This window comes from Ruditapes philippinarum, unplaced genomic scaffold (assembly GCF_026571515.1).
Source record: "Ruditapes philippinarum isolate M1 unplaced genomic scaffold, ASM2657151v2 ctg5094_1_1_1_1, whole genome shotgun sequence".
Taxonomy (NCBI): domain Eukaryota; kingdom Metazoa; phylum Mollusca; class Bivalvia; order Venerida; family Veneridae; genus Ruditapes; species Ruditapes philippinarum.
Window position 1 is genome coordinate 1 of NW_026864711.1, and position 61,271 is coordinate 61,271.

General features: G+C 31.4%; 2 protein-coding genes and 1 long non-coding RNA gene across 4 annotated transcripts; all 3 read left to right on the forward strand.

The window, feature by feature from the left end:
• The first annotated feature begins 6,801 nt into the window (after nt 1-6,801).
• Nucleotides 6,802-10,105, forward strand: LOC132726585 (uncharacterized). The gene is made up of 5 exons (XM_060711919.1): nt 6,802-6,912; nt 7,339-7,599; nt 8,156-8,192; nt 8,849-8,947; nt 9,188-10,105. The coding sequence occupies exons 2-5, from the start codon at nt 7,339-7,341 to the stop codon at nt 9,592-9,594; spliced, it is 804 nt and encodes a 267-aa protein (XP_060567902.1). The 5' UTR covers nt 6,802-6,912; the 3' UTR covers nt 9,595-10,105.
• A 4,711-nt stretch (nt 10,106-14,816) lies between these two features.
• LOC132726586 (uncharacterized) lies at nt 14,817-36,342 on the forward strand. Of its 2 annotated transcripts, XM_060711922.1 has the most exons (6): nt 14,817-15,258; nt 27,429-27,537; nt 27,974-28,234; nt 28,862-28,898; nt 30,032-30,130; nt 30,418-36,342. In XM_060711922.1, the coding sequence occupies exons 2-6, from the start codon at nt 27,520-27,522 to the stop codon at nt 30,828-30,830; spliced, it is 828 nt and encodes a 275-aa protein (XP_060567905.1). In that variant the 5' UTR covers nt 14,817-15,258; nt 27,429-27,519; the 3' UTR covers nt 30,831-36,342. The 2 variants fall into 2 exon arrangements, with proteins under 2 accessions (XP_060567905.1, XP_060567904.1); XM_060711921.1 differs by lacking the exon at nt 14,817-15,258 and having other exon boundaries at nt 25,948-27,537.
• A 12,030-nt stretch (nt 36,343-48,372) lies between these two features.
• Nucleotides 48,373-50,088, forward strand: LOC132726584 (uncharacterized). The gene is made up of 3 exons (XR_009625218.1): nt 48,373-48,806; nt 49,373-49,409; nt 50,015-50,088. It is a non-coding gene; the product is annotated as an uncharacterized LOC132726584 (long non-coding RNA).
• Nucleotides 50,089-61,271: the final 11,183 nt, after the last annotated feature.

The following is a 61,271-nucleotide window of genomic DNA, read 5'->3' on the forward strand; positions in this document are numbered from 1 at the left end:
AAATGGTCTCATATATTCATCATAAAAACACCTCCAGGCAAGGCTGCATGAAATGGGGGGGGTATTATTGAAGTCATTAAATGTTTCAGTTTTGAAGGTCAGTAGGCCAAAGGTAAAGTTCACTTTGATCTTTTCCACTAAAACATGTAGAATACATAACTTAGCAATGCACTGGCTTACTTCCCTCAGATTTGGCTGGGAGGTTGTCTGAGCTGTAAATGACTACTGTTGATTCTGACAAATTGGTATGTGGGGGTATTCACGCCATGACAATGACAGTTCTAGTTTGTACAGAAAATATCAAAGTGCAATTTTCTTTTATTAAGAATAGACTTATTGAAGGTTCCATGATAACCGCCATATGAACACATCTGCGGATGTTTCAAAATTTCTAAATTTTACCAGTTCATGTTAAATGTTGAATTCTGCTTAAGCCGGTGCTAGGGGGCGTGGACGGTAACTTGCACTTTCCAGTACCGTCCATGAACAGGCTCAATCAAACCGAGCCTGCAACATTTTCAATTTTGCCGTGTTGGGCTTTCTTTAGGGATTCTGTATTTATCTATTTTATGATCACATCCGTGTTATTTGTGCCGTGTGGCGGCTGTAAAAAGTCTCCCCGTACATTTAATCAATGATGTTCTATTTTCGATCCTTGAAGATCGTTCAGCACGACATTATTGTTGTGCTTGTGGTATTTTTAGTTTCAACTTTTTGGCACTTTCTAGTTGGGTGGTTCCAATAATCCTACTTGAATAATGTTGAATCACCCTTAGGATATGTTGCCTGCTTTTAAATTTGTCTTTTGACGTCCTATCTGTGATACGCAGGCTTCATAACCTCAGATCCCCTTTCAAAATTCCATTTTATTTAGTTCTGCCCATTGTTTTCTCTTTAGGGCACACGCATTTTAATTACTTGGGGACCATATGCCGCTTTTCATGGAATGACTCTAACGTGTCACAGTGAAGATACCATGATAACTGCCAGATGAACACATCTAAGGATGTTTCAAAATACCAAATTTTACCAGTTCATGTTAAATGTTGAATTCTGCTTAAGCCGGTGCTAGGGGGCGTGGACGGTAACTTGCACTTTCCAGTACCGTCCATGAACAGGCTCAATCAAACCGAGCCTGCAACATTTTCAATTTTGCCGTGTTGGGCTTTCTTTAGGGATTCTGTATTTATCTATTTTATTGATAAGATAACTTACAATATTTACAAACATTTATAATACCATATCCATTTAAAGTATTTCAGCTGAGAGTGTATTATCCAAAATACATGTATTTGTAATAATGTACTTTATAGTATATTTATTGATATATTTATTGTAAAGTTTTGATTCTACTAGATTTTAAAAACATTTAGATTTTACTAGATCTTGAAAATATTTTGTTCCATGCTCTTTCATTTAATTTTGAATAATGAATTCAATAAATACCTATAATAAGTATAGGATTAAAATTGATAATGTTTTCTATCTTTAACTTATATAAAAGTACAAAAGTAATGTTTAAACTGTTGGTTAGATTTCAAACAGGACTAAACAGGAGTGTACAGTGCCATCCTTAGTTGTGCACATTGTTGGCATGTTCTCATCGTGGGATACCCACGGCCGAACCATTAACATTCATCATTGATTGCATGTTATGTGACATGTTTATCAATCGTGGGTATCCGACAATGGCATGTTCTGTTTCTCTGCACAAAATGGCCCAGAGTTAAAAAAAAGAAAAATCTATCACATGTAAAACTGCCAAAATTCAAAAGAGTGATCAGAACCATACACAGTTTTGGGAGACATGTTTTTGTGACAAAAGCCCTTCAAGTTCATATATGACCTTGACCTTTATTTGATATAAAATATCTTTGGAGTTAGCTGGAATTGTTATTACTTTGTTATTATTTACAGATTTGAATCATGCTTGAACATACAAACACAAAACCAACATGTTGAATTTTTCTGATATAACTTTGACATTAAAATGACCATTACTTCCAAGGTTAAACAATTGAAATTCGATCACATTGTCATAACTTTGTTTTTGTCTATGATTTGATTCATTCTTGGACAAAAGAACAATTATCATTCAACTATGACCTTTACTATTCAAATTTGAAATTTACTTTATACATTTATATTATGTTTTCTAGGAGTACTCTAATAGATATTACAATATTCTCCTACTGATGTGTTTGACTTCCAATATAAGAAAAGGCTGAGCATGGCCCAAGCTAGATAGTGGCTCTTGTTTTCAATGCCAACTTGATTATATGTATCCATTCCAATTTACATTCTCACATGTATTATCTATTGTGCTTGAAAGGTTTCTACAAAAAATAAGTTCAGTCCTGGTTTTATTTTAGAAATATTTTATAGACAGTTAAATTTTCTGTTTATTTTCTGTCTGCATAATCATTTCTTGGAATAAATATAGTATGTACACTGATTTATGTATTATACACTCACATAAGGAAGTACTTTACATGAAAATTGGTTAAACTACTATAGTTTCCCAACAAAATCCAATGTCATATTTTAAAATGTTTATTCATGATATATATATGATATCAATTATGCATTTTGCCTCGGTTTGTTAGTATGTTCTTGGTACATGATTTTCAATTTTGACAAGAGTTTGGAGGCGATACTATTATATTGTGTACAAAATGGGCACTTATTCAACTTTGAAAGAAGAATGATATCAGATTGGAATACCTGGAAAGTAGATTGCTATACAAATCTCGAATTTTTGTATGCAACATATTGCGCCCCCATCAGTGCTTTCAGCACTTTGATTGTAGTATAGTACACTAACTGATATGTATGTGTAATACATTTTGGTTTTGTTGTTTCATCTCTTTGACTTTTGCAGTTAAACACGGAAAAGAATTATAGTAATGGCATACATTGGCAATATAAATATACACAAAGGCTGATAGAAGTGGAATATATTTTTTTCGATTTTTTTTGTCTGTCCTTTAAATTGTTCTTTAAATTCTTTTTCAGAAAACGCATGAAAGTTACGACAGTGATATGAATCCAGGTATAACTTGTTACAATACAATGATGTTGGTTTTGAACGTTAACCGTAAATTGTTTTAAATATTGAAGTGAATTATACTGTTAGTTCGTACGTACATTATAATACATCACTTGAAAGCGTTCTGATGTAAATTTCATCACCTCCCCCCCCCCCCCCCCCCCTGCATCCACAGTCCCCCAGATCAAAAACAGACACGAGAGTGTAATCTATTATGTCATGTAGGTATATTTGTTTGCCAACGCAGGGTGAAAAAATTGAGATAAATAATGATTGTTTATCAGTTACTTCAAGCAATCACAAGAGTTTTAATAAAATTTAGTAAATCAATATAAACTATGGAGTTACTTTTCAATATGGATTGAAGGAGTTGAATAAAGTCGTTCAACAAGTTCAATAATTTATTGTAGAATCTACAAGAATATAAAATTCTATTTATCACATATTGAAAAAGAGAACGATTTATAGTTAAACCGACGCGCTACCATTAGCGCGCTTTAACGCTATGTTTATATACATCGCACATGACGCCACGTCATGTCTGATTACACTCTTTCCTGCGCCGCGGTTAATGTGATAAAGGTCTTTATTTGTATAGATTTTCATTGAGAAGATACACTTAACGCCGTTCGCTTTGTAATTTGGTTGTTTGTTTTTTTCTCTCTCTCCAGAGCATCTATCATTAGATATGATGCAATTTGGTTGCAACATTACACAAAGTAAAGCATCTTTATTACATTTTTATAATATTAGCTCAGAGGTGTGAAAAGGTATGTTCATAATCTTTTTGTGTTAAAAATACTATAAAAGATTTAAACAGGTTATATGAATGAAAAATGTATGATTTCTTTTTACATTTTAACATAAAGATAATGAGCATACATGTAATTTTGAATGTTGACATTAGATATTTTATTTTTATTTTTATATTTTATTCATTTACTTAATTAAGTTCCTGGAAAACAGAACAAAATCAATATAAGGAAAAGAAAACGAGGTTTTATCTGTGGACGATGGGAGAGACATCTACATCAATCAATCTGGCTTTTACTATGTGTCGTCTTTGCTTACCTTTAGAGTTCAATACATAAATCGACCTGCAATGTTAAACACTTTGTTTATGTAATTCATCTGAAAGACTGGGCCGAACGAGTTCCTCTAGACAATATTAGATCAACCTGTGAATTGGCATACCGCCATGCAGATGAATGGTCTAGTAACATAGAAGCAGCTTTTTATTTGAAGGAGCATGATATACTATATGTTGCAACGTCACACCCGTACAATATCGTTTCTGCTCACAGCAATAATCATCTTAGCATTCATACTATAATGTGAAATACTACATTCAATGAATTCATTTGTTTCTGTTCAGAACATTATTGAGTAGCTAACCTCTACCAATATTTATTGAACCTAGTACTCATTTGCTAAATAATCTCTAACATCCTTATATCTTGTTTATATTTGCCTAATTTACTACTCGATTGCGTTCCTTGTATAGATATCATAATGTTTTAATAAAAACGTTTTTACAGTCATCAAAGGAAAGAAACACACATTCACTGACAAATATACGTTTTAATACATACATATGCATGTATGTTCCTAGTTAAACCTTTTGAGTTCAATAATGAGGCAATTGAAGCTTTCAGCTTGTATAAAATATAAGACCTGACTCAGAATTCTTCTTTTACAGAGAGTTCAATAATCTTCTTGTTACATAATTTTACAAAGAATGTTTTATCTTTTTCGCACCAACCAAGTGTTTCCGATAAGGTAATTTCAGAGCATTAGATTAGATAATTCCAAACATTCAACTGAATTAGCCATATAAAATATCAATGATCTATCCAATGTTAAGTGTGAATTCTGGAATGTATGTTTACTTTTCCTCTTTGTACATATTTAATGCACAAAATATCACAGTGTTTGTCCATTTACGCAGATATTTGAAAATAACCAATAATTGTGCAAAGGTTACGCCAAATCTGTGCAAATGTTTGTCCAAAACGAGTTACATGATAAGTAAACGGACTATGTATTTATAAGTGAATCAAATGGAAAAAAATAAATGCATACAGCTGCAATGACAACATACTTTAACTAGCGTTACAATATGATAACTATTTTTAACTTTAAGATTATTCGTGTGAATGCCTACATGGCTACATTTCGATAGAGCGACCGTTGTGTTTCGTCAATATTTAGAAGTACAATAACTCATTTAAAATTCAACTGTCTTGACATTTGTTATGCCGGAGTCATTCCCCGGTCTACTAGTGTCATATGATACTAAAAGGAAAAAGACGCAGATAAAATATGTGACACACAGGTACTTTTTACATTGAATCGATCGTTGCTTAGGTACTTCATTCCCAATATTGGCGTAACATTGTCTCAGTCACATTTTATCTGCCCATTTCAGTGAAATAAGACACGAATTGTTTGTCAAATGCAACAGTGTACCGAATAAAAAAATACAGATGTTATGCAATACGTTACTGAAACAAAAAATATCGACAAAACACAAAAGTCGCATTAAATACGCTAGCCAGGTCGTCATTCTGACGAATGATCTTTTAAAATAAACAATTTCATAGAGATATTTTAATGCGTTTAAAATATTATATTTCATCACTCAATTTGTTTTTCAACACATGTTGGTTCATTTACTCATCGATGTACTCTTTCAGTTCATATATCTACGTGATATAAAAGGTGACTATGATTCAACAGACGATATCTTTCGTATAATTTATACCATGATTTCAATTAAATTGATCACAAAATAAAGTAAATTACTCGTTTGTTGACTATATATGAGATGCTTACTTTTGCTATACATATACGTTATTTTATAGAATAATCTGTAATATCCTTCTGGCACTGAATTGCCAACTCTTTAGATAGCTTTTCTTTTCTATTTGATACTGTTTTTCTTGTATATATCTTTACCGTTTTCTCAAACCGAATACGCTAGATATAAATGTCTTCACAGACTGGGAAAAATAACAAGATTGTTTTTTCTCAATGAATTTGTAGGTACGTATAATATAAAACACTAATGAAATGATAATATAAAAAACAAAGTCGAATAATCGTATACAAATAAAATTTTAAGGGCGAAGACAACTCTTCACATCGTTCAATTGTATAATTATTTGAGTTGTCTACCATATAAGTGTAGTTGTTATTTAACATTCAGTGGCTTATAAAAAGTTAAAGTTACAACAAACATGTTGTATCAATCATTACTTTATACGCACTTGTTGATCATTATCTTTTTAGAAAAATACTTACAAAGATTTAAAGTTCAATATTTGAAAATTCAAATGAAAGATTATTATAGAGTTAATTAAATTGAATAGGAAGCGAAATAAGCAACTTGTCTTTTTTGTCAAATCGACATTGAATATAATTTAAATGCACTTTTTGTATCATTAAAGATAGCAAAATTATAAGTGTCTTTTTATTTGTAAGTTTACATCATCTTTAAAATATATAAAATTAATGTATTTAGTGCAGGATTTCAGTTTATGGTTTAATGCAAGATGGGTTTTATATGATGGGTTTTATATGCAACAAAAACTTTGCTTTGAAGACAAAGATACCCAAACCAGCGATATTCAAATTGTAAACAGTTTAAAATGCTGGTATTTTTTGCGTGTACGGAAATACGTATGCGTAGGTATCCATTATTAAAGCGAAACAGAAATTTGAAACTTCAATATAATTATTTTAAAATTCCCAAAATACTACAATGACTTTAAATTATTCTTCCTTGACGGTTAAATTGAAAAGGGTTAGAGAACCAATCTAAATTATCTGGCTAATCTGGCTAACATTTATGCAGACCAAAGGTAAGTGTTTTTTATCTTAAATCAAGATGACAAAAATTATAGAAATATTTGAATTTTTAACTACATGTATTGTTTTTACAAAATGTCTTACAAGGTAAGTTAACTATAAATTCGAAATAAATGCTAATACTTTAGATACTTTCTTTCCTTGTCCATTAGTTTCACATTACGTGTAAAACAATTAAAAACAAATTTGAATAGATTAGACAATTATAGCAAAAAGAATACTCTACATTTAGTACGTAATATTATGAAAAATGACATGTCTCTAATTTAGAAGTATATTCATGTTTAATTTTGGTAACACAACAAATCAGGTATTTATTTCATTTTCTAAAAGTCTTCCATGTCTATTATAACCTATTCTATATACAAATGTACATGTATTATCTTTCTAGTCTAATAGTTTCATTTATATTTCAACAGATGACAAAACCCAGAATTCTCCAAGTTTTGATTAATCTAGTTGTATTAGATTTACTAGCTCTCATATCACTTGTGGTGTACTGGCGCCTGTTAAGAGGAAAATTAATTGAACCGAGGATTTGCTTCTCGGAAAAGGATCTGAACTCGATACATAAAAACTACGATTCGCTTAAACGCCTGTTTGACGAGGAAGTTAAGAGTAAAGACACTGATCAATATTGTGTGAAGATTTCCGATATACTTTCAAACTATATAAACAAGGTACAATTTCATGATTTATAAAGGTTTTATAAAGGATCACTTTGTTTCCAGATTTCTTTACCTATATCCTTAAATATATACATCAAACTCTATAAAATATTAAGGTTTAAATAGTTTTATAATGATCAATCAATAAATCTTCATATCTTATGAACTACGGTAATAGAGTCATATAATAAAACTGATATTACACTATTGTAATAACATTTTAACGTGTCGTCATTTGCGTTATATATAAACATAAGGTAAAAGCGCTTAACACTATAACCACGTCAATGAAAAATGACTCTTTTTAACTGTACACCGTTCTTATTTTGAATATGTGATATAAGAATATTATATTCTTGTAGATATTGATCTTGTTGAATAAAACAGAATTATGCTTGCCGAGGTTCGCATATGATTTTATTCAACTCATTCAATAAATAGTATAAAACCTACACTCATTCAATATCCTATATTCTATTTAATGAGAAGTCAATATAAGTATAATTAATTGAATGCTATTTGTATGTATTCAATCGTTCTTTTATGTTCATTGTTTGTTTCCTTTCAGACAATTACAGACAGATATGACAGCAATATAAATCCAGGTATAAAATCGCTTTAAATATATATGTCAATTGTATTGAGTTTCTTGTGACTTAAACTAAATTTGTTCTTTGTTTCAATGTTTAATCATCTAAGCTGATAAAAGAAGTTTACAGTTTAAATGTGACCCAATTTACCTTTACAGTTTAAGGTAAATTATTAACGCTTTTGTAATTGCTTACAGGTCCATAACATTAAGCATTTGTATTTAATTTATTAATTCTTAACGTTTTTATCGTACATACAGGATTTCAATCAGTTAAATAATATATTTGCAAGAGAGAACATTGTATGATTAAAACTACTGATTTAAACGTAGATGCTTATATAACAATTAATATACTTTTCTCTCAAATAAATGTCGTCGAAGGTAATTGTTTGAAGTAATTATATAAGTATTAAACTATTTTTTTATAAAAAAATAAATATCTAGGCATAACATTTACCAAATGACTATCTGTACATGAATGTTTTGTAATGCTAATATTGTGGTATCAATATTGAAATATTATAATACAATTATTACTTTAAAATCTTAATGTTATTTGTGGTTTTTTTTTGTGTTTTTTTTTCTGCAAGTAATATCTGATTTTAAATACACGTTATAAGTGTGGTGTATTCTTCTTACAGAATATAGTGCTCTTGATCTTTCTTACAGAATATAGTGCTCTTGATCTTGGAGTGGTTAACTGTTTTGTAAACAATGAAGAAGCTGATCAGTTACACCTCAGACAGATTTCATCACATTCAAAGCCTGGTATTTTGTTTTAATCTCTTTATTTTAAATCATCAATTTAAAATTTCTTGTTATTATACATGAAACATTGAGTTTAATTTAAGCTTTCATGTTAATTAAGTAAATATTCATTTTATCTGTCTTTATTAGTGTTGAAACTAGGTGTTCAATATTTGTCTTTAAATTGGAATAAATTTATTATTTGAGCTCACGACAGTGTTCAATTAGATAATGCTATTGCAAAAATATTTTTCTGATCAGTTCCTGGAAGGAAAACAAAGGTGTATTGGGGATCTGAAGTATACTCAGGAAATAAAGTTTCACATGCAGCAAACGATGGCGAAATTCACATCAAGAGGACCGGAAAATATTTTATTTCATTGATGATGACAACAAGGTTTGAAAACAGTACGGAACTAAATGAAAACATTGATCAAACAGTAAGTCATGTTGTCAACTGTGTGTCTAATAAAAACGGATCATTGATAACTTTACTTGAGCATGTGGAGTCTGTGTGTGAAATGTCAGTTGAACATGCTGATAGAACAAGTAATATAGGAGCAGTGTTCCATCTGGAAGAGCATGATAGAATCTTTGCCGCCACGTCAGACCCGTACAATATTGTTGTTGGCCGACAAAGCAATCACATAAGTATTCACAGAGTATAGCTCTTGCAATGAATTATGAAATATTGTTAGACCTTTTTGCATGATCTTATTACTTTCAACATAGAATGGTAATGTTATATTTCGTCATATCAAACGTGTATAAATGAACATTCTTTTTACTAATTGCATATTCATTTATGTGCCTAAACGGAAAAGTGACTAAAAACGATGCTATGTCAGATTTATGCGATTTTGTCAAGAGTGTAATCTCCTTATAAAAGGCTAAAATCAATGCCGAATCGCAATTGCTGTTTAAAAGTAGATAATTCGTTAACATTGATCGTAAATAAGTACATTGGAGTGTTGTCACAGAAGAGGACATTTTGTGGATTTCATATGAGTCCATCACCTTGAATTAAAAATTTTATATGTAGGTATGTTTCGTAATTGAATGAGTACAATTCAAACAATAAACTACAATAAACTACAATATTAAAGATCAGCTGTCATACATAAATGTCTAGAGTTTGATTGTTTTGTAGCGCTGTCAATGTTAACTTTACCATTTTTTCTTTAAAAAGGCAAAATGTCTTATATATCTTCAAAGATTATTAAACAGGGCTACATCAAATTACCATGATTTTTGTGTACCAACAGATGATATAAATCTTAATTGCGTATTGATTTTAAGATTTAAAAAATGTTGTTTGTCATGATAATGACAAAAATGTAAGGAAGCACTAGCTAGCTCATTGCAATTTTATTTTCTACATGAGACAACTTTATTCCTAAAATAATGCATGAAAGGATTAATGAGATCTTACTCCAGTGTGACATTTACAATAATAATTTGAGTGGTTTTAATCTGGACAAACCAAATGACGAAATTTGATTCCAATAAATAACATTATTGAAAGAAAGAAGGCATTGACTTGGTAGTGTGTATCAGGAAACATTAAATTGCGTCTTCTTATTTCTTTTTGGACACTTTAGATATCTCCATGAAGCCATATAGAATTTGAGGCTTCCCTTGCGTGAAGATAACGTTCGCCTTATGTAAATCACTAGTTTCTTTTGGATAGGCTTTGGTCCCACCTTATGGTAAACGGCATTTAACAATAACTGCAGGAGTTTTTAGAGAAAAGTAGTACTGTTATTTATAACAAGAGCCATGTCAACATGGCCATCCCCCGCCGAATGTGTTTGCTCATTGGAAGAATGTATATGTAGTAGAGCAGAATAATTCAATTTTAAGAGGTCCTTTGGTAATGAAAACTGATGGCTGAAGTGATAACAGATTTGAAACCTATGTGAATACTGATGGCTGAAAATAACAAAAGGCAATAACTGAAAAATAATGCAGGGTAGGTTATCATTCTTGTGTGCTGCACCCTCCTCAGTAAGATCTATCCACCTATGAGGTTTCAAGTTGATACCTCAATAAGCTCCCAACAAAATAGTATGAAAAAGAACAAAGGGCAATAACTCAAAAATTATATAAGGAAGAGTTATCATTCTTGCGCACAGCATTCCTTCTCAATAAGATCTATCCACCTATGACATTTCATGTTGACATCTCACACTTTTGAGTTATGCTCCACTCAGGTGAAAAATTAAGTATGAAAAATAACAAAGGGCAATAACTCAAAAATTATGAAAGGTAGAGTTATCATTCTTGTGCACTGCACACCTCCTGAGTGAGATCTATGCACGTATGAAGTTTCATGTTGATATCTCAAAGGCTTTTTGAGTTACGCTCTGGACAAAAATAATTTTGAAAAATAACAAAGGGCAATAACTCAAAAATTATGCAGTGTAGAGTTATCATTCTTGTGCACTGCACTCCTCCTCAATGAGGTCTATCCACCTATGAGGTTTCAAGTTGATACCTCAAATACTTTTGACGGAAGGACGGACGGACGGACGGATGGACGGACGGAAGGAGGGACGGAGACTATTTCTATATCCCCCGCCGCCTTTCGGGGGGGGGGGGATAAAAAAAGTTTCATCACTAGTTGTCGGCATTCAGATATTAAAAACAGTTCTTTTTTTCTAAGATCATCCATAGTTGCTTCACACACGCTTAGTGCGGCAATAAATTGGACATTATAATTCAAGGGGGTATTTAAACTCAAAAATTATTACGAAAAATGAATAGAAAAGACTACGATGTGCTAAGAAATCTTTGCTGTTATCAAGCGGTATTTTTGTTTAAACAAAATTAAATACCCGGATAACTAAGCACATATCAAAGAGACTAAGCTTATATCAGTACCCCATAAATCATTCACTTTTTTGACATTTTATGCTTTCAAAACAATTAACAACGAAAAATTTAAGGTTGAATTATATTCTATTGCATATTTGTGCATGATAAATTTACACAAATTCACATTATTAACCAGAAGTTAACAGTTATTCAATATTTAAAAGAAGTCTTCCAATCTTCAGAAAATTTCAAGGAACATGAAGTGTTATCCAAATTTACACGAACGGCGTAAAGTAGGTGTAGCCGTTCTTTTTGCAATTCATTTTTTGTCAAGTCTAAGACTACTTGTTAATACATTTATACTTACTGCAGTAGCAAAAGTCACTGATTATTGTCATTCATTTGTAGTTCTTTCAGACTCTGTGCGTGTATTTCATCGATTTCATCGAATTAATTATCGAAAGTCCAATACAATTAAGATAAGATAACACCTTTTGCGATTTCTTAATATTGTAGAGACAAAGTCAAATTATGTAAGATCCCAAGACACGTTGAAATAGGAGAAAATGAAAAACTAGGTGTTTTCGTTAAAGATTCCTTTAATTCTCAACCAGCTGATTTACTCTTACCTAAAAGCTATTTTGAACCTTTGTAAAATCTTATTTGTTCTGAATCAAAATTAAATTTGGGCAAAGCTGTACGTAACTTCATGATATTAATCCTTGTATTGATAAATCATCATCTCTATCTCTCCCTAACCGTCATGATAAAGTTGTTCTTCATAGATGTAGAATTAGCCATACTAGAGTTACACATTGTAACTGGCTACTGATTTGATTAAAATATCCTTGAAATAAGTCAGTAACCCAATTCTGGAAAAACCTTGGGACTACTGTTTTTAAACCAAATATTTTGGAAATTGGTCAGAAAGGTTTGTTAGTTTAGTGATTTTTGGTCAGGTTAGAATATCGATCATCGGTGTCATACAGCACGAATACGGTGAAACCTTATTCATGTACTTGTGACTATTGCTTCAGTCCAAACTTCCTGCAAATTGGCCAGGAAGATTGTTTTGATAATTTGAAGATCAAGTTTGAATATGGGTCGCCTTTGGTAATAAAAAACTAGATCACATTGCCTAAATGTGTAAAAAAACTTGTAAACTCTCTAGGGGATTTTGTTTCTGTCCTAGTAGCCTTAAAATTGATAAGAAAGATTGTTTTGTTGATGTCTAAGTCAATGCAAATATGGGTCACTTGAGGTCGAAAACTGGGTTATCTATGCAGAATAATGGTTGACAAATGTGATGTAAACCTTTGATGATAGAACGTAATTCATTTCATCACTGTTTTGTTTGTTAATTATTTAGGCTATAGTAATCAAAGACTGGAATAAAATCCCTCCACGAATACTGAAACGCACGCTCCGCCATTGTCAATTTATGCAATTTCGTACAAAAAAATATTTTGGAATTAAATTGGTCGGTATGTCCTTTGTTCACTTATTCTTTAAAAAAACTCTTTGCAAAATATGTGTTCCAATGACCTTATTGTTCTTATAAGTCTTTGTTACATGTTATACATTTTCTTCTTCCCCTATTACTACTTATCAAGACATTTAAACAAAGTCACCACTTTTACTTATATGAATATCAGTCCGTATACCCATTTTTTCGAGTATTGTTCAACCAGTCAAACAATCAGTTGGTAAATTTCTTCATAAAACTCCTTCATAAATCAATAGAAAAACCTCCATATCAAAACCAGGTTTTTTGTTTTACTTTATTCTTGAATAATAACGTAGATGGTAACGGTACACGCAACATTACAACATTACTTCTTTCTAAAAGCTTGGTTAGAATGTGTGCTTCTACCACACCCTTCAAGCATACGTTGGTTGGCTCAATCAGCGTCCGTTTGGGATTGCTACAAAAAAATTTGGTTTGGATTTAAAGCAATCATGGACATGGTATATGGATCAAGAATGGATTCTTTTTTAATGTTTACCAGTTTATTCCGCATGATATGCATTTATCGGATGATGACAAAATGTTTTACTTTTGTTTTGCTGATATTGACATGCTCTCGCATCTTCTGTATGTTTTACAATCATGTTTATGGAATCAAACTTTTACTGTAATTATTAGTGTCTTCATACTGCTCAATTGCAAGCACATTTGTCACCTGAACACAATTTTAATATTTTAACAGCTGCACATATCATGTCTAAATGTTTTGACAAAATTGGAATGTTGAATATATAGAACTGTTTATATGTTACTGACATATACATTTTTCAACATAGTTTTAGGGCTCAATTCATTGATTTGTAAAATCTTAATGTTTTCATTTATGTAAATAGCTGTGGCCAGGTGGTATTTTATACACTTTTCCGGTTTGTTTGTCAGTAAAAAAGGTTCTTTATAATTGTTTTATGTAAATTTTGTCAGATTTTGTTCTTCATTAAGTAATGTCTTAAACACTATCCATTTACATAAAAAATATTAGCCAACACATCAAGAGAAATAAATAATATGAAAAATAGAAAACTTAAACTGCAACATTGTATGATAAAAGTGGAAGGGTTCATGAACAGGCTCAATCAAACCTAGCCTGCAACATTTTCAATTTTGTTGTGTCGACTTTCTTTAGGGATTCTGTTTTTCTCTATTTTTTCTACTCTATTCTATTTTTATAGACATATTCCTTAGAAAAGTACGCATTAAATAATCATAAACATGAAATGAGAAGAAATAAAATTCATTTCAAAGTAGTCTTTAAGCTATAGAATTTCTCAAAAAGATGCAAATTTTCCCCAAATTAAGTACATGCAATATAAAGTATTTCTAAATAAGACATGTTTACTGATGAAGACACTTATAATTGCCTCAATATTATTTCAGCCTGTTGACATTTTAATGGAATAGGTGTTGATATTCAGTCATCCATGACTGGAATTAATTACACGTGTATTATACAATTGCCCTGAAATTTTGTTTCTGAAATGACTAAAATTGCAGACTCGATTTTGTTGAGTTTGCACGTAAGGGATAAAGAAAAAGTGCAACACCCGTGTCACAAGCAAAACCATTAGTTATTTTGTTTTATTACCTAAGTGATGCACTTGTTTTTGCGTTACTATATGTTCATGTGTTACATTCTTAAAAGCTATTATTACTTTTATCATTTTGATTATTATTATCATTATTATCGTGACAGTGTCAAATCTAGATGTATGTTGTCAACTTGTATCACAATCAGAATTATATCATACATGTAAAAAAAATTATTTCCGTATTATTATACAAACATATCAATTTATCACAGCGAAGGGACGTCCACGTTTTAGTTTGCACAGATACAAAGTTATTCATTTACACACATCTACAATAATTGTTAATAAAGTAACTATCAATATGCGATTACGTTATTTTATTTCCATTGATGTTCAAATACTTTATACATTTATTTAAAGTTTCACGATGGAAGACAACGTAAGGAGATGTACGGCATAAGGTAGTGTGCTTTATCATATATCACAATTATAGATGCCTTTTATAATGTCTTTTGGAGATTGTTATGATTGAGACGATATAACTATATGTTACGGTAATAAGAAACCACTTCGTCAGTGAGAACTTATGAAATTTACAAACCAGTTTAATAACATTTTAACATAACAACATATCTATTGATTCCTGAACTTTTAAGTGTTGAAAATTGAGTACCGTTCAAGCCGTTGCACGTTATCATTATCCTTCGTTGTCAGACTCAATCAAAGTCTGCAATTTTCATTTAATTTTGTTGTGATTAATACTTTCGAGGGTTACCATTTCTCCAGATCCTTAAACATTACTACAGCAGGTGCCGTGTGTCAGCTGTAAAATGTTGTCCCGTACTTCATTTCAGTATTGTTATGTTTTTTCTTGTCCTTCGAGATCGTTGATGACAGTGCAAATGCTTAAAATTGAGTAGAGCTCAAGTCAGTGCTAGGGGCTGAGGGGTAATGCACTTTTTCATTTTCATGTACTGACTCAATCAAACCGAGTCTGCAATTTTCATTGAATTTTGTTGTGATAAATGCTTCCGAGGGTTCACTATTTCTCCAGATCCTTATTCATCGCATCAGCAGGTGCCAAGTGCTGTGTATTAGCTGTAAAGTGTTGCCCCGTACTTCATTTCAGTGTTGTTATGTTTCCCTGGTCCTTCTAGATCATTGATCGCAAGTGTTTAAAATTAAGTAGCGCTCAAGCTGCAGCCAGGGACATAACGCATGTTGCATAGTTTCATTATTCCTCACGTACTGACTCAATCAAACCGATCTGCAGTTTTCATGTAATTTTGTTATGATTATTGCTTCCGAAGGTTGTCACATTCTACAGATCTTACCCTAAAACTTTCTTAGCAACCTTTACACTCAACATCAAAAACCAGGCAAAAACGACCAAACTCTAGTTATACACCACATTAGCTGCCTACCGATCTATCTATTTAATCTAGCATAACATTAATATTGAATAGCCTTGAACACACTTTTCTATTTATCCAGGTATCTTACATGTTCTAAAACACAACTCTTTAGTTGGTTTTTCTAATGATTTTACTTTTTCGTCAAAAAAAAAATAGTCACAGTCACTGTTAACGCTTGTCATTCATGTATTTTTGAACATATTAACATCCATTAAAACTTACTTGAAGGGACTCCACTGAGTTTTTTTTTGACATGATGAGACTATAAATATCTTTCCAGAATAATCATTTAAATTGTAAAAAAATGACACAAAATGAAAAGCGTTTAAATGCTTTTCGCTCAAATCGGGCTAAGAAAAGCATAAAAATACGACTTTCATTTTATTTCGAAGTATTTATTTTTTTACTATCTTTGCATATATTTCTTTTTAAAGTGCCCCAACTCATTTATTTAAGAAATTCAATTGTTATGTTTTTAGGCTTTGGCTTTTAAACCTCAATGGAGTCCCTTTAACTATTTATTCCCCTCTGTGACATGAAAAAACTGATATATTTCCGCCGCTTTATGGTAATAGACTACATCCGTCCGTTCCACATGTTTGTTCAGAGCATAAATTCAAAACTACTTTAATCAGCAACTTGAAACGTGAACGTAAAGAGATGTCATTGAGAGACGAGTGCAGTGTACAAGAATAAAACTTTTATAATTTTTCATTCTCAATTGTTCTGCGAAATGTTACTTTCCAGGCCTATTTTTCCGGACATAACTCATGGAATTTGAGATATTTATTTGCTATTGCTGTTTTGCTTGGGTTGTACGTTACACCAACACGGAATATATCGTACACCAACACGGAATTTATCGTAATGTGACTTCCTCTTTGTTAATGTCTATGAATGTGAATGTGGGGAATATCCTTTATACGGGATATGGTAATCTATTAAGTGGTCATATAAGCATGACATTATTCGTTTTGTGATTTAAAAATATTTATTACTTGTCACAAGTATCCGTTAAATTGAAAAAACATAATAATTACATTTCGATCTCCCTATGATAACATTTCATCTGCTAAAATAAGACCAATCCGTAACTTTGTAACGTCATAGTTTGCGACGTCACAATAATACGCAATGTAAAATGTAGATATAATGATCAAACAATGTCCACCTACCGTAAATCTCTGTTCCTTTTAATGTTTATTTTACATTTTTGGGTGGAAAATATTGGTATGCTAGTGTTTTCTGCAACAGCCACCTGTATAAGATGGTGTAAGGGATATAATTAGCATATCCCCTATTGAACGTACAACAAATGGAATGTGTTGACCTTAGTCCCCACCCCCTGGCGGGCGGCGTCCACAAGGTTGTCCGGAGCATATATTCTACACGCATTGATGAATTTTAATGAAACTTCATAGAAATATTTACCACTATGAGAAGCAGTGTCGCGCAAATGAACCAGGTCTCTAGGTTAAAGGTCAAGGTCATACTTACAGTCGTTGAAAAACGCATATCCGGAGCAAAATTTCAACATGCATAGATGGATTTCAATATTAGACGGCACAAATATTCACCATTGTGAGGCGGAGTGTTGCGTGTAAAATATAGGTCCCTGTGGCCAAAGTCAACTTCACACATAGGGGTCAAAATTCAGATGTAAATATGAAAATGTGTATTGGGACCATAAACACATTTTTTATTGAGGGATTAAAACACAAATGGTCATTTTCATAACTACGGGTGTGAAACGTAAAATTTAGGTTAATATATGCAAGGTCAAGGTCACTAAAGATGATAAGGTATAGAGACTTTGTCTAGAGAATATCTCCGACAAATCTGGGGGGATTCATATGAAACTTCATAGAAATGTTCACCATTATGAGAGGCAGGGTCATGCACATGAACCAGGTCTCTTGATTTAAGCTCAAGGTCACACTTTCAGGTCATTGAAAAACACATGTCCGGAGCAAAACTTCACATGCATAGAAGGATTTCAATATAACTTAGCACAAATGTTCACTATTATTAGGCGGAGTGTCGTGTGCAAAATTCAAGTGCCTGTGACCAAGGTCAAGGTCACACATAGTGTCAAAGCTCAGATAAAAATATGAAAATGTGTATTCGGACCATTAAGTGAGTATTAATTGAGGGATTGAAACACGAGTGGTCATAATCATGACAATCATTGTGAAGCAAAGTATCGCGCACATAATTCAGGTCCCTGCTACAAAAGTCAAGGTCGCATAGAGAGGTCAATGTTTGTGCACGGGGACCATTTAGTCCTCATTATTGATAACTATCATGATAAGTATAATGACTACAAGTGAGACACATGTAATTAAGGTTAATATTTGCGAGGTAGAGATCTCTAGAGATGATTAAATAACCGGATATGCCCAGAGCATACATCCTACATGCATTTCTATGATTCCCATATCTCTGACAAAAGCTTTTGTGACGGGCGTATTTTGCGACAATGTTGCCCTTGTTTAAAGTTTGTTTTAGAGATGATAAATTATATTTATGTAGAAATCTAAAGACAATGTGCAAGGATTAATTTAAATGGTAGCCCGTCATGCTTGTTTATTTTATTGACTGCGTATGAATATGTAAATAAAGTTATCAGTCGCTTACTTGCATAGTTATCACTCTAGTGCATTAGCGTTTATACATTGCTTTACTTTACTGTTGCGCCGTGGTTTTTGTGTAGGTCAAATCTAATTATACATTGTTTTATCTCTAAACAAACAGGTTAATGAGATAAGCAAATTATCTATTTATCACTGTGATACAAACACTGACTAAAATAAATAAAACGATTAAACCATTACAGAAAGAGTCATTACGATCATTCGTTTGATATTTCATTATTCATTAAATTCACTCTATTAATGGCGTTTAAAGTAAAATATATAAGATGTAGGCTAAAACCATTCGAAGGGCTTCAATGTTTTTTTGTTTCTTGTTTTATGTTTGTTGTTTTTTGACATTGGAATCATGACAGTACATGAAATTAGGTCGGCTTTCATTATGATCAAACCAAAAAGAAAGAAAAAACTTTTGAATTTGGGTATTTTAAAAGAAACTTAAACCATTTCCTGTGTGGTTGACCGCTTTACTCTTTTACTTGTCCAATTTCAACTGTTTTTATTACCAATTTTACTACCAATTCATACACTTAATGACACAGTTTCGCACTCAATTTTGCCTCGAAAGTCATTGTTAACTTCAAGTATAAAATTCAGTTATGAAGAGCTATCCCATGCTTACAATTAAAATTTGAAACTAGATGTCACGGCCTAGAGATCCAGTGAGGCCAAAAAAGCCTAAGAAAAAAGATTTCATAGATATGTTGAGCAATTTAAAACAGAAAAATATGCAAAACATAACAACAAATAAAATGCTGATATATATTCACAAAAGTTGTTTATGCTATTCTAACCCCGGTTTTAGTGAAAGCAATGAAAAAACTTCATTTATGGGTCAGTCATTACAAACAAAGTCATTAATTTGGAAAAACTCGGGTTGAGCGACTGGTCTGATATTGTGCACATAATTTAGTTGTTTGCACCTACATCAAGTGGTACATTAATCTTGAAAAACAATTCAAGTCCTGTCATTAAAAAAGCCCTCAATGTTGTCCATTAAGGACTTGGACACTCCTATGTATTAAGTAGGACTGCAGAAAGATTTTTTATATCTAAAAAGCTGTTGCTTTGCGTTTGTGTGAGACACATTTAAAACGAGATCGCAAGACAAAATTTTGTATTAGATATTTGTCTGTTCTATATTGTAAACACGTTTTATGTGGATTCCTTTTCCTGTACATGTAGATATTGAATCCTTTTTCTCTTCTGATTTCTGTGGCATATTTGAGTAGACTGAAAGCAGTCCAACGTATATTCACGACACTATACAATGTGGATGTGTGAAGTAGTTTGTAAAATCCTCTCTTTTCCATGATATATGTGTGAGATTTGAGAATACAATTTTGCCGGCTCGCCACGGCGAGCCGGTATTACGGTAGGATTTTACTGAGAAACTACCTAAAACTCCGAATCCATCCGAAAATTTAATCGAAGCTTGGCTTCCAGCTTTCTATGAAAATTTATCTATCAGGGCTAGGATCCAAAATTATTTAGCCAATCAAATTTAATCTTACATAGCGTCAAAAAACCTTCAATTTTCACGCCATATTTAAAAAGCAGCAAGTATTGTTTTGAGCGCAAAGATATTATGATGATTAAAAATGTTTGTTCTCATGAATTCTTTTCAATAAATCATATCAACACTGACTTTTGATTTAGCGATTTCACCTGTTCCTCTGTATTGAGTTTTCGTTTGGTTAATTAACATAAGTGTACACCTGGTTCTGTGCATTTTTTTCTTTTTCCTTTTTTCCGGTCATTTTATCCTTTCTGGTATTTAGTGTATATATTTACTGGCCGGGATCCGGGACGCCCGGACTGGCCGGGATCCGGGATCGTATAAGATATAGAGGAAAAACTTATAAACTATATTTGTGTCGATTATTGTCGTAATGAAAGGCCATTAAACGTTAAGTTTTTTATTGTATGTAATGAACGTTAAATTAATTAAACTTTGGATATAAATATATTTAGAGCTATTTATCAACAAACTTAAAAATCACAATACTTATAATTATATGCCTAATTAATTGGAAAAAAATCAAAGACTACATTCTTGAATTGGTCAAATCCCGGGATCCCTTTATGTTTTAATGCGATCCCAGCTTTTCTGAAAACTATTCTTGAACTGGCCAATTCCTTGGATCTCTTTAGACTTTAATACGATCCCGGCTTTTCTGAAATCTATATTCTTGAACTGGTCAATCCCCGGGATCCCTATATGTTTTAATAGGATCCCGGCTTATCTGAAAAGCATCTAAGACTGGTCAATTCCTGGGATCCCTATATGTTTTAATAGGATCCCGGCTTATCTGAAAAGCATCTAAGACTGGTTAGTTCCCGGGATCCCTATATTTTTAATAGGATCCCGTATTTAATGGATGAATTAATTGACAACTTGTGTTTACTTTAGGACTTGTGTCTGTCACTCATTCCAATACTAAATATCATATTACAACTTAACTTCGTATAAAGAGAAATCTTTATGAATTCTACCTATCTAACATTTATTTGGTCAAGGTCAAAAGGCCATATAGTAAATGTGCATAGACATAGGGACTTCATTCTATCTGTTTACATGCATCTTCATATATACTCATATTCCTCTTTGTTAAACTGAGTGAAACTGGCTTCCATAACTTTATGTCACTTTTATTTTGATGTTCGCTGAAGTCTCTTCAGCTAACAGAACTGTCATTTTACATTTAAACGCACCCCAGGAAAAAAATTACGAAGCGAGTCGCTACTAGCTTTTTTAAAAGCTAACCTTGTTAAAGACTTTATGTTGAGCCATTACCGATACACAACCGGAAGTAAGTTCTGATGAAACGTCCAATTATTTATATTATACTTTAGATATCATTAATCCATATAATTCTGAACGTGTTTTTGTTATTTTAAACACTTATTATATAAATACAAACATTTATGACAAAAGGGGCGTCTTTTTTGTTGTTAACATATAATTGCCCACACTTGTGCTACCTCTTATCTTATTTCTAAATTGATAAGATATGCTAGGTCATAGATCAATGACTTCAATGAAAGTTATTTAAAAGATTTTACTATCGTAATTTAGAATAAGTCTCTCAATTTAAAAGCGATTTAAAATCTCTCTTGAAACAAGGTATAAGTTTTTTTGTTTGTTTGTTTTTTTAAGATATGCTTTTCTTACTACATGGCAATTTTTCATTGTCTTTTAGAAAGTTATCAAACGTGTTATTCAAAGAGGTGATGACTCAACAATATTGAAACATGCTTATTAGTCAACTCTTTTACAGTTGAACGTTCATTTGTTTCGCCGGGCCCTTAAGCTTGTACGTGATTTACAATTTGCACTGCCTTCTCTAAGCCATATGATATTTTGGTTATGGTCATAAGGTCTTTTACATGATTATTTAATAAGTGTTTTATTTATATCACCTTATGCAGCAATGAAATATATGAGAATTTCATATGGCGTGGTGAATACTTTCATGTACACGTAATCAGGAGCGTGTTTGGGCTACGATGGTTTTGCAGAATGAACCGGTTTAAAACTCCAAAGTAGTGTTTTTGTTATCGACCATTCCATGCAGTGCCTAAACGTGTTACTTCGATATTTTCATGCCTGAATGTATATGTTTTTGTATTTATTTAGCTTTCCTGTTTATCTACACTTCGTTGGTAAATACTTACTTTTACTCATATGTATAGCTTATGAAAGTGTCGCGAAGATATTTCAATTCCAACAAATAAGACAACTAAATACTTTTTTTCAGAATTGACTTTCTTCACTCTGTTATTCTGAAAAAAGAATGTTATTATTTAAATTGAAAGGAGAAAAATAACATAGATCCTTAAACATAACAAAGAAGTTTGAAAATGAAAATCCGTCAGACAAACACATCATTGTCAAGGGTAAGATTTAAGATGTTTTAAAAGTATAACACTTGGTCGCGATGTTATAATTACTTTTGGGTGCCAGGTATCCAATCAAACAAACCGGCACAAAATGTGCACTAAGTAAATTCAAATACATCTACATATATTTTTTTTTTTCAAAAAAAATGTTAAAGTCGTATAAGGAATAGGGAACCAGTTCCTTATTCCTTATTCAACTCCGAATAAGGAACAGAAGGAAATACGTAAGGAAAGACACCAGTTGCAGTTATTTTTGATAAATCCTCATTAGAATTGCAAGCATCAATCATAAAAATCATGAAATAAAGCATCTGCATAATAATATTTTGGAAAAAAAATGTTCAGGTTCATTCGACTCCGAATAAAGAAAAGAAGTAATTACGTAAAGAAAGACAGCAGTTGCAGTTATTTTTGAAAAATGTGCACAAGAATTGCAAGGATCAATCATTGAAATCATGAAATAAAGCATCTACATTTTTTTTAAATGTTAAAGTCGAATAAGATAAGGGAACCAGTTCCTTATTCCTTATTCAACTCCGAATAAGGAGCAAGAGTAATTACGTAAAGAAAGACAGCAGTACTAGTTGCAGTTATTTTTGATAAATCTGCATAAGAATTGAAGGAATCAATCATTAAAATCATCAAATAAAGCATTTACATAATTTATTTTGAAAGAAAATGTTAAAGTCGAATAAGGAATAGGGAACCAGTTCCTTATTCCTTATTCAACTCCGAATAAGGAACAGAAGTAATTACGTAAAGAAAGACAACAGTTGCAGCTATTTTTGATAAATCTGCATAAGAATTGCAAGGATCAATCATAAAAATCATGAAATAAATCATCTGCATACAAATATTTTGGAAACAAAAATGTTCAGGTTCATTCGACTCCGAATAAGGAACAGAAGTAATTACGTAAAGAAAGACACAAGTTGCAGTTATTTTTGATAAAACTGCATAAGAATTGCAAGAATCAATCATTAAAATCATGAAATAAAGCATCAAAATATTTTTTTTTAAATAATGTTAAATTCGAATAAGGAATAGGGAACCAGTTCCTTGTTCCTTATATTCAACTCCGAATAAGGAACAGAAGGAAATACGTAAAGTAAGACACCAATTGCAGTTATTTTTGATAAATCTGCATTAGAATTGCAAGGATCAATCATAAAAATCATGAAATAAAGCATCTGCATAACAATAATTTTAGGAAAAAATGTTCAGGTTCATTCGACTCCGAATAAGGAACAGAAGTAATTACGTAAAGAAAGACACCAGTTGCAGTTATTTTTTATAAAACTGCATAAGAATTGCAAGGATCAATCATTCAAATCATGAAATAAAGCATCTAAATATTTTATTTTTTTTTGAAAAAAATGTTAAAGTCGAATAAGGAATGGGGAACCAGTTCCTTATTCCTTATTCAACTCCGAATAAGGAACAGAAGGAAATACGTAAAAAAAAGACACCAGTTGCAGTTATTTTTTATAAATCTGCATTAGAATTGCAATGATCAATCATAAAAATCATGAAATAAAGCATCTTTATAAAAGTATTTTGGAACAAAAAAATGTTCATCTTTTCTGCAATTCTTATTCAGTTTTATCAAAAATAACTGCAACTTCTGTCTTTCTTTACGCAATTGATTCTGTTCCTTATTCGGAGTCGAATGAACCTGAACATTGTTTTTTCCAAAATACTTTTATGCAGATACTTTATTTCATGATTTTTATGATTGATCCTTGCAATTCTAATGCAGATTTATCAAAACTAACTGCAACTGGTGTCTTTATTTACGTATTTCCTTCTGTTCCTTATTCCTTATTCGACTTTAACATTTTTTTCAAAAAAAAATTATGTAAATGCTTTATTTCATGATTTTAATGATGGATTCTTGCAATTCTTATGCAGATTTATCAAAAATAACTGCAACTGGGGTCTTTCTTTACGTATTTTCTTCTGTTCCTTGTTCGGAGTTGAATAAGGAATAAGGAACGGGTTCCCTATTCCTTATTCGACTCTAACATTTTTTTTTTCAAAAAAAATATGTGGATGCTTTAATTCATGATTTTAATGATTGATCCTTGCAATTCTAATGCAGATTTATCAAAAATAACTGCAACTGGTGTCTTTCTTCACGTTTTTTTCTTCTGTTCCTTATTCGGAGTTGAATGAGGAATAGGGAACTGGTTCCCTATTCCTTATTCGATTTTAACATTTTTTTTTCAAAAAAAGTTGAAGATACTTTATTTCATGATTTTAATGATTGATCCTTGCAATTCTTATGCAGATTTATCAAAAATAATTGCAACTGGTGTCTTTCTTTACGTATTTTCTTCTGTTCCTTATTCGGAGTTGAAAAAGGAATAAGGAACTGGTTCCCTATTCCTTATTCGACTTTAACATTTTTTTTTTTTCAAAAATATTTTTATGCTTATGCTTTATTTCATGATTTTTATGATTGATCCTTGCAATTCTAATGCAGATTTATCAAAAATAATTGCAACTGCTGTCTTTCTTTACGTATTTTCTTCTGTTCCTTATTCGGAGTTGAATAAGGAATAAGGAACTTGTTCCCTATCCCTTATTCGACTTAACATTTTTTTCAAAATTATTGATGCAGATTCTTTATGCAATGATTTGAATGAGGTATAAATTTTATTTTAAATAAATACTAATTCTGCTATTCCTTATTTAGATTTGAATAAGGAATCAGGAACTAGTTCCCTACTCCTTATTCGAAAAAGGAATAAGGAACTGATTCCTTATTCCTTTTTCGAAAAAGGAATAAGGAATAGAGAACTAACTTTTTGTACATCCATATATCTCCGTGCGCAGTTTTGCATGTAGAAGGATGTGTATGTATTATTAATCTAAGCAAATGACGACCACTTTCGCGATCATAAGTTTTAAAGTTTTTGATAAAAAATTTTAATGTCAATAATCACTCATTTTTAGTTATGTTACAAAATTATCTAATGATTTCCGACTGTATACATTGTAGCTTTTGTTCTTCTTTTTATAAGCATAAATAAATGTTAGGTATCACATTGGGGAAAACATTTAAAACAAAAGTGCGAATTTATATTTTGATAATTTTACTGTATAGTAATCAAATGGTGTAATTATAATTTATGCATCCTCTCAAGGGCATCAAATTATAATAATTATATTTTATCTTACAAACACATAACAGATAAACATTGATACAGAAAGTTGCAAACGTTTCACATACTGTTTTAATAGTCTTGTAAGTGAATAAATAACAAACTATAAGCGAAACTTTTACATGTTTTACAACTTAAAATTAAATACGTTTTTGAACTGTGGCTATATCAAAAAGACCGTGTACTTACATATCACCGACGTTAAATTAAAAAGATAAGAACAGGTGCGATTTAATTAGATAACGAAATTGCGTACTGTATTTTGCGTTTGACATTTGATGAACGGATAAAATATACATCGAATATGTACTAGTCGTCAGGACATTGTAAGATACTCGAATATTACACTAGCCATGAAAGAATTGTGCTGGTTCGCTCCTACGGTGAGAAATTTCCTTTAGAAAATCAAACGGTATTTGTGTCTCATCGCTTATACAATTACCATGTATGATTATCAGTCGGTAACTTGCTAAAAATTTGTAGTAATTGGTTAGTTATCCAAGAAAGCTGGCTATGTGGACCGTTCGCCGAGATTTGAAAAAAAAATGCGTATAAATATCTGAAAACAATCTGGTATGTTTAGAGCAGAGAATGGCTTGTGCATGTGCAAAGAGGGTACCGTTTGAGTAGATTTCGCAAAGAAGGTACCGATATGGATATGCAGCTTGGTCCTGTATTGTGCATAATTATCGTCTCATTATAATTAATCTTTCAGCTAGTTTTATTAATAAAATAAAGCTGTACAAAGCGGACACGAAAATGCTAATGGGCAGAATGACGATATTGTGCATCAGATTTTACGCGTGTTAAAAACATCAAAATGTTTAATTTGGAATGGGGTCCAGCGATTGCAATACAGTGAATCTATGCAAATGTACCTTTGTCATGAATAAAAAAACGCTTCTCCGCGTAAAGCTATTCTGCAAAATATACAATTGATGGTACTTGAACCCCCTCCCCCACCCAAATACTTAAAACTGAAATATCTTTGGTCATGATATTCATCAAGAATCTGGAAACAAAGTGATCCCTCGGAAGCATTAATCACAACAAAATAACCTGAAAATCGCAGACTTTTTTTAATATGTAACAACAAAAATCCAGACATTTCAGTCTCACAATATTTTATCGTCATTAATGAATGCAAATGTGACAAATCGGTTCTGATAATTTGAAAGTAGGTTGCACAAGGACGAGTGTTCACCTGACTATACATTAATTTGGTTGATTAAATCATGGATTGTACTTGTTGTTAATAAACTATGAAGAATTAAAATGAAAGTGCAGTTGTCCTGGGTTTAAGGCACACCACCGGCACATTAAAATTCATAAATCGTCTTTCCAGTTTTATAAAACGCTATAGATTGCATTCCATGATATATTTCAGTTGAAAAAAAAGAGTTGTAATTACTGGCTTGGCTAGTTCTGGTCCGAAATTGTCTGTCGTGTTATCCAACAGATCTAATTTTTAAATTTCTTATGTGGTTCATTTAAGTTCGTAAGAAAGGGATAACATAATTCACTGAAACGTTAAAGGTGAGGATTTATACATTGTCGTACAGATCACCAGCTATCACTCCGTTGTCATGGAATTAACCTTAAAAGTAAGTTATAACTTGTTATAGTAGACAACAATGATCAAGTTCATCAGAATCAGTGTATTAACCCACTTAAGATCCTCCGGTCGTTTATGAAAAAAAAAATAAATAAAACAACAACAAAAACAGTATGGTCAAAGCTAGTTTTGTTAAGTGTCCGTTTAACACTGAAACTGCATCGCAAATCTGCCTATATCGGTTGTCTCCCGCGATTATTTTTTTTCAATAATAATTGTATGTATATCTGCATCTTACAATATCGACAGGTTATATATTAATACAATAATTAGAATCTAAAGAATAAATGACAATATTAAGCTTTAAAGGTTTCTTAATATTTACAATATTTGTTAAGAACATTTAAATATATCCTTAAATATTTCTAATAAAGTGGCATGTTTGTAGTTTACCATGAACTTCTTTATATTTTTTAACATAACAGCGGCAAAAAATATGTTTAGCTGTATTGGTCATTATTGCCGTTGTGCAGATCATCATTCTGACTTGTTTAAATGTATACCGAAGACATCTGAGGAGCAAAAGTCCAGTTTTCAAACAACAACAGATGTGTCTGCCTTTTGACAAATTGATCGACGGCCAAAATGAACAGAAATGTCCCGAGATGTTATCAGTTATGACAAGAAGAAATGCTACCTTTTGCTGTGGTGTTGCAAGTCAGGTACTGGAAAACATTATACGAAAGGTAATGCTGTTATGTTATATTCAATCTGCATATGTTATATACACAAGTTGTGAAAGCAATATGAAAAAAAATTCAACAATATAATACAGGTTATTTAATCATCATACAAATTTATCCTATATATTATCGCAGTTTTCGATATATTCCTGAGACTAAGATTCTATCTGTATCACAGTGTGAGACAAATGTGCAGCCTGACCGGGAGTCAAACCCGGGACCTTCGGAATACCATGAGGGGGCTTTTCCGATTCCCCTATATACGGCCACATATTCTAAAGTGAAATTGACTTACTCCCACGACATAGTGAAATTCTTTAGATACTTTGTTCCAAGTAAATTGACTCTGAGCAATATAACCATTACTGACTCCTACATCCATGCACCCAAATCTGCCCCCACCCAACCCCCTTTATCTCCAAATTAGTGAACAGCTCTATTCCATGAGATGTATATTTCTTTTTCATGAATGTTCGCATAACTATTTACTGATTTTTTTTTTAAAATGTTCTGATATGTTGTATTGCTACCGGGAACTTTATGCTTAATAGTATGCCTTATTTATGGTAGAAGACGAAAGTGCTGCTTTATTAGCTTTATAAATTTTCAGTGTTATTTATTGTGTTTCAGAAAACGTACGCTCTTTATAATTCGGATACTAATCCAGGTTAGTTTTAATTAATGTTTTGTTTCCGGAACTAAATTAAAATAAGTAACATAATTATATTGTATTGATTAAAACGGAACATCCAATCGCCTAACATGTACACAAGATATTAATATGACTTTATAAGCATATTTATTTTATTCTTCATTATAGTCTCGTCAATGTAATAAAATATATACAGCATATCATAAATAAAAAAACATACATGTATTCAAACATTAATTAAAGAAGGACATTGTCACTCTCTGTCATTACTGCATAATGGACCTTTAAAATTTGCTCATTATTCTAGTATAACTTTGGGCATACATGATTGTAAGTTAGGTTTGGGATAAGGTTAAGTAAGACCATGGATATATAAGGTGATTACGTAAATAAGTACCAAATTAAAATAAAATTAAAATTGAAATAAACCTATTATAACAAAAACGTCCGTCAATTATCTTATTTGATATGCAATAGTTTTATTTAGCATGAATTAAACTCTATGTTTAGACGAAGATTTCGTAACAGTTTTACTTTACATAAAGCATTTTAGTCTTTTTTGATAAGCTAAAGTAAACATGGTCTATCCATAGTTTATAACGGCTTATAAATGTTATGTGGAACATTAATTAACAAGTTAACAAATAATCATAATTTGAATTGAAAAAGTATTGTGTATATAAAATATATAAGTAACTTTTCTTTTTTTCTTTTTAAAACCTAATAGCGTAATGGAAATAAATTATTTTACTGGTTTATTTCTTTACTACGGTACTAAATATGAATACATCTTTATTATATTAAACAGTCAATTTTACTGCCCAGTGTCATTTTGATAAATGTTATTTCACATTTTGTGCTAACTTAATTAATTTGTTTACATATTGAATTATATAGTCTTATTTGAAATCAACTTTTTCCCTCAAAGTGTGTTTAATTTGTATATGGAATTTTATTGCAATTTGGTATTAAGACGGACGAACAGATGAACGGATGGACGGACGTAGACATGAACTATAACACCGCAATTTTTCGGCATGAAAACAATGACATTAAAAACACTTTATATCTACATTATAGATATTATTGTATAACAGACCAAATATATATTACTTAAAGATCGTTTATTTGTTTTGTTACTATTTCAGAACTCCATTCATTAGATTTCGGTATATTTAACTGCACAATATCTGAAGAAAGACCAACTACATTGCAGCTCATTGGAGTGAAGCCATTTGTTACGCCTGGTCTGTTTTATCTATATTTTTTTTGTTGTTGTACAAATATTATATTTTTGTGAAATAAAGTAATAATGTCGTCTATTTTGCAATTGCTTCTATGTAATATATGAAACTTGAATGGGTTAGTACACGTGTAAGTACGCGTGTCATAATTAACCCTCTTTATTCATCGTTACAAATCGCTTTATGACCTTTACATTGCTAATGTTACTTAAAGCCCAACAATACATCTAAAATGATAGAAAGTTAAATTAATACACTGATAACATCATACACTTGCTAAATACTTCCAGGAGCCAGACATGTGGGACAATCACTGCATATATACTGGGATTCAATCACAAATGAAGGAGACGGATTAAGTTACCTGGATAAACAGGGAGTGATCGCTGTCCTGAAATCGGGCTTCTATCATATTTCAACACAAGTAACCTTCAGGATAGATAACTCTACTTTTCCTAACGAAGGTGATGACACCATACGATATCAAGTTATTCGCTTTTCAGCTGAAACCAAACAACAGTCAGTTCTTCTTGAAAAGCTTATCTCAACATGTCAAATGCCTAGCGAACAAACTCAACTGCCTTGCTCTCTTGGTGCTGCTTTTAAACTAGAAAAAGGTGATAAGGTGTTCGTTGTTTTTTACCATCATTATCAGCTTGCATATGGCAAGGGAAGAAATCTTCTCAATATTTATGAAATTTAAATACCGATCTGCTGGTAACATTGTTTTTCAACCACTGTTGATGTAGTATTCAATTTCAAAAAAATATTAATCGGTATAATATACTTATTTGGACAGGAAAATAACATAAGTAACACAAATTTTAGATAGGACATATTTCCTTAGGTTAAGATTTCTTTTGGCAGTATTTTGTCAAATGGATGAATAAAACATTAAATACAATCCATCTCGAATAATCTGAAATGCATAATTATAGTATAAGATTACAATATATTAAAGCCCATATGACTGATTTCATCCCGGGCTGTCAGATTTGATTTTAGTAAAAAAAAAACAAGACTTACGCTCGGATATCTAAAGATTTATGGGTTTGTTCAGATATAATCAATTAGAACTATATTTTGAAAAAGAGAGCAAATGCAGAAACATCAGTTAACCTTTATATTAATGATGTAATAACTGATTGATACATAAATCAATTTTTCCACATTCCGGACAAAGGGAAGAGAAATCACATATGTATAAGTAAACATGTCTGTAAGCACTGGTCTCCGAAACGATGTAAAAAGTTTCATTGTAAATCCAGCCATGACGTTTTGTTTCTATGAGATACAGCCATGATGAAAAAATAAAACTTTAGAAAGCACACCATGGCCAGAGGCAGAAAGACAGACAGTGTGGGTTTAAGCGTTTAAAAGTGCAGATACTCAACCAAATTGAAATTCAAGAGCCACATGACTTCTAAAGGGAGAAAACAAGAATAACTTTTAAACTTTATAGTATGACATATTTATATCCCTTCTAATAAAAAACATTAATGAAATACAAGATCCCGGATTATGCTTATTGTACTAGTTTGAAAACTTAAGGACACATCTGTGGATGTCTTTATTTTTTATGTTAAATGTTAAAGTCTGCTTAACCGGTGCTAGGGACGTTAAAGGTAGTCTGAAAATTTCGGTACCGTTCATGGATAGGCTATACATACCAAACCGACCCTTCAACACTTAACAAATTGCTCAAATGATAGCATATTCGAAACAATAACTTTCCTTGTTTTTGTTTTGTGTTTTTAAGTTAAAGTGTTTTAATTTTTTTTCATTCTTTGATCTATCTTTATAAATTGACTTACTGTATTTTTATATTAATTTCTCTTCCTATTTATAATATTTTCTAGAAATTGTACACAGCACCTAGAGCCTCCTGTCATTATAGTAACTGATCAGACAGACCGCAATAAATTTAATGTTTAGAGCTTACAGGGAGGTCATTGTAATGCTTCCAGGTTCCAAGTACTGTGTACTGATAGTTTTTTATTTTATATAATACCCCACAAAATTAAAAATCAAGTCTACGTGTAAGAAATTATCTTGTTTTAACAACAATGTTTCAAGGAAACCCATATGATGATGTGTTAATCCTTTATACGGTTATACAATCATAACTACATTTTAGCGGGCCGGAAAAAAACTTAATATAACCTGCTCTGGCTCTCACTATACTATAGTCAAACTGCCCAGACTAACATATCCATAACAATGCCTGTTTAGACTTAAATCTTATTATAAGTGAAAATATTATACTAAACTAATGGTTGAAATTCAATACAACTTCATACAATGGTCAAGCACATGAGAAAGTGCAGTGCACAAGAACTACAACTCTATCTTCACTAATTACAAAATTATTGCCCTTTGTTACTTTTCCTTGTCCAGAGCATAAGTTGAAAACTACTGGTTAGAATTCAAAACAACTTCATACAATGGTCAAGCACAATAAGGGAAAGTGCAGTGCACAAAGTTATAACTCTATCTAAAGAAATAGCAGAGTTATTGTCCTTTGTTATCTTTCTATTGCTTTCTTTTGTCCGGACCATAACTTTAAGACTAATAGTTTGAATTCAATATAACTTCATACACTGGTCAAGCACATTGAGAGGAAGTGCAGTCCACAAGAACCATAACTCCATCTTGACTCATTATAGAGTTATTGCCCTTTATTTCTTTTCCTTGCCCTAGGCATACCTTGAAAACTACTCGTTTGTAATTAAAAACATCTTCATACAATAGTCAAGCACAATAAGAGGAAGTGCAGTGCACAAAAACCTTAACTCTATCTAAAGTAATTACAGTATTGTTGCCCTTTGATACTTTTACATTGTTTTTATTGTCCGGAGCATAACTGGAAGACTAATTAATGGTTGGAATTCATTACAACTTCACAAAATGATCAAGCATATTGAGAGAAAATGCAGTGCACAAGAATCATAACTCTATCTTGACTTATAACAGAGTTATTGCCTTTTGTTACTTTTCCTTGTCTGGAGCATAACTTGAAAACTATCACTTTCAATTCAATACAACTTCATACAATTGTCAAGCATATTAAAGGAAGTGCAGTGCACAAGAACCATAACTCCATTTTGACAAATTACAGAGTTTTTGCCCTTGATACTTTTCTTGGTCTGTAGAATAACTTGTAAAGAATTGGTTGGAAATTTAAAATAACTTCATACAATAGTCAAGCACTAAAAGAGGAAGTGCAGTGCACAAGAACTATAACTGTATCTTCACTAATTACAGAGTTATTGCCTTTTGTTACTTTTCCTTGTCCAGAGCATTCCTTGAAAACTACTAGTTGGAATTCAATACAACTTCATACAATTGTCAAGCACATAAAGGGAAGTGCAGTGCACAAGAACCATAACTCCATTTTGACAAATTACAGAGTAATTGCCCTTTGATACTTTTCCTTGTCTGGAGCATAACTTAATAAGTACTTACAACTCCATACAATAGTAAGAGGAAGTGCAGTGCACAAGAACCATAATTCTGTCAAGAGTTATTATTGAGTAATTGCCTTTGTTACTTTTCCATTGCTTTTTTTTGTCCAGAGCATAACTTGAAAACTACTAGTTGAAATTCAATACAATTTCATACAATGGTCAAGTATATTGAGAGAAAGTGCAGTGCATAGAAACCATTACTCTTTCTTGACTCATTAAAGAGTTTTTGCCCTTTGTTACTTTTTATTGTCCAGTGCATAACTTGAAAATTAATGGCTGGAATTCAATGAAACTTCATACAATGGTCAAGGGCAGTGAGATAAAATGCAGTGCACAGGAACAATAACTCCATTTGGACTAATTACAGTATTGCCCTTTAGTACTTTTTTGTCAAGTGCATAACTTGAAAACTAGTAGTTGGAATTCAATACAACTTCAAACAATGGTCAAGGACAATGAGAGGAAGTGCATTGTATAAAACCCATAACTCCATCTTCAGTATTTGTAGAGTTATTGCCCTTTGTTCCTTTTCATTGTCCGTTGCATTACTTAAAAACTAATGTTTAGAATTCAATGCAACGTACTACAATGGTTGAGCGCAATGAGAGGAAGTACAGTGCTCAAGAAACGTAACTCTTTCTCGATTTATTACAATTGAGTAATTCAATAAAACTTCATCAATGGTCAACCACATTGAAAGGAAATGCAACATACAAGAACCAAAACTATAATTAATTGCCCACATCCATAACTCTATTAAAATTCGTTTACAAGGTATTTTGTTACTTGTTACTTCCTCATTTCCAAACAGTCTCGCGGGGGTATTAATCATATATAGTGATAGTTCTAGTTAAATCTGGGGAAGAAGGTATAATTTTGTAATTTAAATCTTCTTTTATTGTATGTAAATATTGTGATTGTCTGTAATTACCTTTCAGTATTTAATCAGGAAAAGACTTTGATATAAATCATGTTTTTAACGTGTTATGTGATTTTCTTGTTTTCTTTTATTTTTTATATTATCCATGAGTAATATATGTTTTAACAATGACACTATTTATGCTGTATTCAAGAATTAGGTTGTTTATTATCAACTGCATTTTAATATATCAGGTAACTGACAATTGCCTCATGTGATAGGACCAGACATATCATTGTGACTTTTTGATTTCATTTTACTTATGCCTTTATGACTTTTACATATTCTTAAGGTTGATTGTTAAAGTAACAGAACCTGTTATAATTATTTAATAAAATATTGGATTGCAGTGTCATTGATATGAATAATATAGATACCAGTATATGTTAATAATATGTTTATGTATAGCAAAGACTTTTCACTCGAATGATTTACTGTAATGATATCATATTATAGATACTAAAACAGGAATATGCCAGTGTCTTTGATACATAGTTTGAATGATGTCGATAAATATAAATGTTTTCAGAAATATTCGATACATGATTATATATTGTAATATTCCACGCTTGTAGCATCCAATATCTAAAGAAATAATTATACGAACCCCATCAATGTATGAAGTGAGTGTTATGAGGCTTTTAATAGTTCCATAATATTCTACGAAAATTCCAACACTAGTCTATAGTTACTTTATCGCATTCCATACTATCATTATTCACACAATAAAAACTGCGTATTTACAGTATTGATTACGCATCTCATACATGGACATTTTAGTAAATTGTCTGTACATTTTGATAAATATTTTGCTTCGAAATAGGGATACCTGTATATGGTACGATACTACCTAGCTTTTTTGACATGCATTTTATGAAATTGCATGTTTTCGTAAAGACATCAGGTCAGAAAATATTATTCTTATTTTGCAATGTAAACTTCACCAGTTCTCACGATGATTGTATGTAATGTATGTATTCGTCTCATGTTGATTTTAAATGTATGTTTCTAGTATTTTTGTACTTTAAATAGAAACTAGATGGATAAAAACTAATGTTTGGTAACAGATGACACAAATTTGATTATTAATCTGTTTAAAAATTAATTAATAATTATTATATTATCATTATATGCATAATTGTCTCATTATATGTTTAATGAACTACAGAACATTGCGATGGGCATTATGGATCTTGAAATCTTGAGTCCTGATTCAAATTATAGCCATATGTTACTGTAACAGTTATTAAACTATTTAATCAACTTTTAAGATTTTTCCCAGATAATCAACGACAGATCCATAAAAAATATGAAAAATGATAATAATAATAATAACAATAACCATAATTTAAACTATTCAAAACATTTTTCTACACGGGTCATAAAACTTTACATTTTAAGAATAAAGTATTTTTTTACCTATAGTTGACGTGCATTGTCGATAATACTCAAATATGCTTGGTGCAATCATTAGGTTTGTTTTAATTCCTTCACTTTCGGTTACTGTATCGTGTCCATTAGATAATTCTACCTGTGACATTGTCTTAATCTATACAACAGCCTTCACATACGTTCCCGAAATATTGAACTCATTATTATATACAGTATCGGATTGGCGATAAATGTCACCAAATACGACGTACGAATGATATAACCTATAACTTGTAAATCTCCCGGTACAATTAAACTGCTTCTGGCCAATGAGTTCACAACGTTAACACATACCACTGATATAATATTGATAGAAGTAATCAGAAACATTTTCTCTGTTCTTGAAGTAGAACTGATAATGAAAAAATGTAATACAAACTGTTGTCCTAATTTGTACTTATTAGTGACTAAATAAAAGTACATAATTATTGTCTTTTGTTGTTGTTTTTTTTGTTTGTTGTGTTTTTTTTTATAATTATATAAAATTTATAAGAATTTAAAATGTTATTTCACATTAGCAAAACATTGAATAAGTACGTACTTCTATTTGCACATGTAATCTGACAGTTCTTTACTTATCAGAAGATATAACATTTAAATGCATTCCTAATTTAGAAAAAAGTAAATTAAATCAGGTTGCAGATTATAATAATTAAAAAAATAATATGATAATAAAAGTCAGAGTGGGTACTAAATGTATTTATGTTATATCAGAATATGACTGCTAAGATTGTGTTTGGAAACTTCAACAAAATTATACATTCAATGTTATATATGAAATATACCTATTGAATATTTATCTCCATTGATGCCCGCCGGTGATTTTTCAGATATGTTTGAATGAAAAGAAGATATGTCTGTTTCAGTAACGATAACATTGCTTAACTGTGCGGTTGAAATCGGCGACGGTAATTCCTGTTGTACGGCGAGTTCTTGCCATCTGTATCTAGCTGATACTTGTAGCAAACTGAGACGTCTTTTTTATTTCATTTTCAATCGCGAACACAATGTCATAGTAATGCATATATAAGCAACACCCGTCAATATATAACTTAAGCAACAAAGAAATGTGATAAAGTAGAGGATTATTGACCATACTAATTCATTACCAGTGGTGAAACAAGCCCCGGTACTATAATCAAACCGTTCAATACCGAACGATGGCATAACACATAATGGCACAAATATGCAAATAGTAACACAAAGCAGTTTAGTCCTCGGAATAGATAAAACGTCAGAAAATGGTTGGCACGTTTTCATGTACCTGTCAACGGCGACCGCACCAAGAATCATGGATGAAAAAAATCCTGTACAAACTGTAAAGAAACTATAACCTCGACAAAACCACTCTGATCCTATATTTGCCCATACAGCTGGAATGTTTCTTAATAAGTTTAATGTTGTGCAAATAGTTGACCCAAGAAAATCGGATATTGCCATTGAAAACACCATGTAGTCTGTAGTCGTTTTTTCTTGCGAGTTTAAGAACACAAGAATTATCAAGATATTGCCAGGTATTCCAATCAAAGCGATGATTCCAGAAAAGGCAATTTGGTCAACATACACCCAATCTGGTAATGTGACTTCAGACAAAAATGGTACTGTTATTCATTGTTAATTCGGTACAAAACGGTCACAGCAAAAACGTCTATACCATAGCAGTATCCTCATTAACACCTAAAATCTGAAATATACATTTTGAATTACACAATATGTACTTTGATTTACGTTTCAGAGAAACTTCAAATATTCTATTTGTTATATATTAAAATTTCGACGTCAAGTATATGCTGGAATGAAACAGTTGACCAATAATGCCGTTTGCAAATGTGTAAATTACTTTCTTTGTTCACTCGACAATCATGTACTTTTTAATACTGTAACATTAAAATAATTCATGGAAATCAGTATGCTGCTTTAATGCGTTATTTAAATTTTCAGAAAAAGCATATATAAATGTGGGTAAGGAAAATAATGCACAAGTTGACTCTTTTGACAGATTTGAGAAAGAAATTCTGCAATACTCGACATTTAAACAAATAGATGGGTTTAATGTTAATAAGGTTTATAATAACATATATATTATCATATATGAAATAAGCGAATTGCTAATTTTAGTTTCTATTCAAAACAGTGTAATACAAGTGATTAAAACTTTAAGATATCTAAAAAATACCATGTATATGTTCTTTGAATTTCCTATGACTATCTTTGCACAAAGTATATGTGATAGAAATAAATTGTTGCTTTAAGCAGTGATTACTCACATTCATTTTTTTCTGTAAATATGATAAATGACAACGTATCCGTTTTATATCTTACTATTTAGTAAACTATTATTTGGTTGCTTCTTTTCATTGATGCGGTACGATAATTAGAAATATTTGACTACACAGAACACTTACTATCCAATATATTGTTAACCTGATTTACTATCTTAAAATAATTTTACATGAAATGTTATGTTTTAATAAACTTGGCTATACAGAAAATATACATTTAATAGCAACCTTAACCTTTTACATCAGTAAAAAGCCGTGTGTATAGTCTGACTATACTCTCTGAACTGTAGGTTTTCAATTGTCATACAATTTTCGTAAGAAAATCCATGAAATATTGAATGAACCTTACCAAAGTCAAACCTTGGCAAATCTATTACATGACTTTAAGGTTATGGTTTAAGGACACCTTTCAGCTATTAAGGTCTTACCAAACTTATTTGATTGTGATGGTTCATCATTTCTTTCTTTAACAAACGTTTTTCGGATAATAGTATATTCATGCAACTGTAAGGAAATGATTTGATTCGTTTAGCTATGTTAACAGATTATTAACTGTTGTAATGGTTATAATATCAAATTATCAAAATAGCATCATTATTTACTTAAATTCTCATGATCAATAAAAGATAAGTATGGGCTTTATGGCTTTTTTATCAGTTACTTACCCTTTGGCTTCTAATTGTCAAGTTACTGGCCCCATATTCTAACAGTATGGAGCTATACCAGCTTACACGTACGTAAATATATCAAACCTTTTCATTAAAACCAGAAAATATTCATTGAATACATACAAAATACAACGTACAAGGTACGAGACGTTCGGACATAAAATAAATATTATCTCTTTAAAACAAATGATATTCAAAAAAATACAGGAAAAAGCAGTAATTATTTGTCATCATTTCTAAGTCTCTGTCAGTTTTTCGTAATTTCCATGTTAGTTTTTCGTAAGTGCTATGTCAGTTTTGTATCCTTTGTATTTGAGTTTTGCATCATTTCTATATCATTTTTCAATTGTTAAAAATTACAGGTCAAATAAGAACAAAATTGAATGTTTGTACGTCAAAGCAATAAATGTTAAAATGATAATAATGTTTAGCTTACCATTTGAAAACAAAATGACTTGTTTTATGAAAAATATTGTTCAATTAGATATTTATGTTCATTTCGTTTATTAATACCATTTACGTTCTGTATATTTGCTATTAATAGCTTATTATAGAAGCAAAATATTTCAAAAAAATATCTCTTACAATAACAGTTACAGGGTGAAATGAAATTTAATCTAGCATACGTGCATGTGTTTCGGCTCAACATATTCAGTCATATACCGACTGTACTAACTCCACTATCTTATTATTTCTGGCTTATTATTGTTGAATCGGCACGAGTACCGCCCCCCTCATCCCCTTACTTTTATTTAGCTACTTTTACAGAAACACAGTTTAATCTTTGATCTAAGAAACGAAACTCTGCAGTGAGAATTGTATTGTTGGAGAAAAAGTCACAAGTGCAAAAATAATTTTTCTAATAGGGAACAGGTCAATTCATAAAACTCGACCAAAAAATGCTAATCTTGATTACATGTATCCTTATAATACTAAATGCGGCCCCTTCCACCACCCCTTCCCGTCATAGTGAGTGCATTTTATACCCTTGTGCATGACACATAAACCTTCGTCTAAAAAAACTATCTGACCTCAGGGTTAACACAATTTTTACCCCAGGATCATAATTGTTGTAACTATCGTAGAGGTCAATTATGCATGCTACTTGCCGAAAATCTAAGCTCTTGGCATTGTAGTTTCACACAAGAACTAAATTTATGTGTTTTCTAATACGAGTCTTTATCATTTAAGTGGCCCCAGGATCTGAGTCAATAAAAGCACAAGGGGAATTTACAAAATCAGTTGTGTGGAGGTCCACAACTCAATTCGATATGTCATGTCAAATATCTAAGCTCTGGCCATTTTAGTTGCTCACAATAGTACTTGATTTTGTTTTATTTTTTGTAAATGACCAATGATCATTTTACTTTTATTCAGTTCATGTCTATGTATTTCACAAGAGAAACTAAATTCTAAAAGAATGTCCTAAAACGACAAAATTGAAACAGTTGCATACTTGATTTGATTGAGCGTAGTTAAGGACAGCAGTGGTGAGCGCTAACTACCTTACGTACCCCAGCACCAGGTCATGCAGTATGTTACATTTAAAAAAGTGGTTAAACATGGAATTAATGCATTTTATAAGGAAACATCCACAGACGTGTTTGTACAGCAGTTATCATTCATTATTTAAAATTTACATGATCTAATTATAGTTGCAATCTCAATGGCAAAACAATAGTCAACAGCGTCAATGTTGTCTATTGTCATTATGAAATTGTAAACGTCATGCCTATAGTCTATTTCGTGTCACGCACGTGGAATGTTTGCAGTTTTTTTTATAACGGTCCAATGTATACGTGTTTTGCCGAGTTTGTTATGACTGTGCCGTTTTTGTTAGGCGCACATTGAAAGCAATCATTTAAATATAAAGTTTTATGTTTTTAAACGTGCATATATGTGTAATCATATCGAAATGCATGTATATGGATAGGATATAGTATATGGATGAGAGTATTGAGTTAAATACATGTAGTGAAATATTCTGTTTTCCTCTCATGCTCGTTTTCATCATCTTTTGGCATATTTTCAGTAAACCGATGCCAAAGGTTAATAAAGATGGCCGATGTATCGGATTTATGGTGGAAGGTCGTATCAGAATATGAAACAAACCAGCTTGTTTGTGATAGTGACGATTAAAAGAGCATGCATAAGGCAGAAGCGCATGTCGGACAGGAAGACGAGAGTAGAGATGGCCAATAAAGGCAGGGTCTTTAGATATAATCATTATCGGAAGATGGCATACTCACCACGTACGGCACTTTCGATCCTATTCACCTATTCAATATATAATCTGTTCTCGAAATGCAAAACTGCGTTGCTGTTTTATGTTAAGGTAGAGAGAGTACTTAAATATTGCTGTATGTACAAACATGAAATTTACCGTGTCACTATTTGCTCGTTTCCGGCGCAAAACACGTGTAAGATCTCATTTATTTGTGTCAGTATCAAATCCGAAAAAAATGCAATTAATATAGCACATTGGAAATAATTTATAATAATAATATAATAATAATTCTGAGATGATGGAAAAACATATGTTTACAAAAAAAAATGACTATTAAGATCTACCATGAAAGGCAGCAACCAATGAACGCAGCCCTTAACATAATCCAGCGAAACTAAACATCTGACATGCGACATTGCGCATTTCATTTGCGTTAATATATTGCATTTTGTGTCCTGACATCGTTTGGTGTATTGACGTCATATCTGACGTTACGTGACGTGACGGCACTTGTTTTATAATGTGTAAATATCGTGTAATAATGATTTGATAGGGGAATAAATAAAGCATCTTAGAATTTACGTTATATCACTTTTATATGTGCTGTGGTGCGTAATTTGCATTATTTCGCCATTTGTTTGGCATAACAACACGTTTGTTTGCTTTAATACGAAAATATTCGCACTATTACGGCATTCCATTTTTATTTCATATAACTTTTTCTTAAGAAATATAATATTAATAACACTTTCCTTCCAACTGTATTTATCATCATAGTTCATATCTAATGAATGTATGGAAAAGTTGGAGGGCCTTCATTAAACGAGATCATGATGTGTAAGTTGACTGATTTTTATCCGATTTTATAAGACGTTTTAACACTTATCAATTTATTCTATTCACAAAGATTTATATAAAACATATTAATTTTGCCGAACATATTCTCGATATGCTTAAAGATTTTGTCTAGGCGAAAAGGTATCTTAAATTGCCTAGTGAAGGAAAACTACTAAGAAAGACGAAACAGGGTCTTGTCTTTGTGAATAAAATGAATTGATTTGTGTGTAAATATCAAATTAAAATCAAACAACAAACAGTTGTCTTACACCTTATTATCGCAGTAAATGGAGGCCCTTTAACGCTTCCGTACAAATGTAATATAACCAATAAAAGCCCAGCTTCTGGTTAATAATACGATTAAATAAAACGCGTGCATTAGATTATCTAACATGCGCAATGTTGATAATGATATGCAAACAATTCATTGAGAATACATACCTTTATGACAAGTTACTGTTATTGACGCTTGCAGGTTTATGGAAAACTTATTTTATTAAATCTTGATTTCCCTAAATAACAAAATATGTCAACAAGAGTTTTAAACAATTTCGCTATAAGTCACGAACATGCTGTTTTTGAGTATTCATTTAAAGGTTATTTTCACCGTATCCAATTTCGCTATAAGTAACGAACATGCTGATTTTGAGTATCTACGCTTTTCTAAAAATATCATTTTGGAAATCCAAATTATCGGGTTTTCCATTATTCTATTTTTAGTTAAGATTCGTAATACTCTTTGGAGAAGTGTTATTGAATTTATTGATTGAAGATACTAATCTAAGCATGGATGTTTTTATGGAATTAGAAAAAAATGAAAACTATGCTTCAAATACTTTATAAAAGTGTTTACCTGTTTGCTGTTGTTTAATAAGACATGTAAGAACATAACACAAATTAGATTAAGTGTCAAGTGCGACTTTTAACGGAGAGTAAGCGTTTACAGACATAAATTTTGAACTAAGGATGAATTCAGCGATTTATTGGGGTAGCTCTTTGGCAGCGTTAACCCTTGTTGTAATTTTCTTGTCATTGTCCTGTTTTTGTTGTTATCGGTGGCGTAAAGCAAAGTTCACGAATACTGTTCCCGATCAAGAATCAATCTGCGAATATTCACAGCCCTTACCAGAAGGGGAATCGCGAACGGGAACTAACCGTGGAGTTAATTTTGGTAAAGATCCAGATGTAACTATGGAGGAATACATTGATGTTTTAAATGAAGGAAATCCGGATCCCTTAGTTAGAATACCAGCTCCTCCACCACCAGATATTCTAGCCTTAAGATATGAATGTCCAATATGTTTGCTACACCTTGAAATATAAGTTTATTTATCTTGGATTATGTTGGTTTCATCGATAAATGTTACATCTTCGATACATTTTTTGAAACTTCAATATCTCGTCTTTGGAGGACAAATTCTATACACGTGCAAAACAAAGGAAGGACTCGAGTATATTAGAAACATTGAGCCAACCTTTCAAATGACTTTATTACACTGTGAAAAAATCTTTTGAACTATCTAACCCAAAGTAACAGACTAACACTGCAAGCGCAAGTGCGACTTAGAAATAACCCAGAAATTTAAAATTGTTCATAAAGTGTAAAGCTGATGTATGTGAATGTTTTATGTGCTTTTGTTTTTATTGACGACTCGCAAATTAAATATTGTAATTTTGCAATAACCCATATTAAATCTTTTTTTTCAAATCATTAAAGACTTGACTACTTTGCAAACGAATTAAGGTAACAATTAAGGTGAGAATTTCATATTACCATTAATCTTTCTACTTAATCCTAAGAGCAATTTAAAGATTGTAATTTTTTCTGTAAATATTGAAGAAGAAATTAATATTGTTGAAACCAACTGAAATGAAATAATTATTTGCGACGTTTATCAAACCATAAATGTCAGTTGCTTACCGATTTTTCAAAACATTCATAGTGTCATATTTCTCAAGTTGTCAAATATATCATCGAACCGGAACATATCACTGTTCAAAAATATATATATTTACTTACTTAAAAATGTAAGATTAGAAAGGTTAGAAAGGTAACTTACATTTAAATAAATGGTTATCAAGTTGTGAATTAATTTGTTGATCAAATAGAATGATTTAATAAAATCGTGATCATATCATTTTGGTCAATTCGTACACTTTGCATTAAAATGGTTCATATCAGGTTTTCAAATAATGCGATCTCAAACACTCCCTTGTGCATGACTTTTATAATAAAAAATCAGAATGAAAGACTATTTAGAACGTTCAGTACAATTACACTGTTTTTTTTATTTCAACAATAATCTGTCTTCTTCAGACTTATGATTGTACTGTATTGACTACTTTACATTTAGAAAACTATTGTAAATTATGTTTGAACAATTCAATTTCATGATTTTATAACGGAACAGAATTTAATAACATTCAACAAAGCAACTTGGCTCTGGAGACTCAGTTGAATGCAGTTGGTTTATTTTGAATAGGATCATTCATGTTGAAATATGTTTGTGTCAAACTAAGACAATATTATTATAGATTTTATTCTGCAACCTGGTTTATAATAAAAAAAAATACGAAAGCAAAAACTCTAATGAGATCTATATTTTTAGGTAAGAATAACAATGATGCACCTTTTTTCGTGCATTAATATGTACAGAGGTTTTCAAACTGTTTTTATCTGTCACTCTGTGGACTCCGTCCTCAAAATGCCATAGATGTTAATGCAAGAGAAAGATGCATTAAGCCTTTTACCCTTTATTATTTTAGGCTCTTCAGACACACTTATTCATCGTGTGTTTATTTGAGGCTATTTCATGCTCAAGTCAACATAATCCGACTTTTCGTTATATATTTCATACGGTTTTCTGTTTTGCACAGTAAAACAATTGGCAGATATTCATTTTAAATTGTCTTTTATCAGCTCGAGATTGTCACATTCATTAACAAATAAATTTAGCAATTAAAGCAAATTTATTTTTGTCATTTTTCTAAAAAATTAAGCATATTTTTCCCCCAACCAGTTTAGCTTATAATGACCACACCCTTCTAATGATATTGTTTAACGATTGCGTTTTCTTTTATTTTCTGACATAATAAAACAAAAAAAGAAGATCAAATGAAACGCCCAAAATCATATGAACCTTTACTCTGCTGATACAAAATATAGTAATAAATGTATGTATAACTTAATAACGGCAGCATTTTATTTTATGCCTCATACAGTAATTAAAACTTGAAGTGGTAGACTACATCAAACAATCTGGCTTTTATTATGTGTCGTCTTTGCTTACCTTAAGGTTTCAAGATATAAAATCGACCTGCAATGTTAAACACTTTGTTAACGTGTTCATCATAAAGACGGGACCGAACGCGTTCTTCTAGAAAACGTTTGATCAACATGTGAATTGGCATACCGCCATGCAGACAAATGGTCTAGTAACATAGGAGCACCGTTTCATTTGAAAGAGCATGCCAAGGTATATGTTGCAACGTCACATCCGATCCGTACAATATCGTCACTGCTCACATCAGTCATCATCCTAGCATACATACTATAAGGTGAAACACAACATTCGATAAATTCATGTGTTACTGTTTAGAACATTATTGAGTTGCTAACCTCTATCAATATTTATTGAACCTAGTACTCATTTGCTAAATAACAGCTAACATCCTTATATCTTGTTTATATTTGCCTAATTTACTACTCGATTGCGTTCCTTGTATAGATATCATAATGTTTTAATAAAAATATTTTTACAGTCATCAAAGGAAAGAAACACACATTCACCGAAAAATATACGTTTTTATACATACATATACATGTATGTTCCTAACTAAACCTTTAAAGTTTCATAATGAGGCAATTGAAGCTTTCAGCTTGTATAAAATATAAGACCTGTCTCGGAATTCTTCTTTTACAGAGAGTTCAATAATCTTCTTGTTACATAATTTTACAGAGAATGTTTTATTTCTTACGCCCCAACCAAGTGTTTCCGATAAGGTAATTTCAGAGAATTAGCTTAGATAATTCAAAACATTCAACTGAATTAGCCATATAAAATATCAAGGATCTATCCAATGTAATGTGTTAATTCTAGAATGTATGTTTACTTTTTCTCTTTATACATATTTAATGCACAAAATATCACAATTTTTATCCATTTACGCAGATATTTGAAAATAACAGATAATTGTGCAAAGGTTACACCAAATCTGTGCAAATGTTTGGCCAAAACGAGTTACATGGTAAGTAAACGGACTATGTATTTATAAGGGAATCAAATAGAAATAAATGCATACAGCTGCAATACAAGATACTTTAACTAGCGTTACAAATATGATAACTATTTTTAACTTTAAAATTATTCGTGTGAATGCCTACATGGCTACATTTCGATAGAGCGACCTTTGTGTTTCGTAAATATTTAGAAGTACAATAGCTCATTTAAAATTCAACTGTCCTGACATTTTTTTTATACTGGAGTCTTTCCCCGGTCTACAAATGTCATATGATGCCAAAAGTAACAGACGCAGATAAAATATGTATCACACAGGTACTCTATCATTGCTTAGGTACTTCATTCACGATATTGGCGTAACATTGTCTCAGTCACATTTTATCTGCCCTTTTCAGTGTAATAAGACGCGAAGAATTTGTCAAATGGCAACAGTATACTGATTAAAAACATAGATGTTATGCAATACGTTACTGAAACAATACATATCGACGGAACACAAAAGTCGCCTTAAATACGTTAGCACTGTCGTCATTTGAAGAATGATCTTTTAAAATAAACAATTTCATAGAGATATTTTAACGCGTTTAAAATATTATATTTCATCAACCGTAAGCATTATTCTTTTTGTTTCTACTTCAACATATATTGGCTCATTTACTCATCGATTTACTCTTTCAACTATAGAATTAAACCATTATTTGTATCTGTTGCACCATGTGTGCTACTTCTGCATTAAACCTCCGCTATTTTCATATATCTACGTGATATAAATGGTGGCTATGATTTAACAGACAATTTCTTTCTTTCGCATAATTTATTCAATGATTGCAATGATATTGATCACATAATAAAAGTAAATTACTCGTTTGTTGACAATATATGAGTTGCGTACTTCTGTTATATAATAGAATATTCTCGAACTTCCTTCTGTCACTAAATTGCCACCTCACTAGATAGCCTGTCTTTTCTATTTGATCATTTTTTCTTTGTATATATATCCTTACCGTTTTCTCAAACCGTATACGCTACAGATAAATGTCTTTTCACTGACTGAGACAATTAAAAAAATTGTTTTATTCTCTCATTGAATTTGTAGGTATGTATCATATAAAATAACTAGAGTAATGCTAATATAAAAACAAAGTCGAATAATCGTATACACACATAATGTTAAGGTGAAGACAACTCTCCACACCGTTTCAATTGTAAAATTATTTGAGTTGTCTACCATATTAGTGTAGTCGATATTATCAAAACCTTTAGGGGTTTATAAAAAGTTACAGTTACAACAAACACGTTGTATCAATACACGTTGATCATTATCTTTTTAGAAAAATACTTACAAAGATTTAAAGTTTTAGTTTTATCTCAATATTTGAAAGTTCAAATTCAAATGAAAGATTATTATAGAGTTAATTAAATTGAAAAGGAAGCGAAATAAGCAATTTGTCTTTTTTATCAAATCGACATTGAATATAATTTAAATGTATTACTTGTATCCTTAAAGATAGACAACATTACAAATGACTATTTATTTGTAAGTTTACATCGTCTTTAAAATATATAAATATATTTAGTGCAGGATTTTAGTTTATGGTTAAATGCAAGAATGGACTTTATATGATGGGTTTTATATGTAACATAAACTTTGCAAATGTCGGCAAACCAGCGATATTCAAATTGTATACAGTTTAAAATGATGGTTTGCTTTGCGTGTAAGGAAATACGTATGCGTAGGTATTATAAAAGCGAAACAGAAATTTGAAACTACAATATATTTATTTTAAAATTGTGTTTTTCCAAAATACTTCAGTGACTTTAAATTATTCTTCCTTGACGGTTAAATTGAAAAGAGTTAGAGTGCCAATCTAAATTATCTGGCTTATCTAGCTAACATTTATTCAGATCAAAGGTAAGTGGGTTTTTTTTATCTTAAATCAAGATGACAAAAATTTTAGAAATATTGAATTTTTAACTATTGTTTTTACAAAATGTCTTACAATGTAAGTTAACAATAAATTCGAAATAAATGCTAATACTTTACATACTTTATTTCCTTGTCGATTAGTTTCACATTACGTGTTAAACAATCAAAAACAATTTTGAATAGATTAGATAATTATAGCAAAAACATATGCTCTACATTTGGTACGTATTATTATGAAAAATGACATGTCTCTAATTTAGAGTTATATTCATGTTAAATTTTGGTAACACAACAAAGCAGGTATTTATTTCATTTTCTAAAAGTCTTCCATGTCTATATAACCTATTCTATATACAAATGTACATGTTTTATCTTTCTAGTCTAATAGTTTCATTCATATTTCAACAGATGACAAAACCCAGAATTCTCCAAGTTTTGATTTATCTAGTTCTAAATCTAATATCTAGTTGTATTAGATTTAGTAGCCCTCATGTCACTTGTGGTGTACTGGCGCCTGTTAAGAGGAAACTTAATTGAACCGAGGATTTGAAAAGGATCTGAACTCGATACATAAAAACTACGATTCGCTTAAACGCCTGTTTGATGAGGAAGTAAAGAGTAAAGACACTGATCAATATTGTGTGACGATTTCGGATATACTTTCAAACTATATAAACAAGGTACAATTTCATTATTTATAAAGGTTTTATAAGGATCACTTTGTTTCCAGATTTCTTTACCTATTAAATATTTACATGAACCTTAATCAATATTAAGGTTTTAATAGTTTTTATAATGATCGATCAATAAATCTTCATATCACATGACCTACGGTAATAGAGTCATATAATAAAACTGATATTACACTATTGTAATAACATTTTAACGTGTCGTCATTTGCGTTATATGCACACATAAGGTAAAAGCGCACTTAACACTATAACCACGTCAATGAAAAATGACCTTTTTTAACTGTGAATCGTTGTTATTTCGAATATGTGATAAAAGAATATTATATTCTTGTAGATTCAATAATAAATTTATTGATCTTGTTGAATAAAACAGAATTATGCTTGCCGAGGTTCGCATATGATTTCATTCAACTCATACAGTAAATAGTATAAAACCTACACTCATTCAATATCCTATATTCTATTTAATGAGAAGTCTATATAATTATAATAAATTGAATGCTATTTGTATGTATTCAATCGTTCTTTTATGTTCATTGTTTATTTCCTTTCAGACAATTACAGACAGATATGACAGCAATATAAATCCAGGTTTAAAATCGCTTTAAATATATATATGTCAATTGCATTGAGTTTCATGTTACTTAAACTAAATTTGTTCTTTGTTTCAATGTTTAATCATCTAAGCTGATAAAAGAAGTTTACAGTTTAAATGTGACACATTTTACGTTTACAGTCTAAAGTAAATGATTAAATTTTTTTTTCATTGCTTACAGGCGCTTGACATTTAGCATTTGTTATATTAATTCTTAATGTTTTAATCGTACATATAGGATTTTAATCAGTTACATATTATATTTGCAAGAGAGAACATTGTATGATTTAAACTGATTTAAACATATATGTTAATACAAAAATCAATTTATAAAAGTCGTCAAAGAAAATTGTTTGAAGTAATTATTAAGTAAGTATTAAATTATTTTTATAAAAGTACAACCCCTAGCAAAATGACTATCTGAGCTGTAAATGAATGTTTTGTTATGCTAATATTTTGATATCAATATTGTGATATTATAATACAATTTGCGAGTTTCATATCTTAATGTAATTTGGTTTTGCTTTTCCTGCATGGGATATCTGATGTCAAATACACGTTATAATGCAAATGATGTAAGTGTGGTGTATTCTTCTTACAGAATATAGTGCCTTTAATCTTGAAGTGGTTAACTGTTTTGTTAACAATGAAGAAGCTGATCAGTTACACCTCAGAAGATTTCGTACATTCAAACCTGGTTTTTTTGTTTGTTTTTTTTTTGATTCCTTTTTTTAAATCATTTTTACCGTTTTTGTTTATACAAGAAATTGCTTTTTTAATTTTAAAGCTTCATGAAATAAGTAATTTCTTTTATCTGTCTTGTTTCGTGTTGAAACTACGTTTCAATACTTTTTTTAAAATTTAGATAAATTTTTTAATTTGATCTCACTGTGTTTCAATAAAAAAATCTATTGAAAAAAATTTTTTTTCTGATCGTTCCTGGAAGGAAAAAAAAAGGTGTTTTGGGGGGTCTAAAGTATATCGGGAAAATAAATTTTCCCAAAATGCAGCAAACGATGGCGAAATTAATAAAAGGGGCCCGGGAAAAATATTTTTATATTATGATGACAAAAAGGTTTCCGGGGGAAAAAAAGGTTTCATCACTAGTTGTCGGCATTCAGATATTAAAAACAGTTTTTTTTTCTAAGATCACCCATAGTTGCTACACACACGCTTAGTGCGGCAATAAATTGGACATTATAATTCAAGGGGGTATTTAAACTCAAACATTATAACGAAAAATGAATAGAAAAGACTACGATGTGCTAAGAAATCTTTGCTGTTATCAAGCGGTATTTTTGTTTTAACAAAATTAAATACCCGGATAACTAAGCACATATCAAAGAGACATTAGGCTTATATATCAGTAATCCATAAATCATTCACGTTTTTGACATTTTATGCATTCAAAACAATTAACAACGAAAAATTTAAGTTGAATTATATTCTATTGCATATTTGTGCATGATAAATTTACACAAATTCACATTATTGACCAGAAGTTAACAGTTATTCAATATTAAAAGAAGTCATCCAATCTATAGAAAAATTCAAGGAACATGAAGTGTTATCCAAATTTACACGAACGGCGTAAAGTAAGTGTAGCCGTTCTTTTTGCAATTCATTTTTGTCAAGTCTAAGTCTACTTGTAAATACATTTATACTTATTGCAGTAGCAAAAGTGACTGATTATTGTCATTCATTTGTAGCTCTTTCAGACTCCGTGCGTGTATTTCATCGATTTATTATCGAAAGTCCAATACAATTAAGATAACACCTTTTGCGATTTCTTAATATTGTAGAGACAAAGTCAAATTATGTAAGATCCCAAGGCACGTTGAAATAGGAGAAAATGAAAAACTAGATGTTTTCGTTAAAGATTCCTTTAATTCTCAACCAGCTGATTTACTCTTACCTAAAAGCTATTTTGAACCTTTGTAAAATCTTATTTGTTCTGAATCAAAATTAAATTTGGGCAAAGCTGTACGTAACTTCATGATATTAATCCTTGTATTGATAAATCATCATCTCTATCTCTCCCTAACCGTCATGATAAAGTTGTTCTTCATAGATGTAGAATTAGCCATACTAGAGTTACACATTGTAACTGGCTACTGATTTGATTAAAATATCCTTGAAATAAGTCAGTAACCAATAAGACTACTGTTTTTAAACCAAATATTTTGGAAATTGGTCAGAAAGGTTAGTTTAGTGATTTTTTGGTCAGGTTAGAATATCGATCATCTGTGTCATACAGCACGAATACGGTGAAACCTTATTCATGTACTTGTGACTATTGCTTCAGTTCAAACTTCCTGCAAATTGGCCAGGAAGATTGTTTTGATAATTTGAAGATCAAGTTTGAATATGGGTCGTCTTTGGTAATAAAAACCAGGTCACATTGCCTAAATGTGTAACAAAAACTTGTAAACTCTCTAGGGGATGTTTTTTTCTGTCCAAGTAGCCTTAAAATTGATTAGAAAGATTGTTTTGTTGATGTCTAGGTCAATGCAAATATGGGTCACTTGAGGTCGAAAACTAGGTTATCTATGCAGAATAATGATGAGAAGTTCTCAGTTGACAAATGTGATGTAAACCTTTGATGATCGAACGTTATTCATTTCATCACTGTTTTGTTTGTTAATTATTTAGGTTATAGTAATAAAATCCCTCCACGAATACTGAAACAGCACGCTCAGCCATTGTCAATTTCTGCAATTTCGTACAAAAAAAAATATTTTGGAATTAAATTGGTCGGTATGTCCTTTGTTCACTGATTTTTAAAAGAACTCTTTGCAGAATATGTGTTCCAATGACCTTATTGTTCTTATAAGTCTTTGTTACATGTTATACATTTTCTTCTTCCCCTATTACTACTTATCCAAACATTTAAACAAAGTCACCACTTTTACTTATATGAATATCAGTCCGTATACCCATTTTTTCGAGTATTGTTCAACCAGTCAAACAATCTGTTAGTATATTTCTTCAGAAAAAACTCCTTCATAAATCAATCGAAAAACCTCCATATCAAAAAATATGATAAACAAGATCATCAAGGAAATATGATAAACAAGATCGACAAGGAAAGGCGGCATTCAATGAACGCAGCCCCCACCCGACCCAGCAACAAGCGCCAGCGGCAAGGAGCCCAGGAGGACCCCAAAGAAAAACAGGACAGGGCACAAGGCAGAGTACGGGCAGGCAAACAAGATCATCAAGGAAATATGATAAACAAGATCGACAAGGAAAGGCGGCGTTCAATGAACGCAACCCCCATACGACCCAGTAACAAGAACCAGTGGCAAGGAGCCCAGGCGGACCCCAAACAAAAACCAGGGTTTTTTTTTTACTTTATTCTTAAAGAATAACGTAGATGGTAACGGTACACGCAAAACTACTTCTTTCTTAAAGCTTGGTTAGAATGTGTGTTCTACCATACCCTTCAAGCATACGTTGGTTGGCTCAATCAGCGTCCGTTTGGGATCCCTACAAAAAAATTTGGTTTGGATTTAAAGCAATCATGGGCATGGTATATGGATCAAGAATCAAATTATGGATTCTTTTGTAATAATTAGCAGTTTATTTTGCATGTAATGCATTTATCGGATGATGACAAAAAATTTTACTTTTGTTTTGCTGATATTGACATGCTCTGGCATCTTCTGTATGTTTTACAATCAATGTTTATGGAAACAAACTTTTACTGTAATTATAAGTGTCTTCATACTGCTCAATTGCAAGCACATTTGAGACTATAAAAGATTCAGTCAATTTGTCACTGAACACAATTTTAATAATTTACCTCCTGCACGTATCATGTCTAAATGTGTTGACAAAATTGGAATATATGTTTGTGACATATACATTCAACATAGTTCTAGGGCTCAATTCATCGATTTGTAAAATCTTAATGTTTTCATTTATGTAAATAGCTGTGGCCAGGTGGTATTTTATACAGTTTTCCGGTTTGTTGGTCAGTAAAAAAGGTTCTTTATAATTGTTTTATTAATTTTGTCAGATTTTGTTCTTCATTAAGTAATGTCTTAAACACTATCCATTTACATAAAAAAATTTCCCTAACACATCAAGAGAAATAAATAATATGAAAAATAGAAAACTTAAACTGCATTATTGTATGATAAAAGTGGAAGGGTTCATGAACTGGCTCAATCGAACCTATCCTGCAAAATTTTCAATTTTGTTGTGTTGGACTTTCTTTAGGGATTGTGTTTTTCTCTATTTTTTTCTACTCTATTCTACTTTTTTAGACATATTCCTTGGAAAAGTACACATTAAATAATCATAAACATGAAATGAGAAGAAATAAAATTCATGTCAAAGTAGTCTTTTAGCTATAGAATTTCTCAAAAAGATGCAAATTTTCCCCAAATTAAGCCACAATATATTAAAAAGACCCTGCAAAAGTATCAAAATTATGTGTGAGCAACCAGTGCATGTGTGCTTGCAAAGTGACTATATTATACATGTATACCGCAGTACATGCAATGCAAAGTATTTCTAAATAAGACTGTTAACTAATGAAAACACTTATAATTGCCTAAATATTAATCTCAGCCTTTTTTCATATTAATGGAATAGGTGTTGATATTCAGTCATCCATGACTGAAATTAATTACACGTGTATTATACAATTGACCTGAATTTTTGTTTCTAAAATGACATAGGTCGAAATTCCAGTTCTCATAGTACCCATGTTAATTTGAAAATCTAACTGGACAAAATGTTATCCTTCAGAAGCATTAATCCAACAACAAAAAATTGCAGACTCGGTTTTATTGAGTTTGCATGTCAGGGATAATGAAAAAGAGCAACATCCTTCACGTCCCTAGCATCGGCTTTTGCGGTACTGAGTTTCCAATTTCTTTTTGAAGACTGCCTATATATTCAAACATAAACAAGACTTTGTAGTAAATTCCAAAATAAGTTTATACATTTACCTATCACTTATAAAGTGACCATATATTCATCATACAATAATCATGACATTAATTCTTTTTATCAAGCAATGGATTAAAATTATGATTATCATAAAATTACTTGAATGACAATTATGATTAATATTTTTAATCATTTATTTCACTGTCCGTCTAGTCACAGTTTTAGCAGTAAAATATTTAGCCCCATCGTGTCTACTCTTTGCTAGATGAACTGTGTCACAACCCGTGCAAAACAATTAGTTATTTTGTTTTATTACCTAAGTGATGCACTTGTTTTTGCGTTACTATATGTTCATCTGTTACATTCTTAAAAGCTATCATTACTTTTATCATTTTGATTATTTTTATCATTATTATCGTGACAGTATCAAATCTAGACGGATGTTGTCAACTAATATCACAATCAGAATTATATCATACAATCATGTAAAAAAATTATATACGTATCATTATACAAACATATCAATTTATCACAGCGAAGGGACGTCCACATTTTAGTTTGCACCAATACAAAGTTATTCATTTCTATTCATCTACAATGATTGCCAATAAAGTAACCATTAATATGCGATCACGTTATTATATTTCTTTTGATGTTCAAATACTTTATACATTTATGTAAAGTTTCATGATGGGAAAAAACGTTAGGAGCAGTATGGCATAAGGTAGTTTGCTTTATTATATATCATACTTAAAGATGCCCTTTATAATGCTTTTTTTAAGTTTGTCATGATTCAGACGATATTTATATTTACAATAATAAGAAACCATTCTGTCATTAGGTGCTATTACATAGTTTTGAATACACTTTTTAGCTCACCTGAGCTGGCTCATGGTGAGCTTTAAGAATCGTTGAATGTCCGTCGTCTGTCGTCCGTCCACACTTGTTCGTAAACACTGGCGGTCACAATTTTGCCTCAATCATCATCAAACTTTGTCAGGATGCTTGTCTAGGTAATTGCTCGGATGAGTTCGAACATGGGTCATCTCATATAAAAAACTAGGTCACAGGAGCTAAAAATAGAAAAACCTTGTTAACACTGTAGTGGTCACATTTTGACTTAATTATCATTAAACTTGGTCAGGATGCTTGTATAGGTAATTGCTCGGATTAGTTCGTACATGGGTCATCTCAGATGAAAAACAAGTTCACGGGAGCTAAAAAAAGATAAACCTTGTTAACACTAATGGTCACATTTTTCACTCAATTATCATCAAACTTTGTCAGGATGCTTGTCTAGGTTATTGCTGGGATAAGTTCGTACATAGGTCATCTCAGATGAAAAAACTAGGTCACAGGAGTTAAAAGTTTACACTAGTGGCTACTGTTTTGATCCAAATATCCTGGAAATCTTTCTGAAAGATTATTTTGATGGTTTCTAGGTCAAGCTAAAATATGGATAATCCTTGTTGACGCTCTTGTGGTCACTTTTTTTACTCACCTATCATGAACCTTGGTCAGAATGCTTGTCTAGGTAATTGTTCGGATGAGTTCGGTTGGTCGGATGAGCGATCTAGGACCATCTTGGCCCTCTTGTCTATTTATCCCGGTCTCTACATTTTTCAAAACACTGATCTTAATTTGGTTTTTCAAAATGATTTTACTTTCTCGTCCAGGACAAAATAGTTCTTTAAAAATTCTTAAATATTTACTCCTCTCCGTGACATGTAAATTATTTCCGCCAATTTATGGTTGGTAATAGACTGCACTCGTCCCACAATTTTTGTTCAGAACATCAAATCAAGAATATTTAAATCATCAACTTGAAGCGTGAACGTAAATAGATCTCATTGCGAATTAGTACAGTGTACAAGAATAAAAACTAAACTTTTCATTTATTTCTCTTCTTTGCCCTTTAATAAATTTTCATTCTCAATTTTTATGCAGAATGTTACTTCCCATGCCTATTTTTTGTCCGGAACATATGTCAAAGGATTTGAGATATTTAATGGCCGTTGATGGTTTTGCTTGTGCTGTACGTTACACCAACATATCATAATGTGACTTCCTTTTTGTAAATGTATATGAATGTGGGGAATATCCTTTAGATGGGATATGGTAATCTATTAAGTAGTCATATCATAAGCATGACATTATTCGTTTTGTAATTTAAAAAGTAAATATTCATTATTTGTAACAAGTATCCGTCGAATTGAAAACATAATAATCACCTTTCGATCTCCCTATGATAACCTTTAATCTGCTTAATTATAAGACCAATCCGTAACTATGTTACGTCATAGTTTGCGACGTCACAATAATACGCAATGTAAAATGTAGATATAATGATCAAACTATGCCCGCCTCCTTTAAATCTCTGTTCCTTTCAATGTTTTTTTTTTACATTTTTGGGTGATTTCTGTAACAGCCGCCTGTATAAGATGGGGTAAGGGATATAAATAACATATCCCCTATTGAACGTAAACAACTGCGGAAAAGTATCAATAAGATTAAACCTGGAATGTGTTGACTTTAGTCCCCACCCCCTGGCGGGCGGGGTCCACAAGGTTGTCCGGAGCATATCTTCTACACCGCATAGATGAATTTTAATGAAACTTCATAGAAATATTAATCACTATGAGAAGCAGTGTCGCGCAAATGAACCAGGTTTCTAGGTTAAAGGTCAAGGTCATACTTACAGTCATTGAAAAACGCTTATCCGGAGCAAAATTGCACCATGAATAGAGGGATTTCAATAGAAGAAGGCACAAATGTTCACCATTGTGAGGCGGAGTGTTGCGTGTAAAATCTAGGTCCCTGTTGCCAAAGTCAAGGTCACAAATAGGGTCAAAATTCAGATATAAATATGAAAATGTGTATTGGGACCATTTAGACATCATTTATTGAGTGATTAAAACACAAATGGTCATTGTCATAACTACGGGTTTGAAACATGTAATTTAGGTTAATATATGCAAGGTCAGGGTCACTAAAGATGATAAGGTATAGATATTTTGTCTAGAGAATATCTCCGACACATCTGGAGGGATTCTAATGAAACTTCATAGAAATGTTCACTATTATGAGAGGCAGTGTCATGCACATGAACCAGGTCTCTTGATTAAAGCTCCAGGTTACACTTTCAGGTCATTGAAAAACACTTGTCCGGAGCAAAACTTCACATGCATAGAAGGATTTCAATATAACTTAACACAATGTTCACTATTATTAGGCGGAGTGTTGTGTACAAAATTCAAGTGCCTGTGACCAAGGTCAAGGTCACACATAGTGTCAAAGCTCAGATTAAAATATGAAAATGTGTATTCGGACCATTAAGTGAGTATTAATTGAGGGATTGAAACACGAGTGGTCATTATCATGACTGTCATTGTGAAGCAAAGTATCGCGCACATAATTCAGGTCCCTGCTACAAAAGTCAAGGTCGCATAGAGAGGTCAATGTTTGTGCTGTGCACGGGGACCATTTAGTCCTCATTATTGATAACTATCATGATAAGTATAATGACTACAAGTGTGACACATGTAATTAAGGTTAATATTTGCGAGGTAGAGATCTCTAGAAATGATTAAATAACCGGATATTGCCCAGAGTATAGATCCTATATGCATTTCTATAATGCCAACATCTCTGACAAAAGCTTATGTGACGGGCTTATTTTGCGACAATGTTGCCATTGTTTAGAGTTTGTTTTAGAGATGACTAGTGTTATTATATTTATGTAGAAATCTAAGGACAATATGCAAGGATTAAATTAAATGGTAGCCCGTCATGCTTGTTTATTTATTGACTGCATATGAATATGTAAATAAAGTTATCAATCGCTTACTTGCATAGTCATCAATCTAGTGCATTATCTATTTACATTGCTTTATTTTACTGTTGCGCCGTGGTTTTTGTGATGAATATATATTGTATGTCATATCTAATTACACATTGTTTTATCTCTAGACAAACAAGTCAACGAGAAAAGCAAATTATTTATTTATCACTGTAGATTAAACTAAATAAAACGATTAAATCATAACAGAAAGAGTCAGAACGATCATTCGATTGATCATTCATTATTTCACTATTCATTATATTCGCTCTATTAATGCCCTTTAAAGTAAAATGTATAAGATGTAGGCTAAGGCCATTTGAAAGGCTGCAATGTTTTTGTTTGGGTTTTGAAAAGAAAACTTAAACCTCTTCCTGTGTGGTTGACCGCTTTACTCTTTTACTTGTCCAATATCTATTTTTTCTTATTACCAACTTTACTCATACACTCAATTACACAGTCCCGCACTCAATTTTGTCTCAGAAATTATTGTGAACTGGTTATTAGCTTACAAATATAAAACTCAGTTAATTAAGTGTTATCCCATGCTTAAAATTTAGGTATAAAACTTGAAACCTAGAGATCCAGTGAGGCCAAAAAAGCCTAAAAACAGATTTCATAGATAAATTGAGCCATTTAAAACAGAAAAATATGCAAAGCAAAATAACGTAAAATAAATTGCTCAAATATATTCAAAAAAGTGTTTATGTTATGTTAATCTTACAAAGCAAGGAAACTTCATTTATAGGTAAGTCATCACATCAAGTCATTTATTTGGGAAAAAAAACGGATGAGCGACTTGTCTGATATTATGCACATAATTTAGTGGTCTAGACCTACTTCAAATGACCTACCTTAAATGATATATTAATCTGGAAAAACATTTCAAGTACTGTCATTTAAAAAAAAATCAATGTTGTTCATTAGGAACTTGGACACACATATGTATTAAGAATGACTGCGACTGCGTAAAAACAAAACTTGCAGTTTTTGAAAGGTTTCTTATATGTAAAAAGCTTTTTCTTTGCGTTTGCATGAGATGCATTTTAAACGAGATCGCATGACAACCTTTTGTATTAGATATTTGTCTGTTCTATGTTGTAAACACATGTTGCCTCCTTTTCCAGCACATGTAGATATTGAATCCTTTCCCCTCTCTAATTTCAGTAGCATATTTGAGCTGATTGAAAGAGACCATTAGCGACTTGCGTTTAATAAAGTTAATGTATGAAATCAGTATTTGACATTGTAGTCCTAGCTCATTGCACCTGTACATTTGTCTTGTTACATGTTATGGTTACACAAGGTAAGAGTCACGTTTCAGCACGAAACTATTTTTTAGGACACCGCGTGTCAACAAAAAAGCAGTCCAACGTATATTCACGACACTATTCAATGTGGATTTGTGACGTTGTTTGTAAAATCCTCTCTTTTCTATTAGATCATACATTTGTGAAATTTGAGAATACAATTTTTAGGGACTTTATGATAAGCCATAATCAGATACAGACCGGAAGTAAGTTCTGGTGAAACTTCTCATTATTTAGATTATGTTTTAGATATAATAAATCCCTATCATTTTGAACGTGGCAAAAGGAGGGTTTTAATGAAATTTTCCACACTTAGATGGAGATGTACCTTGTGGTACATCTTATCTTATTTCTTAATTGATAAGATTTGGTAGGTCCTATATCAATGACTTCAATGAACTTAATTTAACAGAATTTTTATCGTAGTTTAGAATAAATCTCTCGATTTAAAAGAGATTTAGAACTTCTTTTTGAGACAAGGTATAATTATTTTATTTTCAAAAACGATATGCTTTACATTTTGTTGTGGTAATTTTTCATTTTTTTTAAGTTATCAAACGTGTTATTAAAAGAGGTGATGACTCAACTATATTGAAACATGCTTATTATTCAATTCTTTTACAGTTGGACCGTACGCTTGTTTTTGTGTGTGCGAGCGCGTACGCGTGCGTGCGATTTGACTCTTTTTCACGCATTTTTTATTGTTTCTTTCGAGCCAGAGTAACTGTTCATAAAAGTCACTGGCACTGAATTGTCTCATGTCTTGTCCTTTAGTTTCGCCGGGCCCTTAAGCTTTTTTTTGTGATTAACAATTGGCTCTGCCTTTTTGGGGGCATATTATATTTCTGTTATGGTCATAACGCCTTTTTAGACGCATTTACATTTTTTTTAAGTATTGTATTTATTTCACCTTCTGCAGCAATGACAATTTTGAGAATTTTATATGGCGGGGAGGGGTTATTTCATATAGTACACGTAATTAGAGCCGTGTTTTTTGTTGTTTTTTTTTTTTTTTTTTGCTTTAACCTGTCTTAATGTATATGTTTTAGCATTTATTTGACTTTCTTATTTATCTACACTTTGTTGGTAAATACATACTGCTACTTATATGAATAGCTGATGAAAGTGATGCAAAAATATTTCAGTTCCAACAAATTAGACAACTAAATACCTTTTTAGAAAGAATGTTTATTTAAATTGAAAAGTAGAAAACAACAAAGATCTTTGAACAGAACAAAGAAGTTCGAAAATGAAAATCCGTCAGGCAAACACATCATTGAGAAAGGTAAGATTAAGGATGTTGTTTTAAAAGTATTAAACTTGACTGGATGTTCTAATTACTTTTAGAAGCCTTAACTTTGATCCCAGGTCTCCAATGAAACAAACCGGCACAAAATGTGCGCTAAGAAATTCAAACAAGTGCAGAAACTTTGGTTTTTAAGAAATCGCCTTCATTACCACATTTGCTTAATTTCTTTTCTTTTCGTTGTGTTCATTTGCTTCATCGACGTTTACAAAAAGAAATAATTACACGGAGGTATTACTAAAATTAGATCTTCTGTAACAAGTTCGTTACTCATAATCAAAATGTGATTAGTAGTAACGACTAAATAATAAACTTTCCATATAAAGGATTAGCCACAAAGGGTTCTTAAAATGTTTCTATTTAAGTTTGTAATTGTATTAAATGTGTCATTGTCATTTATGTCATTTCAGAGAAAAATTGTCTTGCATGTCTTATGTTTCTGTCAATTATACAAACTATCATCCTTTGTGTTATGGCTGTATATTGGAGAATGGAAAGGAAT

Coding starts and splice junctions, on each gene's coding strand:
- LOC132726586 (XM_060711922.1), top strand. Junction 28,235..28,861: donor TGGAAAACATTATACGAAAG/GTAATGCTGTTA, acceptor ATTGTGTTTCAG/AAAACGTACGCTCTTTATAA. Junction 28,899..30,031: donor TAATTCGGATACTAATCCAG/GTTAGTTTTAAT, acceptor TTACTATTTCAG/AACTCCATTCATTAGATTTC.
- LOC132726585 (XM_060711919.1), top strand. CDS start 7,339: ATGACAAAACCCAGAATTCTCCAAGTTTTGATTAATCTAGTTGTATTA. Junction 7,600..8,155: donor TTTCAAACTATATAAACAAG/GTACAATTTCAT, acceptor GTTTCCTTTCAG/ACAATTACAGACAGATATGA. Junction 8,948..9,187: donor TTCATCACATTCAAAGCCTG/GTATTTTGTTTT, acceptor TTTTCTGATCAG/TTCCTGGAAGGAAAACAAAG.